Genomic DNA, 72,089 nt, shown 5'->3' on the forward strand with positions numbered 1-72,089 from the left:
AGGTATGTTGGTAGAGAGAGGGGTGAGAGGTCAACAATGAGCCTTTGTAGAAGTTTTTAAGGCAAGAAAGAGCTCTTTTATCCTTTCCTTTTATCCTTTCACGTCCAATTAATATGTTGCCAAGGTTATGAGGCATCAAACGCTACCTAGACATTCTAAAACGACCTCTCTCTAAAACGACCTCTCTAAAACGAACTCTCTCTAAAATGACCTCCCTCTAAAACGACCTCTCTAAAACGAACTCTCTCTAAAATGACCTCTCTCTAAAACGATCTCTCTCTAAAACGATCTCTCTCTAAAACGACCTCTCTCTAAAACGACCTCTCTCTAAAATGACCTCTCTCTAAAATGACCTCTCTCTAAAACGACCTCTCTCTAAAACGACCTCTCTCTAAAACGACCTCTTTCTAAAACGACCTCTCTCTAAAACGACCTCTTTCTAAAACGACCTCTCTCTAAAACGACCTCTCTCTAAAACGACCTCTCTCTAAAACGACCTCTTTCTAAAACGACCTCTCTCTAAAACGACCTCTTTCTAAAACGACCTCTCTCTAAAACGACCTCTCTCTAAAACGACCTCTCTCTAAAACGACCTCTTTCTAAAACGACCTCTCTCTAAAACGACCTCTCTCTAAAACGACCTCTCTCTAAAACGACCTCTCTATATCTCTATATCAAATCAAAATCCAATCAAATCAGATGTTATTGGTCACATACACACGGTTAGCAGATGTTATTGGTCACATACACGTGGTTAGCAGATGTTAAAGCGATTGTAGCAAAATGCTTGTGCTTCTATTTCCGACAGCGCAGAAACATCTAACAATTAATCTAACAATTCCCCAACAACTACCTAATACACACAAATCTAAAGGGGTGGAATAAGAATATGTATATATAAATATATGGATGAGCGATGGCCGAGCGGCTTAGGCAAGGTGCAATAGATGGTATATACATATGAGATGAGTAATGTAAGATATGTTAACATTTTATTTAAAGTGGCCTGTGATAAAAGTAGAGTCTCTGTGACTGAATGGTTTCTAATCGGTGTCTTTTCCCACACTGATAGTCAGAGCTGTTCCCAGCCAGATAAAGTGTACAAGACGTATGAGAGCTACAGTGTTCTCAGTACCCAGCTGGTCTATGAGAACACACAGTACAGCTCTGCTGCTGCTAAATAAACTCCCCCTTTGTCTTGTCTTCTAGCGTTACGTTCTTGTAACGTAGTGCTGGTCATGTAGCCTAGCCTCCAGATCCCTTTTTGTCCTGTTTAGCCGAAGCCAACTATCTATGGTTCGTCGTCAGTGGTCGGCACCAACTGATCTGGCACAAGGCTACACATCAGGGCCGGGAGTGTCCAAAGCTGCCGAGAGTGTGCAAAGCTGTCGAGAGTGTGCAAAGCTGTCGAGAGTGTGCAAGCTGTCGAGAGTGTGCAAGCTGTCGAGAGTGTGCAAGCTGTCGAGAGTGTGCAAAGCTGTCGAGAGTGTGCAAAGCTGTCGAGAGTGTGCAAAGCTGCCGAGTGTGCAAAGCTGTCGAGAGTGTGCAAGCTGTCGAGAGTGTGCAAGCTGTCGAGAGTGTGCAAAGCTGTCGAGAGTGTGCAAAGCTGTCGAGAGTGTGCAAAGCTGCCGAGTGTGCAAAGCTGTCGAGAGTGTGCAAGCTGTCGAGAGTGTGCAAGCTGTCGAGAGTGTGCAAAGCTGTCGAGAGTGTGCAAAGCTGTCGAGAGTGTGCAAAGCTGCCGAGAGTGTGCAAAGCTGCCGAGAGTGTGCAAAGCTGTCAAGAGTGTGCAAAGCTGTCGAGAGTGTGCAAAGCTGCCGAGAGTGTGCAAAGCTGTCAAAAGTGTGCAAAGCTGCCGAGAGTGTGCAAAGCTGTCAAGAGTGTTCAAAGCTGCCGAGAGTGTGCAAAGCTGTCAAGAGTGTGCAAAGCTGTCAAGAGTGTGCAAAGCTGCCGAGAGTGTGCAAAGCTGCCGAGAGTGTGCAAAGCTGCCGAGAGTGTGCAAAGCTGTCGAGAGTGTGCAAAGCTGCCGAGAGTGTGCAAAGCTGCCGAGAGTGTGCAAAGCTGCCGAGAGTGTGCAAAGCTGCCGAGAGTGTGCAACGCTGCCAAGAGTGTGCAAAGCTGTCATCAAGGCAAAGGGTGGCCGTTTCGAAGAATCTCAAATATAAAATATATTTTGATTTGTTTAACACTTGTTTGGTTACTACGTGATTCCATATGTGTTATTTCATAGCAGAAGTGCCTGGGTGGTCGGAAATAACTAACTTATGTGTATAATGTTACTATACCTTGTCTGTGGTCTGAACACCACGCTGATATTGGCTAGCAAGCTCGCTACTTCAGTTCACGCAAGTGAATAGCCACAAAGCCAAGTTCAGATACACAAGATGAGACACGACGCGACGGTGTGTTTGAGCTGAACAGTCTAGTTTTAGAACGTCCAATGTCATTGGCTGGAGTAGTCAATATTCAAAATGTCCACTTTAGCCAAAGTCTTGCGATGAGACGGATCCATTTAGCCATTCAATGCACAGTTACAGTGGGGCAAAAAAGTATTTAGTCAGCCACCAATTGTGCAAGTTCTCCTACTTAAAAAGATGAGAGAGGCCTGTAATTTTCATCATAGGTACACTTCAACTATGACAGACAAAATGAGAAAAAAAAATCCTGAAAATCACATTGTAGGATTTTTAATGAATTTATTTGCAAATTATGGTGGAAAATAAGTATTTGGTCACCTACAAACAAGCAAGATTTCTGGCTCTCACAGACCTGTAACTTCTTCTTTAAGAGGCTCCTCTGTCCTCCACTCATTACCTGTATTAATGGCACCTGTTTGAACTTGTTATCAGTATAAAGGACACCTGTCCACAACCTCAAACAGTCACACTCCAAACTCCACTATGGCCAAGTCCAAAGAGCTGTCAAAGGACACCAGAAACAAAATTGTAGACCTGCACCAGGCTGGGAAGACTGAATCTGCAATAGGTAAGCAGCTTGGTTTGAAGAAATCAACTGTGGGAGCAATTATTAGGAAATGGAAGACATACAAGACCACTGATAATCTCCCTCGATCTGGGGCTCAACGCAAGATCTCACCCCGTGGGGTCAAAATGATCACAAGAACGGTGAGCAAAAATCCCAGAACCACACGGGGGGACCTAGTGAATGACCTGCAGAGAGCTGGGACCAAAGTAACAAAGCCTACCATCAGTAACACACTACGCCGCCAGGGACTCAAATCCTGCAGTGCCAGACGTGTCCCCCTGCTTAAGCCAGTACATGTCCAGGCCCGTCTGAAGTTTGCTAGAGAGCATTTGGATGATCCAGAAGAAGATTGGGAGAATGTCATATGGTCAGATGAAACCAAAATATAACTTTTTGGTAAAAACTCAACTCGTCGTGTTTGGAGGACAAAGAATGCTGAGTTGCATCCAAAGAACACCATACCTACTGTGAAGCATGGGGGTGGAAACATCATGCTTTGGGGCTGTTTTTCTGCAAAGGGACCAGGACGACTGATCCGTGTAAAGGAAAGAATGAATGGGGCCATGTATCCTGAGATTTTGAGTGAAAACCTCCCTCCATCAGCAAGGGCATTGAAGATGAAACGTGGCTGGGTCTTTCAGCATGACAATGATCCCAAACACACCGCCCGGGCAACGAAGGAGTGGCTTCGTAAGAAGCATTTCAAGGTCCTGGAGTGGCCTAGCCAGTCTCCAGATCTCAACCCCATAGAAAATCTTTGGAGGGAGTTGAAAGTCCGTGTTGCCCCAAAACATCACTGCTCTAGAGGAGATCTGCATGGAGGAATGGGCCAAAATACCAGCAACAGTGTGTGAAAACCTTGTGAAGACTTACAGAAAACGTTTGACCTCTGTCATTGCCAACAAAGGGTATATAACAAAGTATTGAGATAAACTTTTGTTATTGACCAAATACTTATTTTCCACCATAATTTGCAAATAAATTCATTAAAAATCCTACAATGTGATTTTCTGGATTTCTTTTTCTCATTTTGTCTGTCATAGTTGAAGTGTACCTATGATGAAAATTACAGGCCTCTCTCAAGTGGGAGAACTTGCACAATTGGTGGCTGACTAAATACTTTTTTGCCCCACTGTAGCTAACATTCTATGTTCAGCTAAGCAGCTAACTAGCTATCCAAGCAGAAAGCTAGCTAGCTACTTTGCTGTACATACAGTAGCTAGCCTGGCTTGCTGACATTTCTGACAAGTCAAAAACTGCACTACATTTCTGGTTCATGTATTTCATGACACTCATTTGCTACGACAAGTGGCAACTTTGTTTCAAAGAGTCTTCACTGTGTAAATGTCCTCAATGTTCTCATCTCTTCATCTGAATTCCCCGCTTTAGTCAACTGTTGTACAACACAAAATTCTAAAACTAGCTAGTTTTTATCTCTGATCTGAATCAGGGATGGTCAACTTCAGTCCTCGGGGGCTTGATTGGTGACACACTTTTGCTCCCAACCCGAAAACCCAAAAGCTAACGCATGACTCCATTAATCAACGAATCATGGTTTTCAGTTTAGAATGCAATCAGTTCAATCAGGTGTGATAATCAGGTGTGATAATCAGGTGTGATAATCAGGTGTGGTAATCAGGTGTGATAGTTAATTCTATAGACAAAATACTCACAAAATATTTAATTTTTCAACCTAATGGAGACTCTACAGTAACAAGTCTCGAGGGTGAAGTGTCTACTCCTTGAAATCTGCAAATGGCTACACCAACATCCCAGAAGTTCAGAGAGCAGTGTTGAGAAGACTGGCGTCTCAACCAATGAGAATGATCCTGAGATCCGATGACCCAAGACTCCCCGATGTGCCACCATCAGGCTGAGCTGCTACAACTTCGAGGAGATGTTGCTACGCAACACAGGGTGCAGTAAGCACACCTTTCAGCTGGGAAGCACTGGAGCTTTCCCTGTTGTCAGACTTGGTGGATGCTGGGAAGTGTGAAAACCTACAGAGTTGTCAGAATTGGTGGATGCTGGGAAGTGTGAAAACCTACGGAGTTGTCAGAATTGTTGTTCAAAGAGGTGGACTGTCACGAACCGGCTCGAAATTCGTAACAAAAGGGAGACAACGTGGAGACAAGGAATAACAAAATAGATTTATTAAATAAAGTAAACTAAATACAATTAACAATGGTGTGTGTAATCAGTAATCAGTAGTGTAAGTGAGTGTTTGCAAAAAATACCACAACAACATCTATAAAGGTGTCTGCATGGAGAGAGTCTCCCCAATGAATAGGGAAGAGGTGCATTTATCCTGGGACACACCCAAGCCCAGGTGTGTCCCATTTCACTGACGACCCTCCTGGCTCCGCCCACCGACATCTTATTAAGGAAAACAAGAGCAAAGAGAAAGAATTCTGCAGACAGAGTGGGCGTGTCGTCACAGGACCCACAACTAAACATATAAGTTATATAAATAAGGGACGTTTGTAAATCGCATATAGTCATAATTATTCTACTTCTGGAATGGTTTTTAAATTATTTAATAAACTGTTCTCTTTTCTTGGATATCTATTCTCTTAAAGATTTACACGTCAGACTTAGAGTTGGGTGGATATCCAGAAAGACGGATGGACTACCCTGGAGTAAGTAAAGTACAAAACAAGTTGTTGTTGTTACGAGGACACTGGTGGGTTGTTACCAGGGCAGTGGTGGGTTGTTACCAGGGCGGTGGTGCGTTGTTACCAGGGCAGTGGTGGGTTGTTACGAGGACACTGGTGGGTTGGTACCAGGGCACTGGTGGGTTGTTACCAGGGCGGTGGTGCGTTGTTACCAGGGCAGTGGTGCGTTGTTACCAGGGCAGTGGTGGGTTGTTACGAGGACACTGGTGGGTTGTTACCAGGGCGGTGGTGCGTTGTTACCAGGGCAGTGGTGGGTTGTTACGAGGACACTGGTGGGTTGTTACCAGGGCGGTGGTGGGTTGTTACTAGGGCGGTGGTGGGTTGTTACCAGGGCAGTGGTGGGTTGTTACTAGGGCGGTGGTGCGTTGTTACTAGGACGGTGGTGCGTTGTTACTAGGACAGTGGTGAGTTGTTACTAGGGCGGCGGTGCTTTGTTACCAGGGCGGTGGTGGGTTGTTACCAGGGCGGTGGTGCGTTGTTACCAGGGCGGTGGTGGGTTGTTACTAGGGCGGTGGTGCGTTGTTACCAGGGCGGTGGTGGGTTGTTACTAGGGCGGTGGTGCGTTGTTACCAGGGCGGTGGTGGGTTGTTACCAGGGCGGTGGTGGGTTGTTACTAGGGCAGTGGTGGGTTGTTACTAGGGCAGTGGTGGGTTGTTACTAGGGCAGTGGTGGGTTGTTACCAGGGCAGTGGTGGGTTGTTACTAGGGCAGTGGTGGGTTGTTACTAGGGCAGTGGTGGGTTGTTACTAGGGCGGTGGTGCGTTGTTAATAGGGCAGTGGTGGGTTGTTACCAGGGCGGTGGTGGGTTGTTACTAGGGCAGTGGTGGGTTGTTACTAGGGCGGTGGTGCGTTGTTAATAGGGAAGTGGTGCGTTGTTACCAGGGCGGTGGTGGGTTGTTACTAGGGCGGTGGTGCGTTGTTACTAGGGCAGTGGTGGGTTGTTACCAGGACAGTGGTGGGTTGTTACTAGGGCAGTGGTGGGTTGTTACTAGGGCGGTGGTGCGTTGTTACTAGGACGGTGGTGCGTTGTTACCAGGGCAGTGGTGCGTTGTTACCAGGGCAGTGGTGCGTTGTTACCAGGGCGGTGGTGGGTTGTTACCAGGACAGTGGTGCGATGTTACTAGGACGGTGGTGCGTTGTTACTAGGACAGTGGTGCGTTGTTACTAGGACAGTGGTGCGTTGTTACCAGGGCAGTGGTGCGTTGTTACCAGGGCGGTGGTGGGTTGTTACTAGGGCGGTGGTGCGTTGTTACCAGGGCGGTGGTGCGTTGTTACTAGGACGGTGGTGCGTTGTTACTAGGGCGGTGGTGGGTTGTTACCAGGGCGGTGGTGGGTTGTTACCAGGGCGGTGGTGCGTTGTTACTAGGACGGTGGTGGGTTGTTACCAGGGCGGTGGTGGGTTGTTACTAGGACGGTGGTGCGTTGTTACCAGAATGGTTGTGCGTTGTTACTAGGACGGTGGTGCGTTGTTACTAGGGCAGTGGTGTGTTGTTACTAGGGCGGTGGTGCGTTGTTACTAGGACGGTGGTGGGTTGTTACTAGGACGGTGGTGCGTTGTTACCAGAATGGTTGTGCGTTGTTACTAAGACGGTGGTACGTTGTTACTAGGGCAGTGGTGTGTTGTTACTAGGGCGGTGGTGCGTTGTTACCAGGACAGTGGTGCGTGGTTCACTGTTTATTTTGGCATTGTGTTTTATGTATAGGTAGGGAAGACATTATTATTGGAAAGAGCTTGTGTGTGTGTTAGAGAGAGAGAGAGTTGACGGGAGAAGAGATGGCGAGAGTGTGAATGTGAGTCTTGAGATGATAGCAAGTGTGTGTTTGTGTGTGCCAAGAACTTCTTTCTTGAATAATATTTCAAGAATGGCAAATGTTTTTGCTGCCAGACATCAGTTATGTAACAGAGTACCTCTGTTTAATCAAGTTTGTTCCTCTCCATCCAAACTCACTCTCTATTATGTCATTCTCTCTGTTTAGTCTCTCTCTCTCCCTATCTCTCTCTTTTGCTGTTACCAGTAGAATCAACTGACTCACCACACCTTCTCCCCCCCCCTTCTCTCTTTCATTATCACCCTCTCTCTCTCATGGGTAGTCTGTGCTGTTTCTCTGCGCTGAGAATTGATTTTACCCAGAATGCAATAACAGGCGATGGGTGAACGGGGACGAGTGACTAACGGCATCTTTTCAATCACTCTGTTGACAGGGGAGCTAGAAGGCTCTGTCTCTAACACACACACACACACACACACACACACACACACACACACACACACACACACACACACACACACACACACACACACACACACACACACACACACACACACACACACACACACACACACACACACACACACACACACACACACAGTCAGACTCACACAATGGAGGAGTACCCCCCCCACCTGAGAGGGGCTAATGGTCACAGCTGGTAAGACACAGACGCACAGACACACAGACAAACAGACAGGTCAACACACAGACAGACAGACAGACAGACAGACAGACAGACAGACAGACAGACAGACAGACAGACAGACAGACAGACAGACAGACAGACAGACAGACAGACAGACAGACAGACAGACAGACAGACGCACAAACAGACAGACAGACAGACAGATCAACACACAGACAGATCAACACACACAGACCATTACACAGACAGATAGACAGGCAGGTACACAGACAGGTAGACAGGCAGGTACACAGACAGACGCACACAGACACACATACAGACAGACAGATACACAGACACACGGACAGACAGACGGACACACAGACGGACCCACACAGACACAGAGAGAGGAGTGTGTCCCGGACCAGGGCTGAAACCCCCAGAGGACTGACAGTGGCTTCACCTAACGGGGGGATGAAGATATAAACATAAATGTGTGACGGCCGGAGTGATGACCTTGACTGCTCCTCTCCGCCCTGCTGTGACCTTGTGAACCCTGTGACCCCCCCACACACACACACAACACCTCTTCTCCGTGCCATGCTTCACGCTGCCTCTCTGACTTGGTTTCTCTAGATGTCTGATCTCATATCTGACATCTGATCTGGTAGGAGTAACTACACAGATATTGAACCATGATCTACATGTGCAACTGATGACTGTGTTAGGCCACTGAGCTAAAGTCTAGGGGATCTAAAGCCTAGGAGATCTAAAGTCTAGGGGGATCTAAAGTCTAGGGGATCTGAAGTCTAGTGGATCTAAAGTCTAGTGGATCTAAAGTCTAGTGGATCTAAAGTCTAGTGGATCTAAAGTCTAGGGGATCTAAAGTCTAGGTGAGTGTCAACACAAGTCCTGGGTTTCGAGGCCCTGTTCAGCCCAGCCCCAGACACACTACCACAGCTGTTAGAAAAATAAAGAGGGATGACGAATGGATGGGCGATGAGTGGAGATGGATGTACAGAGCTTGATGGGTTTGACGCAGGAGAGATGGAGAACCGGTATCGATTCTGACCTCACTAATCTAAGTGGATGAGTCTGAGTGTAAGTGGGACGAGTCCTAAATCACTGAGGAAATACAAATCCTACACCCTGTTCACTGAGTCTATACTAGCTACAAACGAAAAGTCTATCTGCTCATGATTCCAACGTGAGCAACATAATGTGGATCTAAGGTCGTAGTAGCCCAGTCGCAGATAGTGTTTGCGCTGTCTTGCCATCTCCTGTGGTTATTGTTACTGCCAGACAATGACCTAGAAGTTGACAAGACAGCATAAACATGCAGCCTTGCCATGGCAACAGTACCACAGTGCAACTCCAGGAAATTCCTGTAATACGAATAATTATAACACTGTCACTTGTCTTAAAGGGCCAGTGCAGTCAACAGTCTGTTTTTCCTGCTGATGAAGCGAATAACACTGTAAAAGTTTGAATACATTTGTTCGGGGTTATTTTACTGATAGTTGCTGGTTCTAAATAGAATCTACACAGGAACTTCTAATCAGCAGGTTTGAATGGTCGGGCGTTTCAGCTTTCCATTGTGACATCACCACGAGGGAAAATGAGTTAATAGAACAATAACAAAGAGAGTTCCAAACCTCTCTGCCAATAACAGCTAGTTTTCAGTTTTCCCCTCCCCACTCAGACCACTCTCAGACAGTCCTAGGAAAAATCTTGCTAAAATGAAAATGTTTCCCCATTTTAATTGAAATATAATACAGTAAGATACATACTTGTTTCCCAGAAATACAATTTTAAAAATGTGTGGGGTGTCTCGTGGAATTGCCCCAATAGAGTCATTAATCCTTAACATGCTGACCACACCGCGTTATGTGTGCGAGCGTTGCAAAAACACATACATTTACACATACATGTTATTCAATCATTGCATCCAAACTGCTCGCGTGCGTCAACGAGCGTCTGATTCTATTTGTGACGCTTGACTCGCCGCAAGTCCCGCCTCTCCCGTCTCCTCATTGGTTTTTTGGAGCATATACCCACGTGGGTGATTGAAAGATGAACTGAGGTCCACACTCCTATCTAGTTGGTGGTCGTAATGCACCTTAAAGTTGGTGGCCAACCACCATATAAAGTCAAAAGAAGAAGAAGCCTGAAGAGGAGAGATTACTAGAAACTAACTCAGTTGACCCTTTTACCTGTGGAGTAGAGGACCTTGTGCATTTCAGGTAAAATAACAACCCAATGTTTATATCCCAGGACAAATAGCTAGCAACAGCAATCTAGTAAGCTACCTAAATTGCCATAAATGTTTAATATTTTTCGACCTGTCCCCAAATTAATACAGTTGGTTCAGAGTTTGTTTTGATATTTCAACCTGCGTGTCCTGATCGCGTCTGGTGTGGGTGGACAAAATCAAGATGCGCGCGATGGCACACCCGGACGCACCCGGACGCACCCGTACGCACCTGGACGCCAGGTCTAGTCAGCATGTAAGAGGTCTAAGCCGGGAGGAGGGGTTCTACTAAGCAATGGAATTGTTTTACGATGGTTATACCAAGAATCGTTTAGCTATTTGATTTAGAATTTTAGGACACCTTTAGGTATACATTAAAAAATAAATATATTCTTAGTATGTACAGTACCAGTCACAGGTATGGACACAGCTACTCATTCAAGGGTTTTTCTTTATTTTTACTATTTTCTACATTGTAGAATAATAGTGAAGATGTCAAAACTATTAAATAACACATATGTAATCATGATGTAGTAACCAAAAAAGTGTTAAACAAATTCTTCAAAGTAGCCACCCTTTGCCTTGAAGACAGCTTTGCACGCTCTTGGCATTCTCTCAACCAGCTTCACCTGGAATGATTTTCCAACAGTCTTCAAGAATTTCCCATATATGCTGAGCACGTGTTGGCTGCTTTTCCTTCACGCTGTGGTCCAACTCATCCCAAACCATCTCATTTGGGTTGAGGTCGGGTGATTGTGGAGGCCAGTATGACATACCAGTGCTGTGATGTAATAGGATAATTTAGTATGCAGATTGGCCCTATCACTCCTCTATTCTGAGAGCAGACACCAATTAATTGTCACTTCCTGTGTGATAATGGCTCACTAAAAGCACGACTACACACCGAGGGATATGTGTGTGTGTCTGAGAGAGAGAAAATATGAGAGAGAGAGTGGTGAACAGAAAGAAAGAGAGCATTGAGAGAGAAGGAGAGACATAGAGTGAGACAGAGAGAAAGAAAGAAAGAGAGATAGAGGGTATGCTAATTTGATATAGAGCAGACCTAACTCACTCTATAAAAATTTTCAAAACTGGAACATTTTACATTTGGCTAGAAATTCAAAAGGAAATGATCTCAACAGAGAAAAATGTCCTCCTGTGTGCTACCTATATCCCCCCACTTGAATCCCCATACTTTAATGAAGACAGCTTCTCCATCCTTGAGGTGGAAATCAATCATTTCTAGTCCCAGGGACATGTACTAGTCTCTGGCGACCTAAATGCCAGAATAGGACAAGAACGTGACACCCTCAGCACACAGGGGGACAAACACCTGCCTGGAGGTGACAGAATTCCCTCCCCCATATGCCCCCCAGACACAACTACGACAACATAACCAACAAAAACGGGTCACAACTCCTGCAGCTCTGTTGCATGCTGGGTATGTACATAGTCAATGGTAGGCTTCGAGGGGACTCCTATGGTAGGTACACCTATAGCTCATCTCTTGGCAGTAGTACTGAAGACTACTTTATCACTGACCTCAACCCAGAGTCTCTCAGAGCGTTCACATTCAGTCCACTGACACCCCTATCAGATCACAGCTAAATCACAGTCTACTTGAACAGAGCATTAGTCAATCATGAGACATCAAAGCCAAATTAACTGAATAACATTAAGAAATGCTATAGATGGAAGGAATGTAGTGTGGAAACCTACCAAAAAACAATTAGGCAACAACAAATTCAATCCCTTCTAGACAACTTCCTTGACAAAACGTTTCATTGTAATAGTGAAGGTGTAAAGTTGGCAGTAGAAAATCTTAACAGTATATTTGACCTCTCAGCTTCACTATCAAATCTAAAAAACTCAAACAGACAACCTAAGAAAATTAACAACAATGACAAATGGTTTGATGAAGAATGCAAAAACCTCAAAGAAATTGAGAAACCTGTCCAACCAAAACATAGAGACTCAGAAAACCTGAGCCTACGCCTTCAATATGGTGAATCACTAAAACAATACAGAAATACACTACGGGAAAAAAAAGGAACAGCACGTCAGAAATCAGCTCAATGTAATTGAAGAATCCATAGAGTCTAACCACTTCTAAACAAACAACAGCATGAAGAGTTATCTATCCAAAACGGAGATGAATGGGTAAACCACTTCTCCAATCTTTTTCAAATCAAATCAAATTGTGTTTGTTACATGCGCCGAATACAACAGGTATTCACCTTACAGCGAAATCCTTACTTACAAGCGCTTAACCAACAATGCAGTTTTAAGAAAAATAAGTGTTATGTAAAAAATAGATACAGTATGTAAATAAAAAATTATACAAAAACCACTAAAACATCAAAAAATAAAAATACATTTCAAAAATAAAATGTAAAAGTAACAAATAATTAGAGAGCAGCAGTAAAATAACAATAGCTAGGCTATATACAGGGGTTACCGGTACAGAGTCAATGTGGAGGCTATATACAGGGGTTACCGGTACAGAGTCAATGTGGAGGCTATATACAGGGTGTTACGGTACAGAGTCAATGTGGAGGCTATATACAGGGGGTACCGGTACAGAGTCAATGTGGAGGCTATATACAGGGTGTTACGGTACAGAGTCAATGTGGAGGCTATATACAGGGGTTACCGGTACAGAGTCAATGTGGAGGCTATATACAGGGTGTTACGGTACAGAGTCAATGTGGAGGCTATATACAGGGTGTTACGGTACAGAGTCAATGTGGAGGCTATATACAGGGGTTACCGGTACAGAGTCAATGTGGAGGCTATATACAGGGGGTACCGGTACAGAGTCAATGTGGATGCTATATACAGGGGGTACCGGTACAGAGTCAATGTGGAGGCTATATACAGGGTGTTACGGTACAGAGTCAATGTGGAGGCTATATACAGGGGGTACCGGTACAGAGTCAATGTGGAGGCTATATACAGGGGGTACCGGTACAGAGTCAATGTGGAGGCTATATCCAATATCTAACAAGTAATCTAATCTAACATTTTCACAACTGCCTTATACACACAAGATATAAAGGAATGAATAAGATTATGTACGTAAAAATATTTATGGATTAGAGATGGCCGAACGGCATAGGCAAGATGCAGTAGATGGTATAGAGTACTGTATATACATATGAGATGAGCAATGTAGGGTATGTAAACATTATATAAAGTGGCATTGTTTAAAGTGACAAGTGATATATTTATTACATCCAATTTGTAATTATTAAGTGGCAAGAGATTTGAGTCAGTATGTTGGCAGCAGCCACTCAATGTTAGTGGTGGCTGTTTAACAGTCTGATGGCCTTGAGATAGAAGCTGTTTTTCAGTCTCTCAGCTTTGATGCACCTGTACTGACCTCGCCTTCTAGATGATAGCAGGGTGAACAGGCAGTGGCTTAGGTGGTTGTTGTCGATTATCTTTTTGGCCTTCCTGTGACGTCGGGTGGTTTAGGTGTCCAGGAGGGCACGTAGTTTGCCCCTGGTGATGCGCTGTGCAGACCTCACTACCCTCTGGAGAGCCTTACGGTTGTGGGCGGAGCAGTTGCCGTACCAGGTGGTGATACAGCCCGACAGGATGCTCTCGATTGTGCATCTGTAAAAGTTTGAGTGTTTTTGGTGACAAGCCAAATTTCTTCAGCCTCCTGAGGTTGAAGAGGCGCTGTTGCGCCTTCTTCACAACGCTGTCTGTGTGGGTGGACCATTTCAGTTTGTCCGTGATGTGTTCGCCGAGGAACTTAAAACTTTCCACCTTCTCCACTACTGTCCCGTCGATGTGGATAGGGGGGTGCTCCCTCTGCTGTTTCCTGAAGTCCATGATCATCTCCGTTGTTTTGTTGACGTTGCGTGTGAGGTTATTTTCCTGACACCACACTCCGAGGGCCCTCACCTACTCCCTGTAGGCCGTCTCGTCGTTGTTGGTAATCAAGCCTACCACTGTAGTGTCGTCTGCAAACTTGATGATTGTGTTGGAGGAGTGCATGGCCACGCAGTCATGGGTGAACAAGGAGTACAGGAGAGGGCTGAGAACGCACCCTTGTGGGGCCCCAGTGTTGAGGACCAGCGGGGTGGAGATATTGTTTCCTACCCTCACCACCTGGGGTGCGGCCCGTCAGGAAGTCCAGGACCCAGTTGCTCAGGGCGGGGTCGAGACCCAGGGTCTCGAGCTTAATGACGAGTTTGGAGGGTACTATGGTGTTAAATGCTGAGCTGTAGTTGATGAACAGCATTCTTACATAGGTATTCCTCTTGTCCAGGTCGGTTAGGGCAGTGTGCAGTGTGATTGCGATTGCGTTGTCTGTGGTCCTATTGGGGTGGTAAGCAAATTGGAGTGGGTCTAGGGGGTCAGGTAGGGTGGAGGTGATATCATCCTTGACTAGTCTCTCAAAGCACTTCATGATGACGGAGGTGAGTGCTACGGGGCAATAGTCATTTAGTTAATTTACCTTAGCTTTCTTGGGAACAGGAACAATGGTGGCCCTCTTGAAGCATGTGGGAACAGCAGACTGGGATAAGGATTGATTGAATATGTCCGTAAACACACCAGGCAGCTGGTCTGCACATGCTCTGAGGATGCCGCTAGGGATGCTGTCTGGGCCGGCAGCCTTGCAAGGGTTAACACGTTTAAATGCTTTACTCACGTTGGCTGCGGTGAAGCAGGTTTTGGTTGCGGGCCGTGTCGTTATCACTGTATTGTCCTCAAAGCGAGCAAAGAAGTTGTTTAGTCTGTCTGGGAGCAAGACATCCTGGTCCGCGACGGGGCTGGTTTTCTTTTTGTAGTCTGTGATTGGCTGTAGACCCTGCCACATACCTCTCGTGTCTGAGCTGTTGAATTGCAACTCTACATTGTCTCTATACTGACGCTTAGATTGTTTGATTGCCTTGCGGAGGGAATAGCTACACTGTTTGTATTCGGTCATGTTTCCGGGTTGCCTTGCCCTGACTTAAAAGCAGTGGTTCTTGCTTTCAGTTTTGCTGCCATCAATCCACGGTTTCTGTTTGGGGAATGTTTTAATAGTTGCTGTGGGTACAACATCACCGATGCACTTGCTAATAAACTCGCTCACCGAATCAGCGTATTCATCAATGTTATTGTTCGCCGCTATGCGGAACACATCCCAGTCCACGTGATCGAAGCAATCTTGAAGCGTGGAATCAGATTGGTCGGACCAGCGTTGAACAGACCTGAGCATGGGCGTTTCCTGTTTTAGTTTCTGTCTATAGGCTGGGAGCAACAAAATGGAGTCGTGGTCAGATTTTCCGAAAGGAGGGCGGGGCAGTGCTTTGTATGCGTCGCGGAAGTTAGAGGAACAATGGTCCAGGATTTTTTTCGCCCGGGTAGCACATTCGAAATGCTGATAAAATTTAGGGAGTCTTGTTTTCAGAATAGCCTTGTTAAAATCCCCAGCTACAATGAATGCAGCCTCAGGATATGTGGTTTCCAGTTTAAATAGAGTCCAATGAAGTTCTTTCAGAGCCATCGATGTGTCTGCTTGGGGGGGGGGGTATATACGGCTGTGATCATAATCGAAAATAATTCTCTTGGTAGATAATGCGGTTGACATTTGATTGTAAGGAATTCTAGGTCTTGAGTTCCTGTATGTTGTTATGATCACGTCTCGTTAATCATAAGGCATACCCCGCCGCCCTTCTTCTTACCAGAGAGATGTTTGTTTCTGTCGGCGCGATGCGGGAAGAAACCAGGTGGCTGTACCGACTCCGATAGCGTTTCTCGAGTGAGCCACGTTTCCGTGAAACAAAGAACTTTACAATCTCTGATGTCTCTCTGGAAGGCAACCCTTGCTCGGATTTCGTCTACCTTGTTGTCAAGAGACTGGACGTTGGCGAGTAGTAAACTCGGGAGCGGTGCAAAATGTGCCCGTCTACGGAGCCTGACCAGAAGACCACTTCTTCTGCCCCTCCTGCGGCGTCGTTGTTTTGGGTCACCAGCTGGGATCCGATCCATTGTCCTGGGTGGTGGACCAAACAGAGGATCCGCTTCAGGAAAGTCGTATTCCCGGTCGTAATGTTGGTAAGTTGATGTTGCTCTTATATCCAATAGTTCTTCCCGGCTGTATGTGATAAAACTTAAGATTTCCTGGGGTAACAATGTAAGAAATAATAGATAAACAAAACAAAATACTGCATAGTTTCCTCAGAACGCAAAGCGAAGCGGCCATCTCTGTCGGCGCCGGATGTAGACACTGCCTGGTATAGAGGTCCTGGATGACAGGAAGCTTGGCCCCAGTGATGTACTGGGCCGTACGCACTACCCTCTGTAGTGTCTTGCAGTCGGAGGCGAGCAGTTGCCATACCAGGCAGTGATGCAACCAGTCAGGATGCTCTTGATGGTGCAGCTGTAGAACTTTTTGAGGATCTGAGGGCCCATGCCAAATCTTTTCAGTCTCCTGAGGGAGAATATCCTTTGTCGTGTCCTCTTCACGACTGTCTTGGTATGTTTGGAACATGATCAGTTTGTTGGTGATGTGGACACCAGGGAACTTAGAGCTTTCAACCTGCTCCACTACAGCCCCGTCGATGAGAATGGGGGCGTGCTCGGTCCTCCTTTTCCTGTAGTCCACAATCATCTCCTTTGTCTTGATCACGTTGAGGGAGAGGTTGTTGTCCTGGCACCACACGGCCAGGTCTCTGACCTCCTTCCTATAGGCTGACTTATCGTTTTCGGGGATTAGGCCTACCACTGCTGTGTCATCGGCAAACTTAATGATGGTGTTGGAGTCGCGCCTGGTCATGCAGTCATGAGTGAACAGGGAGTACAAGAGGGGACTGAGCACGCACCCCTGAGGGGGTTCTCGTGTTGAGGATCAGCGTGGCGGATAGGTTGTTACCTACACTTACGACCTGGGGGCGGCCTCTCAGGATCCAGTTGCAGAGGGAGGTGTTGAGTCCCAGGGTCATTAGCTTAGTGATGAGCTTTCAGGGCACTATGGTGTTGAACGCTGAGCTGAAGTCAATGAATAGCATTCTCACATAGGTGTTCCTTTTGTCCAGGTGGGAAAGGGCAGTGTGGAGTGCAATAGAGATTTTTATCATCTGTGGATCTGTTGGGGCGGGCCTGCACACCCTAATTGACAAACAAACAAAACAAAACATAGGCAAAGTCTTCTCATGCTTTGTTGATTTCAAAAAAGCTCTTGACTCAATTTGACATGAGGCTCTGCTATACAAATTGATGGAAAGTGGAGTTTGGGGAAAAACATAGAACATTTTAAAATCCATGTACAAAAAACAGAAATGTGCTGCTTAAATTGACAAAAAAATAATTTATTTCCACAGGGCCGTGGCGTGAGACAGGGCTGCAACTTAAGATGCAGCTTAAGTCCCACCTTCTTCAACATATATATCAACGAATTAGCGAGGGCACTAGAACAGTTTGCAGCACCCGGCCTCACTCTACTAGAATCTGAAGTCAAATGTCTACTATTTGCTGATGATCTGGTGCCTCTGTCACTAACCAAGGAGGGCCTACAGCAGCACCTAGATCTTCTGCACAGATTCTGTCAGACCTGGGCCCTGACAATAAATCTCAGTCCCCTAAGCAAGCTGGCCCTGGGGCTCTGTTCAGAAACACAAACAGACACCACAGAGCCCCAGGACAGCAACACAATTAGACCCAACCAAATCATGAGAAAACAAAAAGGTGATTACCTGACACAATGGAAAGAATTTACAAAAAAAACTAAGCAATCTAGAATGCTAAACACCAAACAGAGAGTACACAGTGGCAGACTACATGACCATTGTGACTGACCCAAACTTAAGGAACGCTTTGACTATGTACAGACTCAGTGAGCAGAGCCTTGCTATTGAGAAAGGCCACCGAATAGGCAGTCATGGCTCTCAAGAGAAGACAGGCTATGTGCACACTGCCCACAAAATGAGGTGGAAACTGAGCTGCATGTCCTAACATCTTGCCTAATGTATGACCATATTAGAGACACATTATTTCCCTCAGATTACAGAGAAACAGAAGGAATTAAAAAACAAACTGTCACATCTGCTCCTGCCACATCCCCTAGTGGTCATCCGGTGTCTGCTTGACCTGCAGCCATTCCCCCAGTACACTCTCTCTCTCTCTCTCTCTCTCTCTCTCTCTCTCTCTCTCTCTCTCTCTCTCTCTCTCTCTCTCTCTCTCTCTCTCTCTCTCTCTCTCTCTCTCTCTCTCTCTCTCTCTCTCTCTCCCCCTCCTTTTCTGTTTGTGTGTGGTTGGAGACAGGTGTGCTGGAGTCAGAGCAGATCCCTACCAGCTGCAACTCGTTCCATTATCAAGACCTCTACAAATACTCAGTTCTGCCACTTTCACTCTGCCAGATCGTAATCTCTGCTCAGTCAGTTAATGCTTCAATACGTTACTATTATTCAAGATCCAGTTACCCTGCTGTACCAGTTACCCTGCTGTACCAGTTACCCTGCTGTACCTGTTACCCTGCTGTACCAGTTACCCTGCTGTACCTGTTACCCTGCTGTACCTGTTACCCTGCTGTACCTGTTACCCTGCTGTACCTGTTTCCCTGCTGTACCTGTTACCCTGCTGTACCTGTTACCCTGCTGTACTTGTTACCCTGCTGTACCTGTTACCCTGCTGTACCTGTTACCCTGCTGTACTTGTTACCCTGCTGTACCTGTTACCCTGCTGTACCTGTTACCCTACTGTACCTGTTTCCCTGCTGTACCTGTTACCCTACTGTACCTGTTACCCTGCTGTACCTGTTACCCTGCTGTACTTGTTACCCTGCTGTACCTGTTACCCTGCTGTACCTGTTACCCTGCTGTACCTGTTACCCTGCTGTACCTGTTTCCCTGCTGTACTTGTTACCCTGCTGTACCTGTTACCCTGCTGTACTTGTTACCCTGCTGTACCTGTTACCCTGCTGTACTTGTTACCCTGCTGTACCTGTTACCCTGCTGTACCTGTTACCCTGCTGTACCTGTTACCCTGCTGTACCTGTTTCCCTGCAGAACTTGTTTCCCTGCTTGACGCTGTTAATCCTCTCACTGCAGTCTTGCCGCCCTGACTCTGGCTCCTGTCTCGTGTTCCACATCTCACCACCCTGCTACACTGTTCTGGACTAACCACACCACCACTCCCTTGGATTCCCCTCCGGACCTGTTTTACCCTGTCCCAACCCAGCACACTCCAACCTTGGACCTGTTAACCCTGTCCCAACACAGCTCACTCCAACCTCAGACCTGTTTTTACCCTGTTCCAACCCAACTCACTCCAACCTCGGACCTGTTTACCATGTCCCAACACAGCTCACTCCAACCTCAGACCTGTTTTTACCCTGTCCAAACCCAGCACACTCCAACCTCGTACCTGGTTACCCTGTCCCAACCCAGCTCACTCCAACCTCGGACCTGTTTACCCTGTCCCAACCCAGCTCACTCCAACCTCAGACCTGTTTTTACCCTGTCCCAACCCAGCTCACTCCAACCTCGGACCTGTTTACCCTGTCCCAACCCAGCTCACTCCAACCTCAGACCTGTTTTTACCCTGTCCAAACCCAGCACACTCCAACCTCTGACCTGTTTTACCCTGTCCCAACCCAGCTCACTCCAACCTCAGACCTGTTTTTACCCTGTTCCAACGCAGCTCACTCCAACCTCAGACCTGTTTACCCTGTCCCAACCCAGCTCACTCCAACCTCAGACCTGTTTTTACCCTGTCCCAACCCAGCTCACTCCAACCTCGGACCTGTTTACCCTGTCCCAACCCAGCTCACTCCAACCTCAGACCTGTTTTTACCCTGTCCAAACCCAGCACACTCCAACCTCTGACCTGTTTTACCCTGTCCCAACCCAGCTCACTCCAACCTCAGACCTGTTTTTACCCTGTTCCAACCCAGCTCACTCCAACCTCAGACCTGTTTTTACCCTGTTCCAACGCAGCTCACTCCAACCTCAGACCTGTTTTTACCCTGTTCCAACCCAGCTCACTCCAACCTCAGACCTGTTTTTACCCTGTTCCAACGCAGCTCACTCCAACCTCAGACCTGTTTTTACCCTGTTCCAACGCAGCTCACTCCAACCTCGGACCTGTTTCCCCTGTCACAACCCAGCTCACTCCAACCTCGGACCTGTTTACCCAGTCCCAACCCAGCTCACTCCATCCTCAGACCTGTTTACCCAGTCCCAACCCAGCTCACTCCATCCTCAGACCTGTTTACCCAGTCCCAACCCAGCTCACTCCATCCTCAGACCTCCCCATCTGGTTTCCTACACCTCATCCTAGCTTCCCCGGATCTGCCCTTCATATCTCCATGTGTTACAGTGAATACCTTGGTTCATTCATCTCTGTTTCCTCGTCTAAGTCCGCTCTTGGGTTCCCCTGTGCCGCTCCGAGTAACACAAACTCAATTTTGATAAACTGTGATAAAATCACAGCAGCAAGATTTGTGACCTGTTGCCACAAGAAAAGGGCAACCAGTGAAGAACAAACACCATTGTAAATACAACCCATATTTATGTTTATTTATTTTCCCTTTTGTACTTGAACTATTTTCACATAATATGACATTTGAAATATATCTTCATTATTTTGGAATTTATCTATTTCATTTGCTTTGGCAATGTTTACATATGTTTCCCATGCCAATAAAGCCCTTACATTGGAGAATGAGTGAGAGAGTCAGTCAGTGAGAGGCATTAAAGTCTTCAGCTGGCTTTATGTAATGTAACTTCCTCAGGGGAATGGGAGAGAACCCTTTAAGTCTCTCTATTCCCTGTCAGGTCGGGGGACTGTAGATCTGGTGGACTGAATGAGGCAGATGGAAGTTGTGTGAGCAGCAGCAGCAGTGTGTGTGTGTGTGTGTGTGTGTGTGTGTGTGTGTGTGTGTGTGTGTGTGTGTGTGTGTGTGTGTGTGTGTGTGTGTGTGTGTGTGTGTGTGTGTGTGTGTGTGTGTGTGTGTGTGTGTGTGTGTGTGATCAGCTGGTGAGCAGATACACGTGGCCTAACAGAGCAGAGCACCGGCTTGGCTTCACTATCGACTGAGATGTGTGGGTGTGCGTGTTTGTGACACTGAGAGTCTTTCACATCATCAAGATGATATTGATCGCAGGCGTAATATAAAGGCTCTGACACACCAATACCGCTTGCTGGCCGAGAGTACTTAGCACCTCTGAGCGTAATTTGCAAACCAAGTGAGCAACTATCTAGTGAAAAATGTCGCCAGTCAAACGACTACAGCTGATGGTAGCTAAAACACAATGCGCTGAACGTTCGGGAAGACGAACGCTGGAAGCACATTCAGTGCGACGTGTTCGAGCCTTTAAGATGCACTGAGGACGTCAGATACCGCAGGCATATGTTTGGCACAACACACACACACACCGACACACGGACACACACATGATTCAAATAACAGCTCAAATAGCACTGTAACAGTATTCCAAATGTAATCTATACGTATATATCTATCGACACCGGATCACGCAAGATATACAAGGAGTGAAAGGTACAGCAGTAGATACAATTAGACAATCAGTATATAAATAAATATACGGTGTCTATGAACAATGTAACTAAAATACAATGTACAGTAGTATAAATATTAGAATTAGCTATGTCGATAATACAGTATTTACTGTAAATACACAGTACAAAATACCATAGCAAAATGGATAGAATTGCAGAAAATTATGCACAGTTCAAAACACCTGGGAAATCGGAACTTGGAACTCTGAAATCTCCGACTTTAGTGCGTTTTAATAAGACAACTGTGAACTCTGGGAGAGAGAAAAAAAAACGAGCTCTGACTGTGAAAATTCATTTTGAACGGTCAGCCAACTAGGATTTCCAATTCGGCCACTTGGGCTTTTTTCTAGAGCTCCGGTTTTCCCGACCTTAAGATAACTGACATCATGATTTGACCTAGTTTTTTCCCGAGTTCCCAGTTGTCATGAACACACCATTTAGCTTCTGGACCTCAGTCCGGAATATAAAGAATATATATGTATGTGAATAATGTGTATAGACAGTATGGACAGCATGTGAATAGAAAAGATATGGACAGCAGGCATAAAGGATGGTGTGTATAGCCAATATATACAGTAGTTATAACAGGACGGTGTGTATAGACAGTATAGACAGTAGTTATATAGGATGGTGTGTATAGACAGTATAGACAGTAGTTATATAGGATGGTGTGTATAGACAGTGGTTATATAGGATGGTGTGTATAGACAGTATAGACAGTAGTTATATAGGATGGTGTGTATAGACAGTATAGACAGTAGTTATATAGGATGGTGTGTATAGACAGTGGTTATATAGGATGGTGTGTATAGACAGTAGTTATATAGGATGGTGTGTATAGACAGTGGTTATATAGGATGGTGTGTATAGACAGTGGTTATATAGGATGGTGTGTATAGACAGTAGTTATAACATGATGGTGTGTATAGACAGTATAGACAGTAGTTATATAGGATGGTGTGTATAGACAGTATAGACAGTAGTTATATAGGATGGTGTGTATAGACAGTATAGACAGTAGTTATATAGGATGGTGTGTATAGACAGTGGTTATATAGGATGGTATGTATAGACAGTAGAGACAGTAGTTATATAGGATGGTGTGTATAGACTGTAGTTATATAGGATGGTGTGTATAGACAGTATAGACAGTAGTTATAACATGATGGTGTGTATAGACAGTATAGACAGTAGTTATATAGGATGGTGTGTATAGACAGTATAGACAGTAGTTATATAGGATGGTGTGTATAGACAGTAGTTATATAGGATGGTGTGTTTAGACAGTAGTTATATAGGATAGTGTGTGTAGACAGTATAGACAGTAGTTATATAGGATGGTGTGTATAGACAGTATAGACAGTAGTTATATAGGATGGTGTGTATAGACAGTAGTTATATAGGATGGTGTGTATAGACAGTAGTTATATAGGATGGTGTGTATAGACAGTAATTATATATGATGGTGTGTATAGACAGTAGTTATATAGGATGGTGTGTATAGACAGTAATTATATAGGATGGTGTGTATAGACAGTAGTTATATAGGATGGTGTGTATAGACAGTAGTTATATAGGATGGTGTGTATAGACAGTAATTATATAGGATGGTGTGTATAGACAGTAGTTATATAGGATGGTGTGTATAGACAGTAGTTATATAGGATGGTGTGTATAGACAGTATAGACAGTAGTTATATAGGATGGTGTGTATAGACAGTAGTTATATAGGACAGTGTGTATAGACAGTAGTTATATAGGATGGTGTGTATAGACAGTAGTTATATAGGATGGTGTGTATAGACAGTAGTTATATAGGATGGTGTGTATAGACAGTAGTTATATAGGATGGTGTGTATAGACAGTAGTTATATAGGATTGTGTGTATAGACAGTAGTTATATAGGATGGTGTGTATAGACAGTATAGACAGTAGTATATAGGATGGTGTGTTTAGACAGTAGTTATATAGGATGGTGTGTATAGACAGTATAGACAGTAGTTATATAGGATGGTGTGTATAGACAGTATAGACAGTAGTTATATAGGATGGTGTGTATAGACAGTAGTTATATAGGATGGTGTGTATAGACAGTGGTTAAACAGGATGGTGTGTTAAGACAGTAGTTATATTGAATGGTGTGTATAGACAGTAGTTATATAGGATGGTGTGTAGAGACAGTAGTTATATAGGATGGTGTATATAGACAGTGGTTATATAGGATGGTGTGTATAGACAGTAGTTATATAGGATGGTGTGTATAGACAGTAGTTATATAGGATGGTGTGTATAGACAGTAGTTATATAGGATGCTGTGTATAGACAGTAGTTATATAGGATGGTGTGTATAGACAGTAGTTATATAGGATGGTGTGTATAGACAGTATAGACAGTAGTTATGTAGGATGGTGTGTATAGACAGTATATACAGTAATTATATAAGATGGTGTGTATAGACAGTAGTTATATAGGATGCTGTGTATAGACAGTAGTTATATAGGATGGTGTGTATAGACAGTATAGACAGTAGTTATGTAGGATGGTGTGTATAGACAGTATATACAGTAAATATATAAGATGGTGTGTATAGACAGTAGTTATATAGGATGGTGTGTATAGACAGTATAGACAGTAGTTATATAGGATGGTGTATATAGACAGTAATTATATAAGATGGTGTGTATAGACAGTATAGACAGTAGTTATATAGGATGGTGTGTATAGACAGTAATTATATAAGATGGTGTGTATAGACAGAATAGACAGTAGTTATATAGGATGGTGTGTGTATATACAGTAATTATATAAGATGGTGTGTATAGACAGTATAGACAGTAGTTATATAGGATGGTGTGTATATACAGTAATTATATAAGATGGTGTGTATAGACAGTATAGACAGTAGTTATATAGGATGGTGTGTATAGACAGTAATTATATAAGATGGTGTGTATAGACAGTATAGACAGTAGTTATATAGGATGGTGTGTATATACAGTAATTATATAAGATGGTGTGTTTAGACAGTAGTTATATAGGATGGTGTGTATAGACAGTAGTTATATAGGATGGTGTGTATAGACAGTAGTTATATAGGATGGTGTGTATAGACAGTAGTTATATAGGATGGTGTGTATAGACAGTATAGACAGTAGTTATATAAGATGGTGTGTATATACAGTAATTATATAAGATGGTGTGTTTAGACAGTAGTTATATAGGATGGTGTGTATAGACAGTAGTTATATAGGATGGTGTGTATAGACAGTAGTTATATAGGATGGTGTGTATAGACAGTATATAGAGTAGTTATATAGGATGGTGTGTATAGACAGTAGTTATATAGGATGGTGTGTATAGACAGTATAGCCAGTAGTTATATAGGATGGTGTGTATATACAGTAATTATATAAGATGGTGTGTTTAGACAGTAGTTATATAGGATGGTGTGTATAGACAGTAGTTATATAGGATGGTGTGTATAGACAGTAGTTATATAGGATGGTGTGTATAGACAGTATAGACAGTAGTTATATAGGATGGTGTGTATAGACAGTAGTTATACAGGGTGGTGTGTATAGACAGTAGTTATATTGGATGGTGTGTATAGACAGTATAGACAGTAGTTATATAGGATGGTGTGTATAGACAGTGGTTATATAGGATGGTGTGTATAGACAGTAGTTATATAGGATGGTGTGTATAGACAGTGGTTATATAGTATGGTGTGTATAGACAGTGGTTATATAGGATGGTGTGTATAGACAGTAGTTATAACATGATGGTGTGTATAGACAGTATAGACAGTAGTTATATAGGATGGTGTGTATAGACAGTATAGACAGTAGTTATATAGGATGGTGTGTATAGACAGTATAGACAGTAGTTATATAGGATGGTGTGTATAGACAGTGGTTATATAGGATGGTATGTATAGACAGTAGAGACAGTAGTTATATAGGATGGTGTGTATAGACTGTAGTTATATAGGATGGTGTGTATAGACAGTATAGACATTAGTTATAACATGATGGTGTGTATAGACAGTATAGACAGTAGTTATATAGGATGGTGTGTATAGACAGTATAGACAGTAGTTATATAGGATGGTGTGTATAGACAGTAGTTATATAGGATGGTGTGTTTAGACAGTAGTTATATAGGATGGTGTGTATAGACAGTATAGACAGTAGTTATATAGGATGGTGTGTATAGACAGTATAGACAGTAGTTATATAGGATGGTGTGTATAGACAGTAGTTATATAGGATGTTGTGTATAGACAGTAGTTATATAGGATGGTGTGTATAGACAGTAGTTATATAGGATGGTGTGTATAGACAGTATAGACAGTAGTTATGTAGGATGGTGTGTATAGACAGTATATACAGTAAATATATAAGATGGTGTGTATAGACAGTAGTTATATAGGATGGTGTGTATAGACAGTATAGACAGTAGTTATATAGGATGGTGTATATAGACAGTAATTATATAAGATGGTGTGTATAGACAGTATAGACAGTAGTTATATAGGATGGTGTGTATAGACAGTAATTATATAAGATGGTGTGTATAGACAGAATAGACAGTAGTTATATAGGATGGTGTGTGTATATACAGTAATTATATAAGATGGTGTGTATAGACAGTATAGACAGTAGTTATATAGGATGGTGTGTATATACAGTAATTATATAAGATGGTGTGTATAGACAGTATAGACAGTAGTTATATAGGATGGTGTGTATAGACAGTAATTATATAAGATGGTGTGTATAGACAGTATAGACAGTAGTTATATAGGATGGTGTGTATATACAGTAATTATATAAGATGGTGTGTTTAGACAGTAGTTATATAGGATGGTGTGTATAGACAGTAGTTATATAGGATGGTGTGTATAGACAGTAGTTATATAGGATGGTGTGTATAGACAGTAGTTATATAGGATGGTGTGTATAGACAGTATAGACAGTAGTTATATAAGATGGTGTGTATATACAGTAATTATATAAGATGGTGTGTTTAGACAGTAGTTATATAGGATGGTGTGTATAGACAGTAGTTATATAGGATGGTGTGTATAGACAGTAGTTATATAGGATGGTGTGTATAGACAGTATATAGAGTAGTTATATAGGATGGTGTGTATAGACAGTAGTTATATAGGATGGTGTGTATAGACAGTATAGCCAGTAGTTATATAGGATGGTGTGTATATACAGTAATTATATAAGATGGTGTGTTTAGACAGTAGTTATATAGGATGGTGTGTATAGACAGTAGTTATATAGGATGGTGTGTATAGACAGTAGTTATATAGGATGGTGTGTATAGACAGTATAGACAGTAGTTATATAGGATGGTGTGTATAGACAGTAGTTATACAGGGTGGTGTGTATAGACAGTAGTTATATTGGATGGTGTGTATAGACAGTATAGACAGTAGTTATATAGGATGGTGTGTATAGACAGTGGTTATATAGGATGGTGTGTATAGACAGTAGTTATATAGGATGGTGTGTATAGACAGTGGTTATATAGTATGGTGTGTATAGACAGTGGTTATATAGGATGGTGTGTATAGACAGTAGTTATAACATGATGGTGTGTATAGACAGTATAGACAGTAGATATATAGGATGGTGTGTATAGACAGTATAGACAGTAGTTATATAGGATGGTGTGTATAGACAGTAATTATATAAGATGGTGTGTATAGACAGTATAGACAGTAGTTATATAGGATGGTGTGTATATACAGTAATTATATAAGATGGTGTGTTTAGACAGTAGTTATATAGGATGGTGTGTATAGACAGTAGTTATATAGGATGGTGTGTATAGACAGTAGTTATATAGGATGGTGTGTATAGACAGTAGTTATATAGGATGGTGTGTATAGACAGTATAGACAGTAGTTATATAAGATGGTGTGTATATACAGTAATTATATAAGATGGTGTGTTTAGACAGTAGTTATATAGGATGGTGTGTATAGACAGTAGTTATATAGGATGGTGTGTATAGACAGTAGTTATATAGGATGGTGTGTATAGACAGTATATAGAGTAGTTATATAGGATGGTGTGTATAGACAGTAGTTATATAGGATGGTGTGTATAGACAGTATAGCCAGTAGTTATATAGGATGGTGTGTATATACAGTAATTATATAAGATGGTGTGTTTAGACAGTAGTTATATAGGATGGTGTGTATAGACAGTGGTTATATAGGATGGTATGTATAGACAGTAGAGACAGTAGTTATATAGGATGGTGTGTATAGACTGTAGTTATATAGGATGGTGTGTATAGACAGTATAGACATTAGTTATAACATGATGGTGTGTATAGACAGTATAGACAGTAGTTATATAGGATGGTGTGTATAGACAGTATAGACAGTAGTTATATAGGATGGTGTGTATAGACAGTAGTTATATAGGATGGTGTGTTTAGACAGTAGTTATATAGGATGGTGTGTATAGACAGTATAGACAGTAGTTATATAGGATGGTGTGTATAGACAGTATAGACAGTAGTTATATAGGATGGTGTGTATAGACAGTAGTTATATAGGATGTTGTGTATAGACAGTAGTTATATAGGATGGTGTGTATAGACAGTAATTATATATGATGGTGTGTATAGACAGTAGTTATATAGGATGGTGTGTATAGACAGTAATTATATAGGATGGTGTGTATAGACAGTAGTTATATAGGATGGTGTGTATAGACAGTAGTTATATAGGATGGTGTGTATAGACAGTAATTATATAGGATGGTGTGTATAGACAGTAGTTATATAGGATGGTGTGTATAGACAGTAGTTATATAAGATGGTGTGTATAGACAGTATAGACAGTAGTTATATAGGATGGTGTGCATAGACAGTAGTTATATAGGACAGTGTGTATAGACAGTAGTTATATAGGATGGTGTGTATAGACAGTAGTTATATAGGATGGTGTGTATAGACAGTAGTTATATAAGATGGTGTGTATAGACAGTATAGACAATAGTTATATTGAATGGTGTGTATAGACAGTAGTTATATAGGATGGTGTGTATAGACAGTAGTTATATAGGATGGTGTGTATAGACAGTAGTTATATAGGATGGTGTGTATAGACAGTAGTTATATAGGATTGTGTGTATAGACAGTAGTTATATAGGATGGTGTGTATAGACAGTATAGACAGTAGTATATAGGATGGTGTGTTTAGACAGTAGTTATATAGGATGGTGTGTTAAGACAGTAGTTATATTGAATGGTGTGTATAGACAGTAGTTATATAGGATGGTGTGTATAGACAGTGGTTATATAGGATGGTATGTTAAGACAGTAGTTATATTGAATGGTGTGTATAGACAGTAGTTATATAGGATGGTGTGTATAGACAGTATAGACAGTAGTTATATAGGATGGTGTGTATAGACAGTATAGACAGTAGTTATATAGGATGGTGTGTATAGACAGTAGTTATATAGGATGTTGTGTATAGACAGTAGTTATATAGGATGGTGTGTATAGACAGTAATTATATATGATGGTGTGTATAGACAGTAGTTATATAGGATGGTGTGTATAGACAGTAATTATATAGGATGGTGTGTATAGACAGTAGTTATATAGGATGGTGTGTATAGACAGTAGTTATATAGGATGGTGTGTATAGACAGTAATTATATAGGATGGTGTGTATAGACAGTAGTTATATAGGATGGTGTGTATAGACAGTAGTTATATAAGATGGTGTGTATAGACAGTATAGACAGTAGTTATATAGGATGGTGTGCATAGACAGTAGTTATATAGGACAGTGTGTATAGACAGTAGTTATATAGGATGGTGTGTATAGACAGTAGTTATATAGGATGGTGTGTATAGACAGTATAGACAGTAGTTATATAGGATGGTGTGTATGGACAGTATAGACAGTAGTTATATAGGATGGTGTGTATAGACAGTATAGACAGTAGTTATATAGGATGGTGTGTATAGACAGTGGTTATATAGGATGGTATGTATAGACAGTAGAGACAGTAGTTATATAGGATGGTGTGTATAGACTGTAGTTATATAGGATGGTGTGTATAGACAGTATAGACATTAGTTATAACATGATGGTGTGTATAGACAGTATAGACAGTAGTTATATAGGATGGTGTGTATAGACAGTATAGACAGTAGTTATATAGGATGGTGTGTATAGACAGTAGTTATATAGGATGGTGTGTTTAGACAGTAGTTATATAGGATGGTGTGTATAGACAGTATAGACAGTAGTTATATAGGATGGTGTGTATAGACAGTATAGACAGTAGTTATATAGGATGGTGTGTATAGACAGTAGTTATATAGGATGTTGTGTATAGACAGTAGTTATATAGGATGGTGTGTATAGACAGTAATTATATATGATGGTGTGTATAGACAGTAGTTATATAGGATGGTGTGTATAGACAGTAATTATATAGGATGGTGTGTATAGACAGTAGTTATATAGGATGGTGTGTATAGACAGTAGTTATATAGGATGGTGTGTATAGACAGTAGTTATATAGGATGGTGTGTATAGACAGTAGTTATATAAGATGGTGTGTATAGACAGTATAGACAGTAGTTATATAGGATGGTGTGCATAGACAGTAGTTATATAGGACAGTGTGTATAGACAGTAGTTATATAGGATGGTGTGTATAGACAGTAGTTATATAGGATGGTGTGTATAGACAATAGTTATATTGAATGGTGTGTATAGACAGTAGTTATATAGGATGGTGTGTATAGACAGTATAGACATTAGTTATAACATGATGGTGTGTATAGACAGTATAGACAGTAGTTATATAGGATGGTGTGTATAGACAGTATAGACAGTAGTTATATAGGATGGTGTGTATAGACAGTAGTTATATAGGATGGTGTGTTTAGACAGTAGTTATATAGGATGGTGTGTATAGACAGTATAGACAGTAGTTATATAGGATGGTGTGTATAGACAGTATAGACAGTAGTTATATAGGATGGTGTGTATAGACAGTAGTTATATAGGATGTTGTGTATAGACAGTAGTTATATAGGATGGTGTGTATAGACAGTAATTATATATGATGGTGTGTATAGACAGTAGTTATATAGGATGGTGTGTATAGACAGTAATTATATAGGATGGTGTGTATAGACAGTAGTTATATAGGATGGTGTGTATAGACAGTAGTTATATAGGATGGTGTGTATAGACAGTAATTATATAGGATGGTGTGTATAGACAGTAGTTATATAGGATGGTGTGTATAGACAGTAGTTATATAAGATGGTGTGTATAGACAGTATAGACAGTAGTTATATAGGATGGTGTGCATAGACAGTAGTTATATAGGACAGTGTGTATAGACAGTAGTTATATAGGATGGTGTGTATAGACAGTAGTTATATAGGATGGTGTGTATAGACAGTATAGACAGTAGTTATATAGGATGGTGTGTATAGACAGTATAGACAGTAGTTATATAGGATGGTGTGTATAGACAGTATAGACAGTAGTTATATAGGATGGTGTGTATAGACAGTATAGACAGTAGTTATATAGGATGGTGTGTATAGACAGTATAGACAGTAGTTATATAGGATGGTGTGTATAGACAGTAGTTATATAGGATGGTGTGTTTAGACAGTAGTTATATAGGATGGTGTGTATAGACAGTATAGACAGTAGTTATATAGGATGGTGTGTATAGACAGTATAGACAGTAGTTATATAGGATGGTGTGTATAGACAGTAGTTATATAGGATGTTGTGTATAGACAGTAGTTATATAGGATGGTGTGTATAGACAGTAATTATATATGATGGTGTGTATAGACAGTAGTTATATAGGATGGTGTGTATAGACAGTAATTATATAGGATGGTGTGTATAGACAGTAGTTATATAGGATGGTGTGTATAGACAGTAGTTATATAGGATGGTGTGTATAGACAGTAGTTATATAGGATGGTGTGTATAGACAGTAGTTATATAAGATGGTGTGTATAGACAGTATAGACAGTAGTTATATAGGATGGTGTGCATAGACAGTAGTTATATAGGACAGTGTGTATAGACAGTAGTTATATAGGATGGTGTGTATAGACAGTAGTTATATAGGATGGTGTGTATAGACAATAGTTATATTGAATGGTGTGTATAGACAGTAGTTATATAGGATGGTGTGTATAGACAGTATAGACATTAGTTATAACATGATGGTGTGTATAGACAGTATAGACAGTAGTTATATAGGATGGTGTGTATAGACAGTATAGACAGTAGTTATATAGGATGGTGTGTATAGACAGTAGTTATATAGGATGGTGTGTTTAGACAGTAGTTATATAGGATGGTGTGTATAGACAGTATAGACAGTAGTTATATAGGATGGTGTGTATAGACAGTATAGACAGTAGTTATATAGGATGGTGTGTATAGACAGTAGTTATATAGGATGTTGTGTATAGACAGTAGTTATATAGGATGGTGTGTATAGACAGTAGTTATATAGGATGGTGTGTATAGACAGTAGTTATATAGGATGGTGTGTATAGACAGTAATTATATAGGATGGTGTGTATAGACAGTAGTTATATAGGATGGTGTGTATAGACAGTAGTTATATAAGATGGTGTGTATAGACAGTATAGACAGTAGTTATATAGGATGGTGTGCATAGACAGTAGTTATATAGGACAGTGTGTATAGACAGTAGTTATATAGGATGGTGTGTATAGACAGTAGTTATATAGGATGGTGTGTATAGACAGTATAGACAGTAGTTATATAGGATGGTGTGTATAGACAGTATAGACAGTAGTTATATAGGATGGTGTGTATAGACAGTATAGACAGTAGTTATATAGGATGGTGTGTATAGACAGTATAGACAGTAGTTATATAGGATGGTGTGTATAGACAGTATAGACAGTAGTTATATAGGATGGTGTGTATAGACAGTAGTTATATAGGATGGTGTGTTTAGACAGTAGTTATATAGGATGGTGTGTATAGACAGTATAGACAGTAGTTATATAGGATGGTGTGTATAGACAGTATAGACAGTAGTTATATAGGATGGTGTGTATAGACAGTAGTTATATAGGATGTTGTGTATAGACAGTAGTTATATAGGATGGTGTGTATAGACAGTAATTATATATGATGGTGTGTATAGACAGTAGTTATATAGGATGGTGTGTATAGACAGTAATTATATAGGATGGTGTGTATAGACAGTAGTTATATAGGATGGTGTGTATAGACAGTAGTTATATAGGATGGTGTGTATAGACAGTAGTTATATAGGATGGTGTGTATAGACAGTAGTTATATAAGATGGTGTGTATAGACAGTATAGACAGTAGTTATATAGGATGGTGTGCATAGACAGTAGTTATATAGGACAGTGTGTATAGACAGTAGTTATATAGGATGGTGTGTATAGACAGTAGTTATATAGGATGGTGTGTATAGACAATAGTTATATTGAATGGTGTGTATAGACAGTAGTTATATAGGATGGTGTGTATAGACAGTATAGACATTAGTTATAACATGATGGTGTGTATAGACAGTATAGACAGTAGTTATATAGGATGGTGTGTATAGACAGTATAGACAGTAGTTATATAGGATGGTGTGTATAGACAGTAGTTATATAGGATGGTGTGTTTAGACAGTAGTTATATAGGATGGTGTGTATAGACAGTATAGACAGTAGTTATATAGGATGGTGTGTATAGACAGTATAGACAGTAGTTATATAGGATGGTGTGTATAGACAGTAGTTATATAGGATGTTGTGTATAGACAGTAGTTATATAGGATGGTGTGTATAGACAGTAATTATATATGATGGTGTGTATAGACAGTAGTTATATAGGATGGTGTGTATAGACAGTAATTATATAGGATGGTGTGTATAGACAGTAGTTATATAGGATGGTGTGTATAGACAGTAGTTATATAGGATGGTGTGTATAGACAGTAATTATATAGGATGGTGTGTATAGACAGTAGTTATATAGGATGGTGTGTATAGACAGTAGTTATATAAGATGGTGTGTATAGACAGTATAGACAGTAGTTATATAGGATGGTGTGCATAGACAGTAGTTATATAGGACAGTGTGTATAGACAGTAGTTATATAGGATGGTGTGTATAGACAGTAGTTATATAGGATGGTGTGTATAGACAGTATAGACAGTAGTTATATAGGATGGTGTGTATAGACAGTATAGACAGTAGTTATATAGGATGGTGTGTATAGACAGTATAGACAGTAGTTATATAGGATGGTGTGTATAGACAGTGGTTATATAGGATGGTATGTATAGACAGTAGAGACAGTAGTTATATAGGATGGTGTGTATAGACTGTAGTTATATAGGATGGTGTGTATAGACAGTATAGACATTAGTTATAACATGATGGTGTGTATAGACAGTATAGACAGTAGTTATATAGGATGGTGTGTATAGACAGTATAGACAGTAGTTATATAGGATGGTGTGTATAGACAGTAGTTATATAGGATGGTGTGTTTAGACAGTAGTTATATAGGATGGTGTGTATAGACAGTATAGACAGTAGTTATATAGGATGGTGTGTATAGACAGTATAGACAGTAGTTATATAGGATGGTGTGTATAGACAGTAGTTATATAGGATGTTGTGTATAGACAGTAGTTATATAGGATGGTGTGTATAGACAGTAATTATATATGATGGTGTGTATAGACAGTAGTTATATAGGATGGTGTGTATAGACAGTAATTATATAGGATGGTGTGTATAGACAGTAGTTATATAGGATGGTGTGTATAGACAGTAGTTATATAGGATGGTGTGTATAGACAGTAATTATATAGGATGGTGTGTATAGACAGTAGTTATATAGGATGGTGTGTATAGACAGTAGTTATATAAGATGGTGTGTATAGACAGTATAGACAGTAGTTATATAGGATGGTGTGCATAGACAGTAGTTATATAGGACAGTGTGTATAGACAGTAGTTATATAGGATGGTGTGTATAGACAGTAGTTATATAGGATGGTGTGTATAGACAATAGTTATATTGAATGGTGTGTATAGACAGTAGTTATATAGGATGGTGTGTATAGACAGTAGTTATATAGGATGGTGTGTATAGACAGTAGTTATATAGGATGGTGTGTATAGACAGTAGTTATATAGGATTGTGTGTATAGACAGTAGTTATATAGGATGGTGTGTATAGACAGTATAGACAGTAGTATATAGGATGGTGTGTTTAGACAGTAGTTATATAGGATGGTGTGTTAAGACAGTAGTTATATTGAATGGTGTGTATAGACAGTAGTTATATAGGATGGTGTGTATAGACAGTGGTTATATAGGATGGTGTGTTAAGACAGTAGTTATATTGAATGGTGTGTATAGACAGTAGTTATATAGGATGGTGTGTATAGACAGTGGTTATATAGGATGGTGTGTAGAGACAGTAGTTATATAGGATGGTGTATATAGACAGTGGTTATATATAGGATGGTGTGTATAGACAGTAGTTATATAGGATGGTGTGTATAGACAGTAGTTATATAGGATGGTGTGTATAGACAGTAGTTATATAGGATGCTGTGTATAGACAGTAGTTATATAGGATGGTGTGTATAGACAGTAGTTATATAGGATGGTGTGTATAGACAGTAGTTATATAGGATGCTGTGTATAGATAGTAGTTATATAGGATGGTGTGTATAGACAGTATAGACAGTAGTTATGTAGGATGGTGTGTATAGACAGTATATACAGTAATTATATAAGATGGTGTGTATAGACAGTAGTTATATAGGATGCTGTGTATAGACAGTAGTTATATAGGATGGTGTGTATAGACAGTATAGACAGTAGTTATGTAGGATGGTGTGTATAGACAGTATATACAGTAAATATATAAGATGGTGTGTATAGACAGTAGTTACATAGGATGGTGTGTATAGACAGTATAGACAGTAGTTATATAGGATGGTGTATATAGACAGTAATTATATAAGATGGTGTGTATAGACAGTATAGACAGTAGTTATATAGGATGGTGTGTATAGACAGTAATTATATAAGATGGTGTGTATAGACAGAATAGACAGTAGTTATATAGGATGGTGTGTGTATATACAGTAATTATATAAGATGGTGTGTATAGACAGTATAGACAGTAGTTATATAGGATGGTGTGTATATACAGTAATTATATAAGATGGTGTGTATAGACAGTATAGACAGTGGTTATATAGGATGGTGTGTATAGACAGTAATTATATAAGATGGTGTGTATAGACAGTATAGACAGTAGTTATATAGGATGGTGTGTATATACAGTAATTATATAAGATGGTGTGTTTAGACAGTAGTTATATAGGATGGTGTGTATAGACAGTAGTTATATAGGATGGTGTGTATAGACAGTAGTTATATAGGATGGTGTGTATAGACAGTAGTTATATAGGATGGTGTGTATAGACAGTATAGACAGTAGTTATATAAGATGGTGTGTATATACAGTAATTATATAAGATGGTGTGTTTAGACAGTAGTTATATAGGATGGTGTGTATAGACAGTAGTTATATAGGATGGTGTGTATAGACAGTAGTTATATAGGATGGTGTGTATAGACAGTATAGAGAGTAGTTATATAGGATGGTGTGTATAGACAGTAGTTATATAGGATGGTGTGTATAAGACAGTATAGCCAGTAGTTATATAGGATGGTGTGTATATACAGTAATTATATAAGATGGTGTGTTTAGACAGTAGTTATATAGGATGGTGTGTATAGACAGTAGTTATATAGGATGGTGTGTATAGACAGTAGTTATATAGGATGGTGTGTATAGACAGTATAGACAGTAGTTATATAGGATGGTGTGTATAGACAGTAGTTATACAGGGTGGTGTGTATAGACAGTAGTTATATTGGATGGTGTGTATAGACAGTATAGACAGTAGTTATATAAGATGGTGTGTATAGACAGTAGTTATATAGGATGGTGTGTATAGACAGTAGTTATATAGGATGGTGTGTATAGACAGTAGTTATATTGGATGGTGTTATATAGACAGTATAGACAGTAGTTATATAGGATGGTGTGTATAGACAGTAGTTATATCGGATGGTGTGTATAGACAGTATAGACAGTAGTTATATAGGATGGTGTGTATAGACAGTAGTTATATAGGATGTGTGTATAGACAGTATAGACAGTAGTTATATATAATTGTGTGTATAGACAGTAGTTATATAGGATGGCGTGTATAGACAGTAGTTATATAGAATTGTGTGTATAGACAGTAGTTATATATAATTGTGTGTATAGACAGTAGTTATATAGGATGGTGTGTTTAGACAGTAGTTATATATAATTGTGTGCATAGACAGTAGTTATATAGGATGGTGTTTATAGACAGTAGTTATATAGGATGGTGTGTATAGACAGTAATTATATAAGATGGTGTGTTTAGACAGTAGTTATATAGGATGGTGTGTATAGACAGTAGTTATATAGGATGGTGTGTATAGACAGTAGTTATATAGGATGGTGTGTATAGACAGTATAGAGAGTAGTTATATAGGATGGTGTGTATAGACAGTAGTTATATAGGATGGTGTGTATAGACAGTATAGCCAGTAGTTATATAGGATGGTGTGTATATACAGTAATTATATAAGATGGTGTGTTTAGACAGTAGTTATATAGGATGGTGTGTATAGACAGTAGTTATATAGGATGGTGTGTATAGACAGTAGTTATATAGGATGGTGTGTATAGACAGTATAGACAGTAGTTATATAGGATGGTGTGTATAGACAGTAGTTATACAGGGTGGTGTGTATAGACAGTAGTTATATTGGATGGTGTGTATAGACAGTATAGACAGTAGTTATATAAGATGGTGTGTATAGACAGTAGTTATATAGGATGGTGTGTATAGACAGTAGTTATATAGGATGGTGTGTATAGACAGTAGTTATATTGGATGGTGTTATATAGACAGTATAGACAGTAGTTATATAGGATGGTGTCTATAGACAGTAGTTATATAGGATGGTGTGTGTAGACAGTAACAGTTATATAGGATGGTGTGTATAGACAGTAGTTATATAGAATTGTGTGTATAGACGATAGTTATATATACTTGTGTGTATAGACAGTAGTTATATAGAATTGTGTGTATAGACAGTAGTTATATATACTTGTGTGTATAGACAGTAGTTATATAGGATTGTGTGTGTATGTAGACAGTAGTTACTATATAGATTGTCGCCTCGCCCCGACACGGGCGTGATACCAGGGACCCTGCTGCACACATCAACAGCTGACACCCACGGATGCGTCGTGTACTCATCGATCCACAGAAGCCACATGCCCTTGCAGAGCATAGGGGAAACCCTACTTAAGTCTCAGAGCAAGTGACGTAACTGATTGAAACGCTACTAGCGCGTACCCGCTAACTAGCTAGCCATTTCACATCCGTTACATATAGAGAGTAGTTATATAGGATGAGCCATGCCTAGAACACAGTAGGATAAAAAGTGTGTAAAACATTATGTAAACATGATTAAAATTAAAGCAGGAGAACCGAAGGTAGCTGGCTAGAGACAGTGTCTAATATTCAGTGCATGATACTAGTCGGAGCCGGCTTGTATATCTGTCTCTCCGTCGCAGCTTTGACGCACAGCAGGGTGAACAAGCCGTGGGTCGGGTGAGGTCTATATCATGATCACGTGGTTATTAAATCACAGTCTTGTAATGTTGCATCATGACATCCTTGAAAAAAAGGACTCCTTGGAAATGACTATGTCCCTTTAAACGGCAGGCGTGGCTTTTCTATTCTCCCCCCGCCTTTTATGCAAACCACCGTCTTTCTCTCTCGCATCATATAGTGCACCAGTCGGGTTGTCAAGTGTCTATTGTGAAATCTATCTAAGTTACTGGATGTGGAAAGTAGACCTGCGAGTTACTTTTCCCAGTTTGGTGCGAACGCTACGTAGTAGTCAAATAGTGAGCGTTCAACTGAAAGCAACAGCTATTTATTGAGAGTAATTTACCGCAAGAAGCTTCAGCGTCGTTGTGTTGGTTACTACGCATTATAGGAATTCATTAAGAAGACGCCCGTTCAATTTCACCAACGCTAAAAGGATTATTCAAATATTTAACAAAGATAACATAGCATTTTTTCTCCATCCCCGGACGAAAGTGTGTTCTATTTATTTCCTATCGCCCACTACTAGAAGGCATTACATCGCAGTGTTTCAGAAGTTTGGGGTTTGTGAACACGCCTGTTGTTATTTAATTATGCCAGATTTAGGCCTACCAGTGGATTGGGATTTATTTGCTCTCTTGCTTCTCAATGCTTTGTGAGATAACGGTTTGTTTTGGCTACCGTAAAACGTTGAGTGTTGATCTGAAGACGCAAAACTTTTTTTTGTTATTGAGACATCTGGGAATTGTTGTTTTGGCAACCATTTAAACGGCATTTTATTAGCCACGTAATCCTAAAGAAACATACAGGGTGTTATAAGCTTTTGGTGTTTAGCCTACAAAGAGAGGGTTCCTGTTTCCCCCGGTGTAGTTTGACTGTTGTATTATGTAATGCAACTATGTCGCGAAATTTGGCGTTATGTAGTTTTATCATAACAGACTATTGTGTTTATCATAGCAGTCCCAACGTGCTAGGCTGATTCCAAGTGCCCTCTCCCTGTTCCCGAGGTAGGATAGTGATAACGGAGATCAGTTCACAGTTGAAGAGAGCGCTTCCTCAACCACGCCTGCCCTGACCTCTAGATGCCGGGCATAAACTCCACCACCGCCTCTCGCTATGAGTCCGGCTGGGAGATGGAGTACGACCACTACCAACATTATTTCTACGACGACCACGATCCAGACGAGGATTTCTCTAAATCCACTGCGCCCAGCGAGGACATATGGAAGAAATTCGAACTAGTACCAACCCCGCCCATGTCCCCTATCCGGACTTTGGAGGGGGCCGCTGGGGTCGGGGTGGTCTACCCTTCCTTGGGGGACAAACTCGAGTGGGTGTCCCAGTTTTTGGGTCAAGAGAACGACCAGGATGTGCCGTGTAAACTCAGCTCCGCCGACGAGGCTTTGGAGAACCTGAGCTCCATTATCGTACAGGACTGCATGTGGAGCGGCTTCTCAGCGGGCAAGCAGCTGGAGAAAGTTGTCGGGGAGCGGCTTGCCTCCTGTCCGGTGTCGGGACCGACTAAAGTGCCCGTGCAGGCGTTGGGAGCTGCCATCACCACCGCCGGGAGGGCGCAGTGCGTGACGGTGCCAGTGGACGCGGCTGTTCCAGTTCTCGGTAGCCTGGCGACGGATTGCGTGGACCCGGCTGCAGTTCTCGCCTTCCCGCTAACCGGGGGAACGTTTAAGAAACCGTCGGTGTCCTCCGGTTCAGAGACCCACACAGACTCATCAGGTACGTTATAAGTTCAACATTGGACTGTGAAACTGACAATGAAAAGCTCATATATAATGTCAATCATAAGTGTGGATGCAGCCAATTTGCCATAGTGACCTTACTGGCCACAACGTTTTTTAGCCTAGGTGGCAGTTTTCACAATGTGTTTTTTCTGAACAGTATTGTTTGTAATGTGGCTGCTGAATGCTATAGGCTTAGTGACTGCATTGCGTTGCCCCTGGCAGCTTCACCGCTTTGTGAAAATGACCCGCCCATTTGAAACATCTGTTGATTGGCTATGGTCCAAGACACCAGCTGCTAGAAAGAACAGTGTCCTCTCACTTCTCAAGTGTAATTTACGGTTCACTTTAATGTTCTTACCATTTCCTCATCCTCAACTACACTGAAAGAAACACGTTACATTTTATATGTTATATATCTATATTTATATGTTATATATCTATATTTATATGGTATATATCTATATTTATATGGTATATATCTATATTTACATGTTATATATCTATATTTATATGTTATATATCTATATTTATATGGTATATATCTATATTTATATATTATATATCTATATTTATATGGTATATATCTATATTTATATGGTATATATCTATATTTATATGTTATATATCTATATTGATATGTTATATATCGCTTATTGTATAAACTGAATAACTTGTCATAAATATGCTCTCTACATTCTCTTAATTTCATAGAGCTACTTTCCATTGGCCTTCAGTGTAGATATTTAGGTTGGCATGTGACTAGTCTCTCTATCTAATGTGTGTGGAATGTCACAATGGAGACTTGTTGCAGTGCAGAGTCTTGGCATTCCTTCCTGAACTGAACTGAAGGGGCAACAGCACCAATTGTGTAGGCCAGTGATAAGAATGGACGTTCACCTTGTTAAATCTCTTGCAATGTGTGACACTGTTTCATACAAGGCTTGATATTCATATGTATTAAGTCAGAAATGCGGTCTCATCTATTTCAATACTGTACGAAGGGGGGGTTGGATGCTAGAAAGCTAGGAATGAATGATTCCTCAGTGCAGGTAGGCATGCACTAGTTCAGCACAGAAGTGTTTAAAAGGAAAATTGAGTTTTTAATGGAAAATGCAGAATAGACCTCAGAAAAGTACTAGTTGGTTGATAGGCAGATACCAAGGAACCAATCTGTCCTTATCTCCATCTGACCCCATGCATGATAATGGTATATAGCAGGCAACAATATTCTTAAGGGGCCAGACATTTTTTATTTACAAGGGGGTCAGACATGTTCTACGTGGGATTGATCTTCCTAAAACCGCTATATATATATATATATATATATAAAACAAGACACAAACCCAATTCTAATCTCATGAAGCACTTTTATTACCATAATTTAATTTTTTTTTTTAATAAAAATCATTTTAAGTGCTTGAAGATTAGCCTAATTCATAAATGTCTACTTTCCTGTCCATTGTACATAGCTTCATCTTTTCTTTCATCTACACATAGGAAACATTTTATCTCAGTTGACCAGCATCATATTCTGTTTTCTATTTCTTTGTCATTTACTTATTTTCTGTCTTGTTTATTGTTATTCTTTTACACATAATTTTTTTTTTTTTATGCATGTCATTTCTCAGTTGCCTCACTTTTTGAAGAGAAGTCTCTCCCCTGCATCTAGTAGAGAACAAGTCCCTGTAATAAACTGCATCACCTCTGTGGGGACTTCATCTCATTGCAAAGTTAGCTTTTCAGTTTATCTAAAAACTCTGACATCACGCAATGATCTGTACTGATGACATAGACCAGGATGCTCAACAGACTTCGATGTTGCTAGGGTGACGTTTCTGATAACAAGCCATGTTGCAGGCTAGATGTTGCTAGGGTAACGTTTCTGACAACAAGCCATGTTGCAGGCTAGATGTTGCTAGGGTAACGTTTCTGATAACAAGCCATGTTGCAGGCTAGATGTTGCTAGGGTAACGTTTCTGATAACAAGCCATGTTGCAGGCTAGATGTTGCTAGGGAACGTTTCTGATAACAAGCCATGTTGCAGGCTAGATGTTGCTAGGATAACGTTTCTGCTAACAAGCCATGTTTCGGGCTAGATGTTGCTAGGATAACGTTTCTGACAACAAGCCATGTTGCAGGCTAGATGTTGCTAGGGTAACGTTTCTGATAACAAGCCATGTTGCAGGCTAGATGTTGCTAGGGTAACGTTTCTGATAACAAGCCATGTTGCAGGCTAGATGTTGCTAGGGTAACGTTTCTGATAACAAGCCATGTTGCTAGGTTAACGTTTCTGACAACAAGCCATGTTGCAGGCTAGATGTTGCTAGAGTAACGTTTCTGATAACAAGCCATGTTGCAGGCTAGATGTTGCTAGGGTGACGTTTCTGATAACAAGCCATGTTGCAGGCTAGATGTTGCTAGGGTAACGTTTCTGATAACAAGCCATGTTGCTAGTGTAACGTTTCTGATAACAAGCCATGTTGCAGGCTAGATGTTGCTAGGGTAACGTTTCTGATAACAAGCCATGTTGCAGGCTAGATGTTGCTAGGATAACGTTTCTGACAACAAGCCATGTTGCAGGCTAGATGTTGCTAGGGTAACGTTTCTGATAACAAGCCATGTTGCAGGCTAGATGTTGCTAGGATAACGTTTCTGATAACAAGCCATGTTGCTAGGGTACGTTTCTGATAACAAGCCATGTTGCTAGGGTGACGTTTCTGATAACAAGCCATGTTGCTAGGATAACGTTTCTGATAACAAGCCATGTTGCTAGGGTACGTTTCTGATAACAAGCCATGTTGCTAGGGTAACGTTTCTGAAAACAAGCCATGTTGCAGGCTAGATGTTGCTAGGGTAACGTTTCTGATAACAAGCCTTGTTGCAGGCTAGATGTTGCTAGGGTAACGTTTCTGACAACAAGCCATGTTGCTAGGGTGACGTTTCTGAAAACAAGCCATGTTGCAGGCTAGATGTTGCTAGAGTAACGTTTCTGATAACAAGCCTTGTTGCAGGCTAGATGTTGCTAGGGTAACGTTTCTGACAACAAGCCATGTTGCTAGGTTAACGTTTCTGATAACAAGCCATGTTGCAGGCTAGATGTTGCTAGGGAAACGTTTCTGAAAACATGCCATGTTGCTAGGATAACGTTTCTGATAACAAGCCATGTTGCAGGCTAGATGTTGCTAGGGAAACGTTTCTGAAAACAAGCCATGTTGCTAGGGTAACGTTTCTGAAAACAAGCCTTGTTGCAGGCTAGATGTTGCTAGGGTAACGTTTCTGATAACAAGCCTTGTTACAGGCTAGATGTTGCTAGGGTAACGTTTCTGACAACAAGCCATGTTGCAGGGTAGATGTTGCTAGGGTAACGTTTCTGATAACAAGCCATGTTGCAGGCTAGATGTTGCTAGGGTAACGTTTCTGCTAACAAGCCATGTTTCGGGCTAGATGTTGCTAGGATAACGTTTCTGTAAACAAGCCTTGTTGCAGGCTAGATGTTGCTAGGGTAACGTTTCTGAAAACAAGCCTTGTTGCAGGCTAGATGTTGCTAGGATAACGTTTCTGATAACAAGCCATGTTGCAGGCTAGCTGTTGCTAGGATAACGTTTCTGATAACAAGCCATGTTGCTAGGGTAACGTTTCTGATAACAAGCCATGTTGCTAGGGTAACGTTTCTGATAGCCCATAACTGGTGTTTAAATCATCGCTGAGTTAAGCACAAAGCACGCTCTGGTGTACGAGGCAGTTTAGTGATCTGATTTGGTGAAAGAGCCAATAGGCGGGCAGACAGAACCTGCACCCCTGTTAGCAGCTCTGATTGGCTGTAACTGGTACGTTGGATAATATTGATTGACAGCATTTAATGGACGGGACTAGAGAAAAACAGATTCTCCCATTGGACGAGAGCACCTTTTGGCACTAAACATCAGATTTTTGCCGGATTTTTTTATTTTTTTTTGGGGGGGGGGCAGATTTGTTTTTAATTAATGTTCAGAGGATTGGGTGATCTCACTCTCTAAGGCCGACGTGAGGTCTTTAATCAGGTCAAGGCTGCAGGCCCTAAAGGTATTCCAGGGTGCTTTCTCAAAGCATGTGCAGAACAGCTGGTAGGCATATTCACGACAATTTTCAACCTCTCTTTGTCCCAGTCTGTAATTCCTGTCCCCAAGAACTCTAAGGCTTCATGCCACAATAACTACCACCCTGTAGCTCTCACCTCTGTAATCAGGAAGTGCTTTGAGAGGCTGGTTAAGGCACACGTTAACTCTATCATCCCAGACACCCTAGACCCACTTTAATTAGCATACCACCTCAACAGATCCATGACACAATCTAAATTGCACTCCACACTGCCCTCACCCACCTAGATACCTACAGTTGAAGTCTGAAGTTTACATACACCTTAGCCAAATACATTTAAACTCAGTTTTTCAAAATTCCTGACATTTAATCCTAGTAAAAATTACCTGTTTTAGGGGTCAGTTAGGATCACTACTTTATTTTAAGAATGTGAAATGTCAGAATAATAGTAGAGAGAATGATTTATTTCAGCTTTTATTTATTTCATCACATTCCCAGTGGGTCAGAAGTTTACATACACTCAATTAGTATTTGGTAGCATTGCCTTTACATTGTTTAACTTGGGTCAAACGTTTCGGGTAGCCTTCCACAATCTTCCCACAAAAAGTTGGGTGAATTTTGGCCCATTCCTCCTGACAGAGCTGGTGTAACTGAGTCGGGTTTGTAGGCCTCCTTGCTCGCACACACTTTTTCAGTCCTGCCCACACATTTTCTATGGGATTGAGGTCAGGGCTTTGTGATGGCCACTCCAATACCTTGACTTTGTTGTCCTTAAGCCATTTTGCCACAACTTTGGAAGTATGCTTGACCCTGTATCTTAATCTTTTATTTTTATTGTCCAGTCTGAGGTATGTGTTTTTCTTTTAATTCCGCGCTCTCGGGAGCCCCCTGCACATTGTAAGTATGGTATTGAACTGACCCTGTATATAGTATGGTATTAACTGACCCTGTATATAGTATGGTATTAACTGACCCTGTATATAGTATGGTCTTGAACTGACCCTGTATATAGCATGGTATTGAACTGACCCTGTATATAGTATGGTATTGAACTGACCCTGTATATAGTATGGTATTGAACTGACCCTGTATATAGTATGGTATTGAACTGACCCTGTATATAGTATGGTATTGAACTGACCCTGTATATAGCATGGTATTGAACTGACCCTGCATATAGTATGGTATTGAACTGACCCTGTATATAGTATGGTATTGAACTGACCCTGTATATAGCATGGTATTGAACTGACCCTGTATATAGTATGGTATTGAACCGACCCTGTATATAGTATGGTATTAACTGACCCTGTATATAGTATGGTATTGAACTGACCCTGTATATAGTATGGTATTGAACCGACCCTGTATATAGTATGGTATTAACTGACCCTGTATATAGTATGGTATTGAACCGACCCTGTATATAGTATGGTATTGAACCGACCCTGTATATAGTATGGTATTGAACTGACCCTGTATATAGTATGGTATTAACTGACCCTGTATATAGTATGGTATTGAACCGACCCTGTATATAGTATGGTATTGAACCAACCCTGTATATAGTATGGTATTAACTGACCCTGTATATAGTATGGTATTAACTGACCCTGTATATAGTATGGTATTAACTGACCCTGTATATAGTATGGTATTGAACCGACCCTGTATATAGTATGGTATTGAACCGACCCTGTATATAGTATGGTATTGAACCGACCCTGTATATAGTATGGTATTGAACCGACCCTGTATATAGTATGGTATTGAACCGACCCTGTATATAGTATGGTATTGAACCGACCCTGTATATAGTATGGTATTGAACCGACCCTGTATATAGTATGGTATTGAACCGACCCTGTATATAGTATGGTATTGAACCGACCCTGTATATAGTATAGTTACTTGTGTTCTTCATATTTCTTATTATTTTGGCTACATTGATATTGATTACTGCGTTGTTGGGGTTAGAGTTTGAAAGAAAGGCATTTCACTGTACTTGTGGACGTGACATTAAAAATCTTGAATTGATCAAAAGACCATTTTAAATTGCAAAACGAGCTGGATCTGTTCCGCGGGGAACAGCCTCTGAACAGCCTCTTGTTATACAGCCTATAATCCCCTCCTCTCTTTTGGGCCCATTGGGATCCCATTTATATTTACCTTCAGGCTATTACCACTTCCACAGCAGCTGAATCCACAGGGAATCAATTACTTTGGTGTCTTTCTCTTTCGATTTACAAGGAGACCAGCATCCCAAATGGAACACTTAGTCCCTATATAGTCTACTACTGCCCCCCTTTTTTTGTTTGTTGCTCTTGTCAAAAAGTAGTTCACTATATAGGGACTAGGGTGCTATTTGGGGATGGGTTGAGGGAGCAGCAGTACTACTAGTACCACAGGCTCCTTGGAGTCTAGTCAGAGTTGGAGCTGAAATCAACTAGTATTACATAGACGTGTTAAATCAAGGCACGGTGTTAAAAATCACATGTTGACACAAGGATAAGAGATTTCTACATTGTGAATGACTGAAGTTCTTACAACCAACGATGACTAAAATATTTATTATTGTATAGTGAATGAAGGGCTGTAGTGAAATTCTTATGGCACGTGGCTTGATTGCCCAGTCCTATTGCAAATTGAATGAGAGAGAGAGAGAGAGAGAGAGAGAGAGAGAGAGAGAGAGAGAGAGAGAGAGAGAGAGAGAGAGAGAGAGAGAGAGAGAGAGAGAGAGAGAGAGAGAGAGAGAGAGAGAGAGAGAGAGAGAGAGAGAGAGAGAGAGAGAGAGAGAGAGAGAGAGAGAGAGAGAGAGAGAGAGAGAGAGAGAGAGAGAGAGAGAGAGAGAGAGAGAGAGAGAGAGAGAGAGAGAGAGAGAGAGAGAGAGAGAGAGAGAGAGAGAGAAGAATTTTGCCACAAGAAAAGGGCAACCAGTGAAGAACAAACACCATTGTAAATACAACCCATATTTATGCTTATTTATTTTAACTTGTGTGCTTTAACCATTTGTACATTGTTACAACACTGTATATATATATAATATGACATTTGTAATGTCTTTCTTGTTTTGAAACTTCTGTATGTGTAATGTTTACTGTTAATTTGTATTGTTTATTTCACTTTTGTGTATTATCTACCTCACTTGCTTTGGCAATGTTAACACATGTTTCCCATGCCAATAAAGCCCCTTGAATTGAATTGAATTGAATTGAGAGAGAGAGAGATAAAAACCAGTGATTTTTTCCCCCGCTGAGACAGAGTCCCTTGTTTTGAATCAGACTTGGAGAAAACTAGTTTTCTTTCTCCTTTTAGAAACGTGTTTACAAAGCAAGTGGAGGGGAAAACAACAACACAACAACAAAGTGAATTAAACAACAGACATTAACAGTAAACATTACACACCAAGTTATGAGCATCACTTTTAAATATATTATTAGCGGTTAAATGTGTAATATTTTAAAATGTTACATAAATATTGTGACAAATGTGCAAATCGGTATAGTGATGGGGGAAGGTTTACGTTGGTGTTTCTGACCCACTGGTTGACCTGTGCTTATGCTAGCAGGTCACACCCTTTTTTAATTGCGCAATGCGATATTTCACCTCACAGATACAGGAGTTTGTCAACTTGAGTTGTATTCTTTGTGGGTTTTGAGGGGATAAAAATGTGTCTCTTTCTTATATGGTCGTACATTTGGAAGGAGGTTAGGAAGTGACGCTCTGTTTTCAGCTCATTTTGTGGGCAGTGGCCACATATATCCTGTTTTCTCTTTGAGATCATGCAGTTTGTTGGGCTTTGATGCCTCATGGTTGAGTATCGCTCTGTTCAAATAGACTGTGATTTTGCTGTGGTCTGATAGGGGTGTCAGTGGACTGACTGAACGCTCTAAGAGACTCTGGGTTGAGGTCAGTGATAAAGTAGTCTACAGTACTACTGTCAAGAGATGAGCTATAGGTGAACCTACCATAGGAGTCCCCTCGAAGCCTACCATTGACTATGTACATACCCAGCGTGTGACAGAGCTGCAGGAGTTGTGACCCGTTTTTGTTGGTTATGATGTCATAGTTGTGCCTAGGGGGTCAAATGGGGGAGGGAATGCTGTCACCTCCAGGTAGGTGTTTGTCCCTGTGTGCTGAGGCTGTCAGGTTCTTGTCCGGTTCTGGCATTTAGGTCGCCACAGACTAGTACATGTCCCTGGGACTGGAAATGACAGCTTCTCCATCCTGGAGCGGGAAATCAGTCTTCATTAAAGTATGAGGATTCTAGTGGGGGGATATAGGTAGCACACAGGAGGACATTTTTCTCTGTTAAGATCATTTTCCTTTTGAATTTCTTGGCAAATGTAAAATGTTCCTGTTTTGATTAATATAATGTAGTGAGTTAGGTCTGCTTGTAACGGCAGCCTTCCTCCTCTTCGTCTGAAGAGGAGGTGTAGCAGGGATCGGACCAAGACGCAGCGTAGTTTGTGCTCAACATGATTTAATAAAGACGATAACGTGAACACTTACAAAATACAAAAATAACAAACGTGGCAAACCGAAACAGTCCTCTCTGGTGAAATGAACACAAAGACAGGAAACAACCACCCACAAACCCCAACACAAAACAAGCCACCTATATATGATTCCCAATCAGAGACAACACAAAACACCTGCCTCTGATTGAGAACCATATCAGGCCATACATAGAAATGGACAAACTAGACACACAACATAGAATGCCCACCCAGCTCACGTCCTGACCAACACTTAAACAAGTAAAACACACAAGAACTATGGTCAGAACGTGACACTGCTCTATACCAAATTAGCATAACCCCTGAGTCTCTTCCCTGTTTCACACCTGGTAGTTTAGTGGATGGGACTACCAGCTCTCTGTAACCTAGAGGGCAACCAGTGGGTCCGTCTCCTCTATACCATGTTTCACACCTGGTAGTGTGGTGGATGGGACTACCAGCTCTCTGTAACCTAGAGGGCAACCAGTGGGTCCGTCTCCTCTATACCATGTTTCACACCTGGTAGTTTGGTGGATGGGACTACCAGCTCTCTGTAACCTAGAGGGCAACCAGTGGGTCCATCTCCTCTATACCACCCACCTGGTAGTTTGGTGGATGGGACTACCAGCTCTCTGTAACCTAGAGGGCAACCAGTGGGTCAATCTCCTCTATACCAGGTTTCTTGCAGGATGACAACGTCTGTATTTCAGATTTCATTGAAGTCTGTATTCCTGCTCTTTAGGCCAAAGGCAGACGACCTCAGGCCTCGACTATTCCAGCATGAGATAGTGAAGGCTTTGTGTTCCATAGTGGTGTGGTTTGGCCTCAGGCCAGTAAGTGTGAGCAGAGTCTGCTGAGCATCTGATACATGCCATTGGCTTGGGCTAGTGTAAGAGTGGGGGGTTGGGCCTGTTTGCCTGCTCACGGCCTGAGCGTATGTGTGACTCATGTTCAGGCCTTCTTTGCCGGAGGTGGAGGGCAGGAGGGGGATTGGCCTGACCTGAGGAGTCCTAAATAGGATGTGGGAATGGTTGGTTTGGGGGGGGTATTGATTGGTTGGGGTATGTCTGGTTGTGAAGTGGTCTCTGTCTCTCTGTCTCTCTGTTTCTCTGTCTCTCTGTCGCTGTCTCTCTCTGTCTCTGTCTCTCTCTGTCTCTCTGTTTCTCTGTCTCTCTGTTTCTCTGTCTCTCTCTGTTTCTCTGTCTCTCTCTGTCTCTCTGTCTCTGTCTCTCTCTCTGTCTCTCTCTCTCTCTCTCTCTCTCTCTCTCTCTCTCTCTCTCTCTGTCTCTGTCTCTGTCTCTGTCTCTGTCTCTGTCTCTTCTCTCTGTCTCTGTCTGTGTCTATTTCTGTTGTTCTATTGTGTCTATTTCTCCGTCTCTCTCTCTGTGTGTGTGTGTGTGTGCATCTCATGACACATGACTGAGATGAATAACCGGAGAGAGAGAGCCTGAGCTCAGTGGAGGCCGCTGAGGGGAGGACGGCTCATAATAATCTGTGGAACAGAGCAAATGGAAACGGTGTGTTTTTGATGTATTTCATACCATTCCAGTGATTCTGCTCCAGCCATAACCACGAGCCCGTCCTCCCCAATTTTAAGGTGCCACCAACCTCCCGTGGCTGAGCTATGGTGTGTGTGTGTGTGTGTGTGTGTGTGTGTGTGTGTGTGTGTGTGTGTGTGTGTGTGTGTGTGTGTGTGTGTGTGTGTGTGTGTGTGTGTGTGTGTGTGTGTGTGTGTGTGTGTGTGTGTGTGTGTGTGTGTGTTGTGCAGTGTTTGAGAGTGTGTGGCCATGTCTAAATACCTGTACTTACGTTCTAAATAGTAGGGCATTATGGGTATGCAAAAATAAAACTTTTTTATAGTATGTGAAATATATATATTTTTTAAAGGGATATGCTTTAAATGCCAGGATGTTCGTACTCATTTTGTCTTTTCATCTCGTTGAATTTGCTGCACACTATATTTGAGGAAGCGAGTCGTTTTCTCAAGATCCACGTGTGTTTGACAACAGCTGATAATCAAACATGGCGACGCGGTTAAAAAAGGGTCAATTTCTGGAATGAACATACTTATTGTCACATTGTTCTGCTGTGGTCACTAACCTTCTCCATTCATTGTCCCAGCAGATGATGAATCTAGTGACCACGACGACGACGACGACGACGATGATGATGATGACGAAGAGGAGATTGATGTGGTGACGGTGGAACACAACAAGCAGTACAAGTCCCGGCGGCTGGTCACCGGCAGAGTTACCGGGGGACGCGGCGACGGGTTAAACAGGCGGACGCCGGTGACGATCATGGTCCGGGCGGTGAACCGTTTCCACATCTCTATCCACCAACAGCACCACAACTACGCAGCGCCCTCCCCGGACACACACCCCGACACACACACAGCCCCCAACCTCCCCAGGAAGAGGGTCCGACACGAGCCCTCAAACTCTCCTCATGACTCCTCTAACACCAAGCCGCACTCGCACCCCGCCTCCACATCCGATCGGAACTCCGAGAGCAAACCGCACGTCGCCGTAGCAACCGTCGGGTCGGAATCATCTGACGCCAACACACCCTCCCCTTGTGGATCCCCATCTGCCTCTCCCCGATTATCCTCCTCCCACCCCTGCAGCCCCCAGTCCTCCGACTATGAGGATACAGACAAACGCAAGACACATAACTTCCTGGAACGGAAACGGCGCAATGACCTGCGCTCTCGCTTCCTGACACTGCGGGATGAGATCCCCGGCTTGGCAGAGTGTTCAAAGACGCCCAAGGTGGCCATCCTGACACGCGCCACTGAGTACCTGGGACAGCTGCATTCCAGCGAGCGCCAGCGGGCACAGGAGAAACGGCAGCTGAAGGCCAGGCAGCAGCAGCTGCTCCGTAGGCTGGCACAGCTCAAACAACGCCCCTGAACTCACTGACTGGCACGCTGGCACAGCTCAAACAACGCCCCTGAACTCACTGACTGGCACGCTGGCACAGCTCAAACAACACCCCTGAACTCACTGACTGGCACGCTGGCACAGCTCAAACAACGCCCCTGAACTCACTGACTGGCACGCTGGCACAGCTCAAACAACGCCCCTGAACTCACTGACTGGCACGCTGGCACAGCTCAAACAACGCCCCTGAATTCACTGACTGGCACGCTGGCACAACTCAAACAACGCCCCTGAACTCACTGACTGGCACGCTGGCACAACTCAAACAACGCCCCTGAACTCACTGACTGGCACGCTGGCACAGCTCAAACAACGCCCCTGAACTCACTGACTGGCACGCTGGCACAGCTCAAACAACGCCCCTGAACTCACTGACTGGCACGCTGGCACAGCTCAAACAACGCCCCTGAACTCACTGACTGGTTGAATGACTGGCAGCGACCTCTAGTTGACGGAACGTACTCTTCACCAGGGCTGACTGAAAACCAGCTCACTGACAGACTGTTAGTGGCTAGCATGGAGAGTGTTAGACTGTTAGTGGCTAGCAAGCCTTTGGGATGGATCTAAACCCTATATTATAAACCAGGACTGAGTCAAAACCAGGGATGGATCTGAACCCTATATTATTAAACCAGGACTGAGTCAAAACCAGGGATGACTCTGGACCCTATATTATAAACCAGGACTGAGTCAAAACCAGGGATGACTCTGGACCCTATATTATAAACCAGGACTGAGTCAAAACCAGGGATGGATCTGAACCCTATATTATAAACCAGGACTGAGTCAAAACCAGGGATGGATCTGAACCCTATAATATTAAACCAGGACTGAGTCAAAACCAGGGATGGATCTAAACCCTATATTATTAAACCAGGACTGAGTCAAAACCAGGGATGGATCTGAACCCTATATTATAAACCAGGACTGAGTCAAAACCAGGGATGACTCTGGACCCTATAATATTAAACCAGGACTGAGTCAAAACCAGGGATGACTCTGGACCCTATATTATAAACCAGGACTGAGTCAAAACCAGGGATGGATCTAAACCCTATATTATAAACCAGGACTGGGTCAAAACCAGGGATGGATCTGAACCCTATAATATTAAACCAGGACTGAGTCAAAACCAGGGATGGATCTGAAGCCTACATTATTAAACCTGGACTGAGTCAAAACCAGGGATGGATCTGAAGCCTATATTATTAAACCAGGACTGAGTCAAAACCAGGGATGACTCTGGACCCTATATTATAAACCAGGACTGAGTCAAAACCAGGGATGGATCTGAAGCCTACATTATTAAACCAGGACTGAGTCAAAACCAGGGATGACTCTGGACCCTATATTATTAAACCAGGACTGAGTCAAAACCAGGGATGGATCTGAAGCCTATAATATTAAACCAGGACTGAGTCAAAACCAGGGATAACTCTGGACCCTATATTATTAAACCAGGACTGAGTCAAAACCAGGGATGGACCTGCACCCTATATTATAAACCAGGACTGAGTTAAAATCAGGGATGGATTGAGGTTGACCCTATAATATTTGCCAACTGTGCATCTATTGTATGTCCTGTTATTGTCTGTAAGGTTCTATGATGTCATGAGTGAATCCATTGATTGTGAACTATGTCCAGATCAGCATGGCAATGTACATAGACGGTCACGTGTGTGTCTCTCTCTCTCTTTGTGTATCTCTCTGTCGCTCTCTCTCTCTCTTTCTCTTTGTGTATCTCTCTCGTGTATCTCTCTCGCTCTCTCGCTCTCTCCCTCTGTGTGTGTGTGTGTGTGTGTGTGCGTGCGTGCGTGCGTGCGTGCGTGCGTGCGTGCGTGCGTGCGTGCGTGCGTGCGTGCGTGCGTGCGTGCGTGCGTGCGGTACTAGTATCCTTCTGTAATGAAACAACAGCAGAGCTTTCAGATCTCTTCCTATTGTCTTTCCTGTGTTTCCTGAAACTGGGTCAAAAATGTCTCAAAATGCTTCTATTTTTGTTAATAAAGAGGATAAATGAATAAAAACATTTAAATAAAAATAATAACACTATTGAAACTTTACTTTGATCACATTAGTGACACTGTTTTCAATGCCTGTCTTTACAGTTTTTGTTTGTTTTGTTGTCAGAGTTGCGAAGGGGGGGAAGCAAAAGTTTTGTACTATATTTTCCTACAGAGTTGCTTTTTGGTGTGAGCTGAAGACTGTTTTTACATTTTATTATATAGATGTATGGTTGTAATGAGCTGCCGTTCTCCTCTCTCTGTCTCCTGTCTCCTCTCTCTGTCTCCTGTCTCCTGTCTCCTGTCTCCTGTCTCCTGTCTCCTGTCTCCTGTCTCCTCTCTCCTCTCTCTCTCTCTCTCTCTCTCTCTGTCTCCTCTCTCCTGTCTCCTGTCTCCTCTCTCTCTCTCTCTCTCTCTCTCTCTCTCTCTCTCTCTCTCTCTCTCTCTCAGATTTCCTTAAGGTAAAAACACTTGCAAACTGCTCCTCTGTTCAATCCAATCACATGTCTAGCTTTCACTCTCTAAAATCTCACATTAGTGTACCCAAGAGGATCAAGTGCTTAAATGCCTTGACTGGTCCGTGGTCCCAAGTGAACCCACCATCTCAGCCCTATCCCACCAGCTAGTTAGAAAGGCTGGGGGTGATTAGTTCAAGCCATAGTGAACCCACCATCTCAGCCCTATCCCACCAGCTAGTTAGAAAGGCTGGGGGTGATTAGCCCTATCCCACCAGCTAGTTAGAAAGGCTGGGGGTGATTAGTTCAAGCCATAGCATCAGAGTTGCTCTGAAACTAGGATTGTGTTCCAAATTGCGCACTCTTCTTTATATAGTGCACTAATTCTGACCAGAGCCCTATGGCACCCTATTCCCTACATAGTGCACTACTTTTGACCAGAGCCCTATTCCCTATATAGTGCACTTTTTATCCTGTATTTTTTTGGCAGGAACCATATGGGTCCTGGTCAAAAGAAGTTCACTATGTAGGGAATAGAGTGCTATTTGGGACAGGCCCTAGTCCTGTACTGTAACAGACTTGAGGGTGTGTCTTAATATAGCCTACTCAGTGGGCTGTCATCATCCTTAACCAATGAGAGATCTCAGGACACCGACGAAGAAGTGCTCATTGTTATTGTTTATTTGATTGTGTATGCTTTTTTTCTTCTTACTTTAAACAACACATTCTGTATTGTTTGTTAAGGGCTTGTAAAGTAAGCATTTCACGGTAAAGTCTATACCTGTTGTATTCGGCACATGTGAGAAATAAAATTTGATTTGATCTGTTTTTTTTGGCTTGTTACAAAACATTATCAACATCTCTTTCCATGACAGACTGATCAGGTACATCCAGGTGAACGCTATGATCCCTTATTGATGTCAGTTGTTAAATCCACTTCAATCAGTGTAGATGAAGTGGAGGAGACGGGTTAAAGAAGGATTTTTAAGCCTTGAGACGTGTGTATGTGTGCCATTCAGAGGATGAATAGGTAAGACAAAAGATTTTAAGCGCCTTTTTGAACAGGGTTACGGTAGTAGGTGCCAGGCGCACCGGTTTGAGTGTGTCAAGAACTGCAACGCTGCTGGGTTTTTCACGCTCAACAGTTTCCTGAGTGTATCAAGAATGGTCCACCACCCAAAGGACATGCAGCCAACTTGACACAACTGTGGGAATCATTGGAGTCCTGAGGAATGGAGGCTGTTATAAGGGAAAAGGAGGGGGGGGGAGTACAACTCCCAATATTAGGAAGGTGTTCTTAATGTTTTTTCCACTCTGTGTATATGGATCCTAGATCATTACTCTGACGCTTTGTGGATACGGGCCCAGGGAGCTTGAGGTTCAGGTTGGGGGGCACCTTTTTGTTAGCCTGGGTAGAGGTTGAACTGCTACTGATGGTAGTCTTGAAAGCTTGGATTACTCCCTCTGGCTCTGAGAGGGAGAGAGAGCAGGGGGGGAGAGAGAGCAGGCGGGAGAGAGAGCAGGTGGGGGAGAGAGCAGGCGGGGGAGAGAGAGCAGGTGGGGGAGAGAGAGCAGGTGGGAGAGAGAGAGCAGGTGGGGGAGAGAGCAGGCAGGAGAGAGAGAGCAGGCGGGGGAGAGAGAGCAGGCGGGGGAGAGAGAGCAGGTGGGGGAGAGAGAGCAGGTGGGAGAGAGAGAGCAGGTGGGGGAGAGAGCAGGTGGGGGAGAGAGCAGGCGGGAGAGAGAGCAGGCGGGAGAGAGAGCAGGCGGGGGAGAGAGCAGGTGGGACAGAGAGAGCAGGCGGGGGAGAGAGAGCAGGCGGGAGAGAGAGCAGGCGGGAGAGAGAGCAGGTGGGGGAGAGAGAGCAGACGGGAGAGAGAGCAGACGGGAGAGAGAGCAGGCGGGGGAGAGAGCAGGTGGGAGGAGAGAGAGCAGGCGGGAGAGAGAGCAGGTGGGGGAGAGAGAGCAGGTGGGGGAGAGAGAGCAGGTGGGAGAGAGAGCAGACGGGAGAGAGAGCAGGTGGGAGAGAGAGCAGACGGGAGAGAGAGCAGACGGGACAGAGAGCAGGCGGGAGAGAGAGCAGACGGGGGAGAGAGCAGGCGAGGGAGAGAGCAGGCGGGGGAGAGAGCAGGTGGAGAGAGAGGAGGCGGGGGAGAGAGCAGGCGGGGGAGAGAGCAGGCGGGGGAGAGAGCAGGTGGGAGAGAGAGAGCAGGCGGGGGAGAGAGAGCAGTCGGGAGAGAGAGCAGAATGGAGAGAGAGCAGGCGGGAGAGAGAGCAGGCGGGAGAGAGAGCAGGCGGGGGAGAGAGCAGGCGGGAGAGAGAGGAGGCGGGGGAGAGAGCAGGCGGGGGAGAGAGCAGGCGGGGGAGAGAGAGCAGGCGGGGGAGAGAGAGCAGGCGGGGGAGAGAGAGCAGGTGGTAGAGAGAGAGCAGGTGGGGGAGAGAGCAGGCGGGAGAGAGAGCAGACGGGAGAGAGAGCAGGCGGGGGAGAGAGCAGGTGGGGCAGAGAGAGCAGGTGGGACAGAGAGAGCAGGCGGGAGAGAGAGCAGGTGGGGGAGAGAGAGCAGGCGGGAGAGAGAGCAGACGGGAGAGAGAGCAGACGGGAGAGAGAGCAGGCGGGGGAGAGAGCAGGCGGGGGAGAGAGCAGGTGGGAGAGAGAGAGCAGGCGGGGGAGAGAGAGCAGGCGGGGGAGAGAGAGCAGGTGGGGGAGAGAGAGCAGGTGGGAGAGAGAGCAGACGGGAGAGAGAGCAGGTGGGAGAGAGAGCAGACGGGAGAGAGAACAGACGGGACAGAGAGCAGGCGGGAGAGAGAGCAGACGGGAGAGAGAGCAGGCGAGGGAGAGAGCAGGCGGGGGAGAGAGCAGGTGGGAGAGAGAGAGCAGGCGGGGGAGAGAGCAGGCGGGGGAGAGAGCAGGTGGGAGAGAGAGAGCAGGCGGGGGAGAGAGCAGAATGGAGAGAGAGCAGGCGGGAGAGAGAGCAGGCGGGAGAGAGAGCAGGCGGGGGAGAGAGCAGGCGGGGGAGAGGAGCAGGCGGGAGAGAGAGCAGGCGGGGGAGAGAGCAGGCGGGGGAGAGAGCAGGCGGGGGAGAGAGCAGGCGGGAGAGAGAGCAGGCGGGAGAGAGAGCAGACGGGAGAGAGAGCAGGTGGGAGAGAGAGCAGGCGGGAGAGAGAGCAGGTGGGAGAGAGAGCAGACGGGAGAGAGAGCAGGCGGGAGAGAGAGCAGGTGGGAGAGAGAGAGCAGGTGGGAGAGAGAGAACAGGTGGGAGAGAGTTAAACGGAGATCATCTCTTCACTTTCACCAATCTTTCAGCACATCCTTTCTTTCAGCGAGGTCTATTTGCGCCTCCTCAGGATTGGCTGTAGCCCACTGGTGGTGTTTGACATCTGGCGGGGGAGAGAGAGCAGGTGGGGGAGAGAGAGCAGGTGGGAGAGAGAGAGCAGGTGGGGGAGAGAGCAGGCGGGAGAGAGAGCAGGCGGGAGAGAGAGCAGACGGGAGAGAGAGCAGGCGGGGGAGAGAGCAGGTGGGACAGAGAGAGCAGGCGGGGGAGAGAGAGCAGGCGGGAGAGAGAGCAGGTGGGGGAGAGAGAGCAGGCGGGAGAGAGAGCAGATGGGAGAGAGAGCAGACGGGAGAGAGAGCAGGCGGGGGAGAGAGCAGGCGGGAGAGAGAGCAGGTGGGAGAGAGAGAGCAGGCGGGGGAGAGAGAGCAGGTGGGGGAGAGAGAGCAGGTGGGAGAGAGAGCAGACGGGAGAGAGAGCAGGTGGGAGAGAGAGCAGACGGGAGAGAGAGTAGGCGGGAGAGAGAGCAGGTGGGAGAGAGAGCAGGCGAGGGAGAGAGCAGGCGGGGGAGAGAGCAGGTGGGAGAGAGAGAGCAGGCCGGGGAGAGAGCAGGCGGGGGAGAGAGCAGGTGGGAGAGAGAGAGCAGGCGGGGGAGAGAGAGCAGTCGGGAGAGAGAGCAGAATGGAGAGAGAGCAGGCGGGAGAGAGAGCAGGCGGGAGAGAGAGCAGGCGGGGCAGAGAGCAGGCGGGGGAGAGAGAGCAGGCGGGAGAGAGAGCAGGTGGGGGAGAGAGAGCAGGCGGGAGAGAGAGCAGACGGGAGAGAGAGCAGACGGGAGAGAGAGCAGGCGGGGGAGAGAGCAGGCGGGGGAGAGAGCAGGTGGGAGAGAGAGAGCAGGCGGGGGAGAGAGAGCAGGCGGGAGAGAGAGCAGGTGGGGGAGAGAGAGCAGGTGGGAGAGAGAGCAGACGGAAGAGAGAGCAGGTGGGAGAGAGAGCAGGCGGGGGAGAGAGCAAGTGGGAGAGAGAGAGCAGGCGGGGGAGAGAGAGCAGTCGGGAGAGAGAGCAGAATGGAGAGAGAGCAGGCGGGAGAGAGAGCAGGCGGGAGAGAGAGCAGGCGGGGGAGAGAGCAGGCGGGGGAGAGAGCAGGTGGGAGAGAGAGCAGGCGGGAGAGAGAGCAGACGGGAGAGAGAGCAGGCGGGGGAGAGAGAGCAGGTGGGGGAGAGAGAGCAGGTGGGAGAGAGAGAGCAGGTGGGGGAGAGAGCAGGCGGGAGAGAGAGCAGGCGGGAGAGAGAGCAGACGGGAAAGAGAGCAGGCGGGGGAGAGAGCAGGTGGGACAGAGAGAGCAGGCGGGGGAGAGAGAGCAGGCGGGAGAGAGAGCAGGTGGGGGAGAGAGAGCAGGCGGGAGAGAGAGCAGACGGGAGAGAGAGCAGACGGGAGAGAGAGCAGGCGGGGGAGAGAGCAGGCGGGGGAGAGAGCAGGTGGGAGAGAGAGAGCAGGCGGGGGAGAGAGAGCAGGCGGGAGAGAGAGCAGGTGGGGGAGAGAGAGCAGGTGGGAGAGAGAGCAGACGGGAGAGAGAGCAGGTGGGAGAGAGAGCAGACGGGAGAGAGAACAGACGGGACAGAGAGCAGGCGGGAGAGAGAGCAGACGGGAGAGAGAGCGGGCGAGGGAGAGAGCAGGCGGGGGAGAGAGCAGGTGGGAGAGAGAGAGCAGGCGGGGGAGAGAGCAGGCGGGGGAGAGAGCAGGTGGGAGAGAGAGAGCAGGCGGGGGAGAGAGAGCAGGCGGGAGAGAGAGCAGAATGGAGAGAGAGCAGGCGGGAGAGAGAGCAGGCGGGAGAGAGAGCAGGCGGGGGAGAGAGCAGGCGGGAGAGAGAGCAGGCGGGGGAGAGAGCAGGCGGGGGAGAGAGCAGGCGGGGGAGAGAGCAGGCGGGAGAGAGAGCAGGCGGGGGAGAGAGCAGACGGGAGAGAGAGCAGGTGGGAGAGAGAGCAGGCGGGAGAGAGAGCAGGTGGGAGAGAGAGCAGACGGGAGAGAGAGTAGGCGGGAGAGAGAGCAGGTGGGAGAGAGAGAGCAGGTGGGAGAGAGAGCAGGCGGGAGAGAGAGCAGACGGGAGAGAGAGCAGGCGGGGGAGAGAGCAGGTGGGACAGAGAGAGCAGGCGGGGGAGAGAGAGCAGGCGGGAGAGAGAGCAGGTGGGGGAGAGAGAGCAGGCGGGAGAGAGAGCAGACGGGAGAGAGAGCAGACGGGAGAGAGAGCAGGCGGGGGAGAGAGCAGGCGGGGGAGAGAGCAGGTGGGAGAGAGAGAGCAGGCGGGGGAGAGAGAGCAGGTGGGGGAGAGAGAGCAGGTGGGAGAGAGAGCAGACGGGAGAGAGAGCAGGTGGGAGAGAGAGCAGACGGGAGAGAGAGTAGGCGGGAGAGAGAGCAGGTGGGAGAGAGAGCAGGCGAGGGAGAGAGCAGGCGGGGGAGAGAGCAGGTGGGAGAGAGAGAGCAGGCGGGGGAGAGAGCAGGCGGGGGAGAGAGCAGGTGGGAGAGAGAGAGCAGGCGGGGGAGAGAGAGCAGGCGGGAGAGAGAGCAGAATGGAGAGAGAGCAGGCGGGAGAGAGAGCAGGCGGGAGAGAGAGCAGGCGGGGGAGAGAGCAGGCGGGAGAGAGAGCAGGCGGGGGAGAGAGCAGGCGGGGGAGAGAGCAGGCGGGGGAGAGAGCAGGCGGGAGAGAGAGCAGGCGGGAGAGAGAGCAGACGGGAGAGAGAGCAGGTGGGAGAGAGAGCAGGCGGGAGAGAGAGCAGGTGGGAGAGAGAGCAGACGGGAGAGAGAGTAGGCGGGAGAGAGAGCAGGTGGGAGAGAGAGAGCAGGTGGGAGAGAGAGAACAGGTGGGAGAGAGTTAAACGGAGATCATCTCTTCACTTTCACCAATCTTTCAGCACATCCTTTCTTTCAGCGAGGTCTATTTGCGCCTCCTCAGGATTGGCTGTAGCCCACTGGTGGTGTTTGACATTTGTCACTAGTCTGTCTCTGCTGTCAGACACAGTCACGTTGGCCGTGGCCCAGAATACGTTTCCCTCTGGGTGGCAGGAAAGCCTGGTCTCAAACACTTTTGTTTTCACTTCCTCATAAGCCTATATGTATGGAGAGAATCAGACAAAGATAATACATTTAATTTAAAAACGTAACCTCAGTCTCTGTTCCCCTTTCTAAGTCTCACCTACTTCCTGTTTGTGTATGATGACAATGCCAATCTCACAGGACTGGTGTGGATCCATTCACACTATGAGAACAGAGAAGATAGTCGCAGAAATATGACACCGGTAGAATGATAACTAATACCCACTTATTTATGGACTGTAATATAATAGTGAGACGGTGTTTAAAGACTAGCTTTATTAAAAATCTAGTCTTCATTTCACTGGTGAGCAAGAACTACATATGCCTACTCTAACACTTGTGAGATGGGAAGGAATTGCCCTCTTTTTCTTGCTATTTTGTTTTGCTGAAGCTTGTCAGGAGGTTCCTAGGTCTCCTGAACCACTTTTGAGCCGTTGAGGAACAACAAGCTATTTTCAGAGGAAAAGGTGTCTTTTCTTGTACTTTAAAAATCAACACCTGTGTGAGTGAAAACGACTCCCACTCTTTCAAGCGCCGTCTCCACGGAAACACACCGTGGCAACAAGCGTCTTCAGTTACTATGGCTCTGCTGCTCTCAGTTTCCATAGTAACCCTTATGAGCTGGATTTGCTTGGAGAAACAGTCCCTTTAGTCAAGAAGTCAGGAACAGACAATATATTGGCTTTTATAATTGGCTATTATTATTATTGGATTTTTTATTGGCTATTATTATTGTTATTATTATTATTATTGGCTATTATTATTGCTTTGTTTGTTCACATATAACAACAACTTACAACAGCCTAATATAATTTTATGGTTAAAAAATAAAGTTGGCATTTTTTTCTGTGTGTCAGTGAGAAACACATTTAGGTTATAGTACTATTTCCTATTGTATTAGAGTACTATTTCCTATTGTATTAGAGTACTATTTCCTGTTGTATTAGAGTACTATTTCCTATTGTATTCTGGAACAAAAGACCTTCCCAGTCTTCACACCATCTTTTTTTATCCACACTGGTGCCATGGGAACCTCTTGCCGTTGCCTAGTTACAGAGTCCGCCTGTCTCCATGCACAGATCAGCTGCGAACAGCAGGAAAGCAACATGGTCAGTGCTATCCGGGGTTCCTTGGGACGTCCCTACCCTTAACCCTTACCCTAACCATAACCATTCCAATTTCAATGGGGTAGGGATGTCCCTACCCTTAACCCTTACCCTAACCATAACCATTCCAATTTCAATGGGGTAGGGATGTCCCTACCCTTAACCCTTACCCTAACCATAACCATTTTCAATTTCAATGGGGTAGGGATGTCCCTACCCTTAACCCTTACCCTAACCATAACCATTTCCAATTTCAATGGGGTAGGGATGTCCCTACCCTTAACCCTTACCCTAACCATAACCATTTTCAATTTCAATGGGGTAGGGATGTCCCTACCCTTAACCCTTACCCTAACCATAACCATTTCCAATTTCAATGGGGTAGGGATGTCCCTTGCCCTTGATTCTGACTCTCAGTTCCATTACATTACACATAAGAGTCATTGGACGACGGCGTCTTCTGCCCGGGGGGAGATTTGTCCCAACGCTCAACCTAAACATTAACACGTGATGCTTGGACTGAACATTTAACACGTGATGCTTGGTCTGAACATTTAACACTTGATGCTTGGTCTGAACTGTAACTGCTACAGTGTAGTTTAGTAGGATGGAGGCTCCATAGCTGTATGGATCTGTAACTGCTACAGTGTAGTTTAGTAGGATGGAGGCTCCATAGCTGTATGGATCTGTAACTACTACAGTGTAGTTTAGTAGGATGGAGGCTCCATAGCTGTATGGATCTGTGGATCTGTAACAGTAATCTGCTACAGTAAGAAATCTTTCTTAGTTAAATAAAAATAAATCTTGCTGATGAAAGATAAGGGCCATATGTTTTGAAAGCCGTAATCACAAGCAATGATTATTGACATTTCTAAATGTTAAAACACAGTGTTGGGATTATAGTTCACATAAGCCAGTCGTGGGCGAAGCTAATGGCTGAGAACTATAGGGAGAAGGCAGAATGCCGCCTTGAGTTTGAGAGGTAGGATGTCACAAGGAGTCCGGATAGCACAGACCAAAGCAACATGGCGGCAGGGTGCTCTGAAAAAAAGTATTGCACCACTGTTAGTCGTGATTTAGGAGCAACCTCTATTGGGAGGTATAAACTGGTGATTGAAATGAGTAAACGACGTCAGGGAAAGATAGTCAATGTCGATTCCATGCAGGTAAGAGGACATGAGCGCCGTGGATGTTTGGAGAGAGCAGGCGGGAGAGAGAGCAGGCGGGGGAGAGAGCAGGCGGGGGAGAGAGCAGGCGGGGGAGAGAGCAGGCGGGAGAGAGAGCAGGCGGGAGAGAGAGCAGACGGGAGAGAGAGCAGGTGGGAGAGAGAGCAGGCGGGAGAGAGAGCAGGTGGGAGAGAGAGCAGACGGGAGAGAGAGTAGGCGGGAGAGAGAGCAGGTGGGAGAGAGAGAGCAGGTGGGAGAGAGAGAACAGGTGGGAGAGAGTTAAACGGAGATCATCTCTTCACTTTCACCAATCTTTCAGCACATCCTTTCTTTCAGCGAGGTCTATTTGCGCCTCCTCAGGATTGGCTGTAGCCCACTGGTGGTGTTTGACATTTGTCACTAGTCTGTCTCTGCTGTCAGACACAGTCACGTTGGCCGTGGCCCAGAATAGGGTGCTCTGGGCACTGTTAGTCGTGATTTAGGAGCAACCTCTATTGGGAGGTATAAACTGGTGATTGAAATGAGTAAACGACGTCAGGGAAAGATAGTCAATGTCGATTCCATGCAGGTAAGAGGACATGAGCGCCGTGGATGTTTGGCACGCCATCATGTGACACACTCTGCTAGGACTCAAACGCATTTAGAGAGAACGAGTTAATGTCTAGTTCACTACTTTTATCAGCTTTCAGGCGTATTTTGATCTGACGGACGTCATGAATTCGCTGTCAAATGTGTTCTTGGTTTGAGTTTTTTTTTATCTAACGTTAGCGTGCTAGCAACCGTCGAAGTTCTGTACCCGAGCTAGCTAACTTTGCAGTGGTTATTTTGCCTGAAATCACATCGCCCTGGAGTGGACTTGGGTGTCTATATATAGTGCATTCGGAAAGTATTCAGACCCCTTGACTTTTTCCACATTTTGTTACCTTACAACCTTATTCTACAATAGATTCAATTGTTATTTTCCCTCATCAATCTACACACAAAACCCCATACTTACAAAGAAAAATCTGGTTATAAGACATTTTTGCAAATGTATTAACAATAAAAACTGAAAAATCACAATATCAGTCAAAAGTTTGGACACACCTACTCATTGAAGGTTTTTCTCTGTTTTCACTATTTTCTACATTGCAAAATAATAGTGAAGACATCAAAACTATGAAATAAACATGGAATTATGTAGTAACCAAAAAAGTGTAAAACAAATCAACATCTATTATATATTTTAGATTCTTCAAAGTAGCCACCCTTTGGCTTGATGACAGATTTGCACACTCTTGGTATTCTCTCAACCGGCTTCACCTGGAATGCTTTTCCAACAGTCTTGAAGGAGTTCCCACATATGCTGAGCACTTGTTGGCTGCTTTTTCTTCACTTTGCGGTCCAACTCATCCCAATTGGGTTGAGGTTGGCTGATTGTAGAGGCCAGGTCATCTGATGCAGCACTCCATCACTCTCCTTCTTGGTCAAATAGCCTTTACACAGCCTGGAGGTGTATTGGGTCATTGTCCTGTTGAAAAACAAATGATAGTCCCACTAAGCGCAAACCAGATGGGATGGCGTATCGCTGCAGAATGTTGTGGTAGCCATGCTGGTTAAGTGTGCCTTCAGTTCTAAATAAATAATTGACAGTGTCACCAGCAAAGCACCCCCCACACCATCACACCTCCTCCTCCATGCTTCATGGTGGGAACCACACATGCAGAGTTCATCCGTTCATGTACTCTGCGTCTCACAAGGACACGGCAGTTGGAACTAACAATATCAAATTTGGACTCATCAGACCAAATTACAGATTTTCACCGGTCTAATGTCCATTGCCCATGTTTCTTGGCCCAAACAAGTCTCTTATTCTTATTGGTGTCTTGTAGAAGTGGTTTCTTTGCAGCAATTTGACCATGAAGGCCTGATTCACACAGTCTCCTCTGAACAGTTGATGTTGAGATGTGTCTGTTGAACTCTTTGAAGCATTTATTTGGGCTGCAATTTCTGAGGCTGGTAACTCGAATTAACTTATTCTTTGACACAGCCCTTAGTGGTGGTATATTGGCCGTATACCACAAACCCCCGAGGTGCTTTATTGCTATTATAAACTGGTTACCAACATAATTAGAGCAGTAAAAATAAAGGTTTTGTCAAACCCATGGTATACAGTCTGATATACCACGACTGTCAGCCAATCAGCTTTCAGGGCTGGAACCACCCAGTTTATAATCTCATATAATTGCATATTGTTATATGCTTTATCAGAAACAAAGTTCCTTGGACTGTTTTGTCTCAGTCTTGGAACATATGGGAATTGACTCCAATTTCATTAATACGATTAAAATATTATATGGCAATCCCTCAGCCATAGTTATAACAGACAATATCTGTTATCTTCTGTTCAGAATGACTACAAGCAGCTGACAAGGGGATCCAATTTCACCTTTGCTATTCTTCTTCTTCTTATTACACCATGGAACCGCTGGCCCGGTTGTAACAGTGTTCCTTCCGTCCCTCTCCTCGCCCCTACCTGGGCTCGAACCAGGGACCCTCTGCACACATCAACAACTGACACCCTCGAGGCATCGTTACCTATCGCTACACAAAAGCCGAGGCCCTTGCAGAGCAAAGGAAACAACTATTTCAAGGTCTTAGAGCGAGTGACGTCACCGATTGAAACGCTATTAGCGCGCACCCCGCTAACTAGCTAGCAATTTCACACCTATTACACAGGCAATCTGCCAATCGAAGAAAATAACACCAATTACCCTAAAATCTACTGATCACTTAATCTCATTATACAAAGACAATAATTTATTATATCTAAACAATGTATCTCAATCCCTCCGAAAAGCTCTGCGAATCATAGACAAATGCAGCTCCATCTCAAGTTCTGAACGGAATCTAACGGAATCAGCCTTACTGTCTCTCTAGACCCCGATGGAGGACTCTGTCTCTACTTATGGAATCACAATCGTTTCCCGTTTTAAATATTTGGGAATAGATATAGTTCCTTCCTTAGATTAAACTATTGTCAGAAACCTTAACAGAACGCTCAAATCAATTCAATCCGACCTCAGTAGATGGACTAATATCCCACTTGTTTTAACCAGCAGAAAAGCTTTTGTCAAAATGAATAAATTGCCAAGGCTGAATTTCTGTTGTTCAATGCTTCCCATGGCCTTCTGGGTAATGGGAACAAATCCATAGCGCAGTTTCAAAATGTAAATCGCAAGTTAAACAATCCCGGATAAAATTAACAATTTTACCAAGACGGAAAGACGGTAAAAGACTCTATGCATCCATACCGAATTTTAAATTGTATTTCCAGGCAACATTTTGCCCCATCCTAAATTGGTTTAGACATTATTTTACCCCTGGCTGAGAGAAATATGGTGTCTCCTATTGCCCTGGAAGAGGTGGTCTCCACTGATATATCCCTTAAACAATTGAAACTAAGCTTTGGTCCTATTATTGCTTACAAAAGTTCAATTTGGCGCAGAATTGAAAAACAATGTAACTGAGAATCAAAATGGCATGCCCATAATCAAATATTTCACAGTAATGCTTTGAGATCTGATGTGCCGCCTTTTGTATCCAAATGCATTCCAAATGTGGAATCCGCCTTGACAATATCATGGACAGTAATGGTTTGAGAACATTCCAAGATTTGAAAGACACATACACATTACCAGGCAACTCCATTTTTCTATATTATCAACTTAGGTCAGCTAAGCTGGCTATGGAGTCCCTTGAAAAACCCAACTACCTAACCATCCAATGATAGGATATATAAATGTACATTATCTGGGCTCCCCAGAAAAGGACTGATCTGTAATATATATATAAACAACTTTTGGAAAGCTCATATTCAGAGCTAGCCATTAAAAAATTATGGTCAACAGATCTAACTGAATCTGAACAACCCTTTAACTAGAACAGAATATGAACAAATATGACCTTGGCACACCGTAATCTGAACCACCAATTTATACGTTTAATTGTGTTCACAGACTGTATTTAACAACAAGGAAATGTTTTATGATGAGATTGGCACCATCCCCCAACTGTTCACTGTGTCCCCGAAATCAAGTAGGCTTCACATTATGTGGGAGTGCCCTACAGTTAAATGTTTCTAGAGGAAAAGTTACAAAATTATTTTCGAGGTGCATGAACGTAAATATTAAATGCTTTGCATCTGTTATGTTACTTAATGATGATAGCTTCTTGAATCTCTCAATCAGATACGATTACTGCTGGCAGGCAGCACTGATGCAAAAAAAAGACTTTGGCTCTTAGACAGAAGTCACCTCACTCTCTCCAGTTTAACCAGTGAATACAGTTGCTGGTAGATCAATTACATTATAATTATCAACAGGAGAACAATTGAGGAACATTTGAGGCCTGGACAAATATATCTGACTCTACAAAGAACAATGTAAAGTCCAACACACATATACCTGTTCTAGATATTTTTTTTACATTTTCGTTACTTTCTTTGCTTTCAAGCCCATGGGGAGGGGTGGCAGGGGGTGGGGGTCTCGTCATTGTGGGGGAGGGCAGTTGGGGGGAATGTAAGTGGAGCCTCAGAGGCTGGCTGGGTGGGAGGGGGACTGATAAGCAACCTTGGTTGCTGGGAGGGATAGCAAGGAGTGGGAGGCATGCTTTCTTTGGGGAGTTTGAAAGGAGGGCTAGGTAGGGGGGACATGGTTTGGGGGGATGCAGGCGCTTGGATGGGGACTAAGTGGGGGAATGGGTTAGGGTCAACTTTGTAAGCGTTTATTTGATTGTTTTTGTACAGGTAACCCCCCCCTCTGTACCGGTAATATGCCACTGTACCGGTAAACCCCTCCCCTTCTGAAAATAATACAAATCAAATAAAAAGTTGGTCACAAAAACATAACTAATTAGACTTAGATTTCATCGTTACAACTTACACGGGATGTGCAAAATTCAGCCGGATCGCTAGTAGGCGCTCCTTGTAGCGGGAGAGGGAGTAATGCAGATCAATGTGGGCGAATTGACTTATTAAACAATGGGTGGTGACATGTCTGATGAGTATGCAGGCCATGGAAGAACTGGGACATTTTCAGCTTCCAGGAATTGTGTACAGATCCTTGCGACATGGAACCGTGCATTATCATGCTGAAACATGAGGTGATGACGGTGGATGAATGGCACGACAATGGACCTCAAGCTCTCGTCACGGTATCTACGTGCATTCAAATTGCTATCGTTAAAATGCATTCGTGTTTGTTCTGTGTAGTTTATGCCAGTGCATACCTTAACCCCACCGCCACCATGGGGCACTCTGTTCACAACGTTGACATCAGCAAACCATTGTGTGGGCGAGCGGTTTGCTGATGTCAATGTTGTGGACAGAGTGCCACATGGTGGCGATGAGGTTAAGGTATGCACAGGCATAAGCTACGCACAAAGAACACAATTGCATTTTATCGATGCCACGCTGTCTGCCATCTGCCCGGTACAGTTGAAACCGGGATTCATCCGTAAAGAGACCATTTCTCTAGTGTGCAAGTGGCCTTCAAAGGTGAGCATTTGCCCACTGAAGTCTGTTACGACGCCGAACTGCAGTCAGGTCATGACCCTGGTGAGGACGATGAGCGAGTAGATGAGCGTCCCTGAGACGGTTTCTGACAGTTTGTGCTGAAATTCTTCGGTTGTGCAAACACACAGATACATCAGCTGTCTGGGTGGCTGGTCTCAGATCATCGCGCAGGTGAAGAAGCCGGATGTGGATGTCCTGGGCTGGCGTGGTTACATGTGGTCTGCGGTTGTGAGGCCGATTGGACTTACTGCCAAATTCTCTAAATCGACATTGGAGGTGGCTTATGGTAGAGAAATGAACATTCTATTCTCTGGCAACAGCTCTGGTGGACATTCCTGCAGTCAGCATGCCAATTGCACGATCTCTTAAAATTTGAGAAATCTGTGGCATTGTGTTGTGTGAAAAAACTACACATTTTAGAGTAGCCTTTTATTGTCCCCAGCACAAGGTGCACCTGTGTGATGAGCATGCTGTTTAATCAGCCTCTTGATATGCCACACTTGTCAGGTGGATGGATTATCTTGGAAAAAGAGAAAATCTCACTAACAGACATGAAAACAAATTTGTGTACAACATTTGAGAGAAATAAAGCTTTTTGTGCATTTCTGAGATGTTTTATTTTCAGCTCATGAAACATGGGATCAACAATTTACATGTTTTTTATATTGAGTTTATATTTTTGTTTACAAATATCCTGGTGGACATTGGTGATGTTTCCATTAGTTAAAAACACAATCAGTTTGTTCTTAACATTTGAAAAAGGGCTTTCTTAAATTCACTGTGTGATTTCAATGCCCTGATTTCTATAGGTCAATTATTCCAGTCAGATTTGTTTTTGAAAGATCTTGCTCCAACTGCTGTTGTCGAAAGGAGTAGTGTGAACCTCGTAAAGTTAGGTGTTCCTTAATATACTATATACAGGGACATTTTAAGTTGATTTATAAAAAAAAAAAAATGCTACCATGCAGTTGTCTATGATTTGTTAAGGGATTCATACATGCAATGACCTGTCTTATTGTATCCAAGAATGAATCCGCAAAGAATTGTATAAATGACATCTAATTAGCAAAGTAAGGTATTGGTTGAGTTTTGATGGATACAGTAAAACAATTCTTAGATCTGTGTAGTAACCTAAGCTTACAGTTAGTTTTCTATTATAATCAACAAGATTTTCCAAAAGATAATTCCCAATCTATCATCAAACCCAAATATTTAAAACAATCAACGCTTTCAATTGTTGTTCCATCAGTTGCATGAATTTTGAAATTGCCAGCTGTGGAGGTTATTCTTTGCCGTGTAGGTATTTGGTATTTTATTAGGTGTTGATCTGTTTCACGTCTTGTGCTTGTCCCCCCCACCCCCCCACACCAGGTGTCTCCCATTTTTCCCCCCATTATCCCCTGTGTATTTCTACCTGCGTTTTCTGTTGCCAGTTCGTCTTGTCCCGTCAAGTCAAGCCAGTGTCTTTCTCCATGTTTTTTCCTCTTTCTGATTTTTTGTTCTAGTATCCCTGGTTACGACCTGTTTTGCCTGTCCTGATCCTGAGCCTGCCTGCAGTCTACGCCTGCCAACTATTACCAGGATTACCAACCCCTGTCTGTCCTGATCCTGAGCCTGACTGCAGTCTACGTTTGCCAACTATTACCAGGATTACCAACCCCTGCATGTCCTGATCCTGAGCCTGACTGCAGTCTACGTTTGCCAACTATTACCAGGATTACCAACCCCTGCATGTCCTGATCCTGAGCCTGACTGCAGTCTACGTTTGCCAACTATTACCAGGATTACCAACCCCTGTCTGTCCTGACCCTGAGCCTGCCTGCAGTCTACGCCTGCCAACTATTACCAGGATTACCAACCCCTGCATGTCCTGATCCTGAGCCTGCCTGCAGTCTACGCCTGCCAACTATTACCAGGATTACCAACCCCTGTCTGTCCTCGAGCTGCCTTTTAGCTGCTACTCTACATTCAAAAAATCTTGGAGACTTGAACCATCTGCCTCTCGTGTCTGCTTCTGGGTGTCATTCTGAGTCATGCTTTTAGGGTCATGCAGCTGGCCTAGTGGCAGGAAACACGCTGCAGCTGGCCTAGTGGCAGGAAACACACTGCAGCTGGCCTAGTGGCAGGAAACACGCTGCAGCTGGCCTAGTGGCAGGAAACACGCTGCAGCTGACCTAGTGGCAGGAAACACACTGCAGCTGGCCTAGTGGCAGGAAACACACTGCAGCTGGCCTAGTGGCAGTGAACACGCTGCAGCTGGCCTAGTGGCAGGAAACACACTGCAGCTGACCTAGTGGCAGGAAACACACTGCAGCTGACCTAGTGGCAGGAAACACGCTGCAGCTGGCCTAGTGACAGGAAACACACTGCAGCTGGCCTAGTGGCAGGAAACACGCTGCAGCTGGCCTAGTGGCAGGAAACACGCTGCAGCTGGCCTAGTGGCAGTGAACACGCTGCAGCTGGCCTAGTGGCAGGAAACAAACTGTAACTGGCCTAGTGACAGGAAACACACCGCAGCTGGCCTAGTGGCAGTAAACACGCGGCAGCTGGCCTAGTGGCAGGATACCTGCTGCAGCTGGCCTAGTGGCAGTAAACACGCTGCAGCTGGCCTAGTGACAGGAAACACACTGCAGCTGACCTAGTGGCAGGAAACACGCTGCAGCTGGCCTAATGACAGGAAACACACCGTAGCTGGCCTAATGACAGGAAACACACTGTAGCTGGCCTAATGACAGGAAACACACTGTAGCTGGCCTAATGACAGGAAACACACCGTAGCTGGCCTAATGACAGGAAACACACTGTAGCTGGCCTAATGACAGGAAACACACTGTAGCTGGCCTAATGACAGGAAACACGCTGCAGCTGGCCTAATGACAGGAAACACCGCAGCTGGCCTAGTGGCAGGTCCTTTGTGTGTCCATGCGTGCGTGCGTGTGCGTGTGTGTGTGTTTGTGTGTGTGTGTGTGTGTGTGTGTGTGAGAGAGAGAGAGGTAGAAAGAAAGATAATATCTCCAAAAGCGCACACACAGCAGAAACACACTGGTTTAGTTGTGACCATGTGAGAGAAAGGGTCTGTGTTTGTGTCTTTGACAGAGCAAGAGAGAGACTCTGTGCTTGTTTAACTAGAGAAGCCAGCTATTGTGCCTTGTGGGTTGCATATTTAGCATAGCGTGGCTCTCTCCTTCAATAGCTAACCCTAACTGCCAGTGAGTGACTGTTGTGAGTGAATGGGAGACTGTGTGTCAGTGAATGGGGACTGTGTGGTGACTAGGTGGAAGTGTCTCTTGTTCCCAGGGGAGAAATGGTTCCCACAGTCTGCCACTCCCATTGTCTCCCCACATGATCTCTCCCCTACTCTCTACCCTAACTCTACCACTCCCACAGTACCCAGTCCCTCCCCTACTCTCTCCCCTAACTCTCCCACAGTACCCAGTCTCTCCCCCAGTTTCTCCCCTAACTCTCCCACAGTACCCAGTCTCTCCCCTACTCTCTCCCCTAACTCTCCCACAGTACCCAGTCTCTCCCCCAGTTTCTCCCCTAACTCTCCCACAGTACCCAGTCTCTCCACTCCTCTCTCC

At 43.8% G+C, this 72,089-nt stretch overlaps 1 protein-coding gene across 2 annotated transcripts; it reads left to right on the forward strand.

The window, feature by feature from the left end:
• The first annotated feature begins 38,448 nt into the window (after nucleotides 1-38,448).
• LOC139558949 (protein L-Myc-1b-like) lies at nucleotides 38,449-55,158 on the forward strand. Of its 2 annotated transcripts, none has more exons than XM_071374471.1 (2): nucleotides 38,449-40,352; nucleotides 51,055-55,158. In XM_071374471.1, the coding sequence occupies exons 1-2, from the start codon at nucleotides 39,701-39,703 to the stop codon at nucleotides 51,843-51,845; spliced, it is 1,443 nt and encodes a 480-aa protein (XP_071230572.1). In that variant the 5' UTR covers nucleotides 38,449-39,700; the 3' UTR covers nucleotides 51,846-55,158. The 2 variants fall into 2 exon arrangements, with proteins under 2 accessions (XP_071230572.1, XP_071230573.1); XM_071374472.1 differs by having other exon boundaries at nucleotides 38,451-40,352; nucleotides 51,058-55,158.
• The last annotated feature ends 16,931 nt before the right edge of the window (nucleotides 55,159-72,089 follow it).

Source organism: Salvelinus alpinus, chromosome 29 (assembly GCF_045679555.1).
Source record: "Salvelinus alpinus chromosome 29, SLU_Salpinus.1, whole genome shotgun sequence".
NCBI lineage: Eukaryota > Metazoa > Chordata > Actinopteri > Salmoniformes > Salmonidae > Salvelinus > Salvelinus alpinus.

What these genes read in the sequence shown, in the direction of transcription:
- LOC139558949 (XM_071374471.1), top strand. Translation starts at nt 39,701, where the DNA reads ATGCCGGGCATAAACTCCACCACCGCCTCTCGCTATGAGTCCGGCTGG. An exon ending in GACCCACACAGACTCATCAG is followed by an intron (nt 40,353 to 51,054) that starts GTACGTTATAAG and finishes TCATTGTCCCAG; the next exon opens with CAGATGATGAATCTAGTGAC.